General features: G+C 32.4%; 10 protein-coding genes and 1 pseudogene across 14 annotated transcripts in view; 4 read left to right on the plus strand and 7 right to left on the minus strand.

Annotated features, from left to right (window-relative positions):
* Positions 1-3,580: 3,580 nt before the first annotated feature.
* Positions 3,581-5,253, minus strand: LOC107908891 (protein IRX15-LIKE). The gene has a single exon (XM_016836179.2). The coding sequence runs from the start codon at positions 4,683-4,685 to the stop codon at positions 3,726-3,728; it is 960 nt and encodes a 319-aa protein (XP_016691668.2). The 5' UTR covers positions 4,686-5,253; the 3' UTR covers positions 3,581-3,725.
* A 5,954-nt stretch (positions 5,254-11,207) lies between these two features.
* Positions 11,208-14,520, minus strand: LOC107908892 (CBS domain-containing protein CBSX2, chloroplastic). The gene is made up of 8 exons (XM_016836180.2): positions 13,674-14,520; positions 13,489-13,576; positions 13,353-13,417; positions 12,989-13,037; positions 12,220-12,272; positions 11,820-11,935; positions 11,676-11,733; positions 11,208-11,571 (listed from the first exon to the last, which is right to left on the minus strand). Exons 1-8 carry the CDS (start codon positions 14,190-14,192, stop codon positions 11,503-11,505), a joined length of 1,017 nt encoding a protein of 338 aa, XP_016691669.1. The 5' UTR covers positions 14,193-14,520; the 3' UTR covers positions 11,208-11,502.
* Positions 14,521-18,628: 4,108 nt separating this feature from the next.
* Positions 18,629-22,694, plus strand: LOC107908893 (polyadenylate-binding protein 8). The gene is made up of 9 exons (XM_016836181.2): positions 18,629-19,381; positions 20,154-20,272; positions 20,384-21,040; positions 21,123-21,200; positions 21,271-21,360; positions 21,464-21,598; positions 21,684-21,857; positions 21,951-22,154; positions 22,282-22,694. The coding sequence occupies exons 1-9, from the start codon at positions 19,144-19,146 to the stop codon at positions 22,528-22,530; spliced, it is 1,944 nt and encodes a 647-aa protein (XP_016691670.2). The 5' UTR covers positions 18,629-19,143; the 3' UTR covers positions 22,531-22,694.
* Positions 22,695-23,971: 1,277 nt separating this feature from the next.
* On the minus strand, positions 23,972-30,160 carry LOC107908894 (probable E3 ubiquitin ligase SUD1). Of its 2 annotated transcripts, none has more exons than XM_016836183.2 (9): positions 29,635-30,160; positions 28,174-28,863; positions 26,801-27,568; positions 26,496-26,707; positions 26,046-26,411; positions 25,323-25,480; positions 25,080-25,243; positions 24,843-24,989; positions 23,972-24,710 (listed from the first exon to the last, which is right to left on the minus strand). In XM_016836183.2, the coding sequence occupies exons 1-9, from the start codon at positions 29,995-29,997 to the stop codon at positions 24,210-24,212; spliced, it is 3,369 nt and encodes a 1,122-aa protein (XP_016691672.2). In that variant the 5' UTR covers positions 29,998-30,160; the 3' UTR covers positions 23,972-24,209. The 2 variants fall into 2 exon arrangements, with proteins under 2 accessions (XP_016691672.2, XP_016691671.2); XM_016836182.2 differs by having other exon boundaries at positions 25,323-25,483.
* Positions 30,161-32,144: 1,984 nt separating this feature from the next.
* Positions 32,145-36,907, plus strand: LOC107908895 (filament-like plant protein 7). Its single transcript, XM_016836184.2, has 6 exons — positions 32,145-32,525; positions 33,010-33,125; positions 33,231-33,363; positions 33,451-35,818; positions 35,907-35,967; positions 36,178-36,907. The coding sequence occupies exons 2-6, from the start codon at positions 33,027-33,029 to the stop codon at positions 36,622-36,624; spliced, it is 3,108 nt and encodes a 1,035-aa protein (XP_016691673.2). The 5' UTR covers positions 32,145-32,525; positions 33,010-33,026; the 3' UTR covers positions 36,625-36,907.
* Positions 36,908-37,221: 314 nt separating this feature from the next.
* On the minus strand, positions 37,222-40,380 carry LOC107908896 (O-acyltransferase WSD1). 4 transcript variants are annotated; one of them, XM_016836185.2, is made up of 6 exons: positions 39,271-40,380; positions 38,635-38,707; positions 38,479-38,546; positions 38,183-38,395; positions 37,592-37,729; positions 37,222-37,522 (listed from the first exon to the last, which is right to left on the minus strand). In XM_016836185.2, exons 1-6 carry the CDS (start codon positions 40,015-40,017, stop codon positions 37,367-37,369), a joined length of 1,395 nt encoding a protein of 464 aa, XP_016691674.1. In that variant the 5' UTR covers positions 40,018-40,380; the 3' UTR covers positions 37,222-37,366. The 4 variants fall into 4 exon arrangements, with proteins under 4 accessions (XP_016691674.1, XP_040945131.1, XP_040945130.1 ...); XM_041089197.1 differs by having other exon boundaries at positions 37,222-37,525; positions 38,339-38,395; positions 39,271-40,344; XM_041089196.1 differs by having other exon boundaries at positions 37,222-37,525; positions 39,271-40,342.
* A 6,980-nt stretch (positions 40,381-47,360) lies between these two features.
* LOC107908898 (40S ribosomal protein S16-like) lies at positions 47,361-48,081 on the plus strand. Its single transcript, NM_001425984.1, has one exon. It carries the CDS (start codon positions 47,444-47,446, stop codon positions 47,879-47,881), a length of 438 nt encoding a protein of 145 aa, NP_001412913.1. The 5' UTR covers positions 47,361-47,443; the 3' UTR covers positions 47,882-48,081.
* Positions 48,082-48,488: 407 nt separating this feature from the next.
* On the minus strand, positions 48,489-51,193 carry LOC107908897 (O-acyltransferase WSD1). Its single transcript, XM_016836188.2, has 6 exons — positions 50,222-51,193; positions 50,001-50,073; positions 49,827-49,894; positions 49,247-49,459; positions 49,007-49,144; positions 48,489-48,907 (listed from the first exon to the last, which is right to left on the minus strand). The coding sequence occupies exons 1-6, from the start codon at positions 51,038-51,040 to the stop codon at positions 48,752-48,754; spliced, it is 1,467 nt and encodes a 488-aa protein (XP_016691677.1). The 5' UTR covers positions 51,041-51,193; the 3' UTR covers positions 48,489-48,751.
* Positions 51,194-53,949: 2,756 nt separating this feature from the next.
* On the plus strand, positions 53,950-55,774 carry LOC107908187 (transcription factor bHLH95-like; annotated as a pseudogene).
* Positions 55,775-58,591: 2,817 nt separating this feature from the next.
* On the minus strand, positions 58,592-60,583 carry LOC107908899 (U-box domain-containing protein 26). The gene has a single exon (XM_016836190.2). It carries the CDS (start codon positions 60,080-60,082, stop codon positions 58,832-58,834), a length of 1,251 nt encoding a protein of 416 aa, XP_016691679.1. The 5' UTR covers positions 60,083-60,583; the 3' UTR covers positions 58,592-58,831.
* A 7,625-nt stretch (positions 60,584-68,208) lies between these two features.
* LOC107908900 (thioredoxin M3, chloroplastic) overlaps positions 68,209-69,943 on the minus strand; it is a 2,334-nt gene continuing 599 nt past the window's right edge. The window contains exon 2 of the mRNA XM_016836191.2: positions 68,209-69,348. Coding sequence (XP_016691680.1) covers positions 69,029-69,348 — 320 coding nt within the window. The 3' untranslated portion in view covers positions 68,209-69,028. The remainder of the gene's footprint in view (positions 69,349-69,943) is intronic.

Consider the following 69,943-nt stretch of genomic DNA (forward strand, 5'->3'; position numbering starts at 1 on the left):
AATAATTTTAAAATATTTTTCATATATTATATTTTTATAAATAGGCAATTTAATATTTTTAGTATGTTTATATTATAGCATTATTTATTGCTATACATATATATATATTTAATTTTTATGTGCTAGAAATTATTTAACATATAAAAATAATATAACGTAATACAAACTTAAAAAACAAGTCAAGATTGAACCTAATATTTTAAACCGGACTAATTTTTTTACCTAAATTTATTTTTCAAATCTAATATTTTTATTTAAACTCTCTTAAATTTCGAATGATATTAAATAAATAACCCAAACTACAAAACAAGTATAGATACATTCCTATTATAATTAATTGAGGACCTCCGTAACTCCAAATCTACCAAACTCCTAGACCCCCTAAACTATCAGCATTCAGATTCAGATTGCTGTGAGTAACGTTCAAAAGAACTTGTTTGTGAAATGACAGGGCAAGGGGGGGCCTATGCACCATGTTCCAACTAGTCCAACCACACGAGATGAGAAAGTGACAAGTAGAGGAAGAAACCTTAACTAATAGAAAAATATTGTAAGGGATCTATTACAGCGTTGCTTTTTATTTTTATTGAGTAAATTGGGACTAAAGACTCAACATGTGTGCATTGCCGCTGTCTGGCCTAGTCTGTGTTTGTGTATTGTGCATATTTCTTGACACTGTTATTTTAACATTTTGTTTGTTCAGAAAATAGTATAAATAGCAGACTATTTTTTTCATTTTTCCACAACAACAAGCAAACAACAATTTCTTCTCTGCCTTTCTTAGCTTTAGAAAACTTTTCCGGTCAAAATTCCAACCAAGTTTTCAGCTTTAGTTTCAAGTCTACTTTTCTGAATACTTTAGAGAAAGCAATATTAATTGTGTTCCACATTCTTTATTTAGGTGTATAAATATCGAAGTACTGTGTTAACCTTAGGAGGTGACGTCCGCTACACGATTACACCGATTAGGACAGATTTACCTCTAAAACAGTGATTCTTCAACAGTACAGTGATTGTTTTATTTATTTACGTTTAGTTTATTTAGTCTATCAATGTTAGTTATTTTATTTTGTAGTAGTATATTTCCAACAATCTGCATCATTGCTACATTTATTTTTTTTACTGTGCAATTACAATTCTATTGGGATTGTAATGATATTCTGGTAAATCTCACTCAATAATATGCATGTTGAGTCAATTTTTAATGGGTTTTCCCTTGACAGGTCTAGCTAAACAGTAGTGTTTTTACCCACTAATACCAGCATATGTTTGAACTCTACCAAGGCCAAATGTTAGACATTCCCTTGACGGTGAGGTGCTCCCCAAACCTATTGGGTTACCCTCGGAGTCAGGAGACAATACCTAGAGTTAAAATCAATTATACACATCCCTGTCACAATACCTCCACTATTTGAGGACCCGACCGACTGCTCCCAAAAGAAAACCGACCCCCCAACAATAAGTCTTATTTTATATTATACAAAAATAATGCGCTCAAGATTCATCAAATATTCTTCCAAAAAAAATACATTTATTTTTTAAAAAAATTGAATTAAAATATTAATAGCATTTAAAAATGTCATGTGTGTTTATTAAATGTACATAAACTCGTGTGGTAGTATCATACATCATACCAAACCTTGAGACGTATCCAAATGTTGTTGCCATAAGGAATCAGTGAGTTGTGTTCTATTTTTAACTCTCAATCCATCATTTTCACACAATAAAATAATAACTTCTCAAATAAAACAACAAAATTAAACTCTAATTATCAATTAATTTATATATAAACTAATAGTTTTGGTTAATGATTAAGTTGTTAAGGCTCCTAATCATTTGTAATTATTGTCAATCTTCAACTTGTTTGTATTCTAATCATACCATTTGTAGGGTTGTTAAAAATTCAAATTCTGCTACTAGAACTTATACCTTGTGCAAGTTGTGGGTTTAGTATCTGTACTTTAATTTGGTAACTTTTAGTTCCTGTACTTTTAGAATTTAAAAATTTTAGTACTGACCAAATGATAACTATCAAATTCATTAAGTTAAGTCATGTTATTTTTTAAATTTGGTGCGTTAAATATATTATCACATGTGCAATGCTATGTTTATTTGTTATTTTCAGATATTACTTACAAAAAAATCAGTTAATGTATTTAACGGCTGTCATTTGCATTAAGACAAATTCTGAAATTCAAAAAATATAGCCATTAAAAATGATCCAATTGGTGAGCTTGACTAAATCTATAACTTTAGGCATAATGCAAGGCTAATGATATAATTAAACCAAACAGATTTAATTGTTACCATTGGATTAGGACTAAAATTTTAAAACTCGAAAAATATAAGAACTAGAGTGTCATTGATTGAAATCATATCATATCTAATTTTTTTATTAAATTAAAATAATATAAAAATATTATTCTAATAATTTAATTTAATTTGTAAAAATATGATTTTTTTATAATAATTTTACAAATGAGTTTAGATTTGACAAATGAACAATACCAATTTAATCAAATAAGTAGAAAATTTTGTTCAAATCTATCCATATTTGCAAAAGACTAATCTAAACCAAATTTAGGCCTCCTATATTTATTTTTATTTTAATATATATTTATATTATATTATTTTTAATATTTAATAATTTTATACTTTTTTATTTATTAAAATTTTTTTATATTTATCTTAACATTATTTTAATGTTTATATTATAATAATATTATATATTTAATATAAATTTATTTTTTAATGCCTTTTAAATTACATAATATATAAAATATAAAATATTATAAACTTAAAATCAACAATTCTAATATTTTTACTCAAATCCTTTCAAATTTGAAATTTGGATATGGATGTAAATCACATAATATGTAATAACCATGTTTTATTGCCACACCGACACACCTCTTTACCTTTCCACTCTTCTGCCGAAACGTACGCTTTTAATCACGTGGACCACGTGATCACCCTGGTACGAAAAGAAAATAAAGACGTATCTTCAGAAATAGATAAATCAGTTCCCCGCAAAAATACCGGGAAGCTTCTTATCCGCACGCGCCTCTAAGCCAATTATTTTAAGAGTTGACATTCATACACCCTCGTAGCGCGTACCGCTCTAATTCCAGATTTTTAAATAGTAGTACCCACCGGGGTTCGCTAATCTTACGCCGCTGTTTCTTACATTCATCCTCAGCCGCACCCTCGCTACCAAAACTCATAATGCTATCCCTCCACCGACGCTACGCCTACTTGTACTTTTTACGTCAAAATACCTTCCTTTTTTTTTTTTTCAATTTTACCCTTTGGTTGCTGAGAAAATAACAAAATTTGATGGAAAATTTCATTTTGTCTTGCATGGGATTCTTTTTATATTTATGAGACCTTTAAAATAAAATTCAAATATCATTTTCTTTAAAAAAACAAATTCAAATTCAAATTTCAATTTCAATTTCTTACTTTCCCACTTTATTTTAAAAAAAATTGATATTTTCCCCTATTTTCTCAGACCAAATAGAATCAATTTTCCCTCTCCCACCATTTTCTCAGACACCAACCACAATTAATTACATTTACATTTCGTAAAAACTAGATTATATATATTTTGTGGATACACTTACAATGGTTAAAAGTTTTAACCTTTTATAACATTACATTTCTGTACCTGGAAAAAAAAAAAGAAAAAGAATTGCCAAAGAGATTAAACGCCGTCGGAATTTCACTCAATCAACATCCTCACCCGACGATGATGAAACCGACGCCGGCGACGATAACGTCGTGTTCTTACAAAACCCAGAATTTTTACCATCGTTGGCTTCTCGTTTTTCCACGACGAAATGACCCAAAGAATCCACAGTTTCCACCAAGTTCTCGTCGCATAGAAACTCGTCACTAAAAAGACTTTCAACGTCCCTTTCGAAATCATGCACGAAAACATGCGTTTCCCTCCCTCGTTTCTTGCTCCTCGCCAACACTCCCGCCGTAAAAATCGGAGCCATCCTCCCCGGAGCATCGGGAAAGTACCCACGTGGACCGTCAATCAAGATCACGTCCCAGCTTAAATCGTAAATATGGTTCGGCATGTCGTTGATGGCAAGCTTACAATCGGAAAACAAGAGGTTTTGAACCGGTCTACATTCGTCACCGACATGGGATTTTGCCGTTGACAACAAACCCGACATTTGACTCACTTTGGTACCGTACTGTATATCATACGCTTCGATTTCCGGGTGACTCCGCTCGAATGAAGAAACCAAGTACTCACTCTCGTCGAGAAACACGGTGTGGCCGAGGATATTAAGCGAATGCCAGAGGAGAGATTCATGGGTAAGACCGAATACAAGGAACCGACAAGGTGAGGAAGGACAGTTATGAAGAGCGGAAGCAATGACGGATAGTTCAGAAGACGACATGTGATGGGTAGTAGAGTTGGCCGCCGCGGTTGAAGCATAATGGAGGAGCGCGGCGGTTACGGAGGAAGGGAGGGAAGAAGAAGCGGCGGTGGAAAGAGAAGGTGTGACAGAATTCGAAATGGAAGTGGTGGTGAAGAGTGTTAAAGAGAAAGCTAAAGCGAAAAAAGTGATGAAGAACAAGAGGAAAAAACGGTGAGGGGAAGAAGTGGGTTTGTGGATTGAAGGGTGGAGAAGAATGAGTTTAGTATTAGGGTTGCCGGCGTTCTTCATATTTTTGCTCGCCGTGGGTTGTTCTTTTTTCAGTTGGGGGTGTTATTTTTGAAGGGAAAGAAGGGGGAGGAATCACGGAGAAAATTGCGAGGAAGTACTGACCCCAAAGCACGAATCCCGAAGGGAAAGCGAAAGGGATTGACTGAGAGAATAAGGAAATAGTAATAGGGGGGAGGGAAAGAGCTGGGGTGTTTTTATTGGAAGAAGGAAAGGAAAGGGAAAATGGTGGTGGAGCCGGTGACTATGGTGAAAACTGAAAACACTTAAAAAACCGGTTGTCGTCGCTGTTGTCTGTTCTTCCTTGTATTAAAGTACTTAATTAATCACGTAATAAACGGAAGAGAGAGAGGGTTTATTAATTGGTTAAAATATGACTACAGTACCCGTACTTTCCGAAAATTAGGAATGTAGTCCCTCTACTTTTTAGATTTTAAAATTCAGTTCTAACTGTAAATATTGCTAAATTTATCGTTGTGACATTTTGAAATTATGTGGATTGAGTCTCCGATTGACATGGGTATTATTGCTAATGCAGGAATATCTAGATTCGAATACGTTGAAGCTCATTACCCTCTAATTTATGGGTTGAAAAATAGTTATGATTAGTTCTAGATATTATATTAAAAGGAACAGATACGATTAGGACCTACTCGTTTTCTTTTGTTTGTTTCGAGAAAAAAAAATTGGTAATTGTAAATTTTCTTATTTTACTTGTTACAAAAGAGTAAAACATTTTACAAAAGCTTTCCCGTGTAAGTTGATTTCACAAAATCACGTAATCATTTTTTCTCATTTTTCATGCCATAAGTTGATTTAATTGCATGAATTTTGTTTCATGCCATTTTCATGCCCTTTTGCTTTTTATTTTTTCATTTTATTTTATTAAATTTAGGTAATTTGATTTATATTTTTCATGCCATTTTCTTTTTTTTTCTATTATCAAATTTTTAAATCTATTAATTATGAAAATAGAATCTCAATAATATTGTATTTGTTTCATTTGAAACTTCATTTGGAAAATTATTTAAGAAAAATTTATCAAACGAAAATTATTTTATACAGAATCATCAAGTACCAAAAAATATCAAAATTAAAAAAAATAATACAATTTGTAACATTCCCAATATCCCCAATTTGTAACAATGTTAAATCGAGAGTAAATAAGTTAAAATTTGAAGAAGAAAAAAACGAGTTAAATATAGATATAGATATAGATATTTTATTTTTAAAATATAATTATTACGTTCAATATTTAGCAATTAAATAATATATAAAAATAAGGTAACATATTACAAACTCGGACCAAGCCTTGCTAGGGCTTTAAAATTGGAAGTCTAAATTCAACTCATATTTTAAGTAAGTCTAAATTTTTTTTTATCTAAACCCAATTTTTATTCTAATAATTTTTAGCTAAACCTTCTCAAATTTCGAACAAATCTTCGAATTAGAATAGAAAACCTGACACTTGAACAAGTATATGCTACAAAATTAAGGCTGCGTGGAAATTTAGCGACAACAAATAAAACCAAAATAGATGGTGACAAGGTTGTAGACAAAATTTTCTCCATTTTTTGAAATTTGAATGGGTTTGTAATTGTTAATAGAGGGTTTAAATCTGCAAAAAAAGCTTGTGAAATAGACAGTAATAATTGATGGGGGATGTTGGAATAGCCAAAGTAAAAAAAAATGTATGCATTTATGAGTTTATGACACACATAAGGAACTACCTTTTTTTTTCTTTTAATTTTTGAAATTGATGAACTTTATCTTTTTGGTACACTATTTTATTTTTCTTTTTACCAATAATAATAATGAGTTTGGAGATTTGGGTTTTACCTAAGTTCAGCTATATAATGATAAATGTTTCAGATGTTAAGAGTATTCGGATTCGAGTCTCATCATGCGTAATTATGATGTATATGTTTCTAGTCTTATCTTTATGTATATGTCATGTGTGGGCTTTGATAGGTTCTTCCCATTATAATTCGATTTTTGTCAATTCTTTGTCTACTATATTTTATGTTGATTTAATTCTATATTATAATTAGTCGAATATCCTCTATTACCCGAGATAATCAAATATTCTCTTATCCACAAATACTTTATAAATTTAGATAGGGATGAGCAAAACTCGATTCGGGTTTCAAGTTCGAACTAAATTGAAATTTTACAATTTGAATAATTAAAATAATTCGAAAAAAAATGGTCTCTCTCTCAACAAAAATTACAAAAAAAATCAAATTAATTTTCAAAAATTTAAAATATTTATAAATATTCCAAAATTTATATTTTTAAAAAAGTTCTAAAATATATATAAAGAAAGTTAAAAAAATTTAAAAAATTTCTAAAACAATAATTTTGGGACCTAAATAGGTTAATTAATGATTCAAGTTTATCATACTAAAATTTTTCTTTTTCTTTTTTTTTTTTTGCTTTAAAAGGTTTTCAAATATATAGTTTCAAATTTATGTGATCTAGTGTGGAATTAGTTATACTATAACAAAATTTAATTTGACAAGTTAAATTTTTTAATTTAACTCGAACAATTTCACTTAACTCAATTCGAAAAAATTTCAAATCAAATTAAAATAATAAAATAAAACTCATCGACTTAAATTTTTTTCACTCGATTGGATAAAACGCTTACCTATTTGCATATATGAAGTCAATGAGAGGGTTTAAAAGAGAATTCATGAAATATGAAACCAAAAAGTTTGGTTTTACGGTTGTGCCATTGACTACAACAGTTAGGCATGGTTTTGTAGTCTTAACTATGATTTGTCGTATATTTACTCCGTGTTTTACGGGATTTTCTGTTATGGTTGTTACCACAAGCTTCCTCGAGCCTTCAGTTTCGTACATCCTTTACTAATGTCCCCTAATTAGGGATGAAAAAGAAAACCCTAATCGAGAGTTTTGAGATAAGATTTCATTTGATTAACATCCGAGCTTTTATAAATTAAATTTGGGTTCATCGGGATTGATTTTGATTCGGATTTAAACTAAAAAATTATAATGAAATTCGAATTGAAGTTAATTGCGTGTAAAAATTCAATCAGTACAAAATATATTATACAATATCCAATGAACCTAAAATCTAATTTCCAGAGAAATAATGAACTTCACTTGAATGAAATCGGTTATTGACAAGAGGAAGCAAAGAAGCTCAAAAAATCTCATAGTCCTTCGATGGATGCCATCATCGAAACACAATAACATCAAGACAAAGCCATTGGTTTCGTTCTACTTTAGTCATTAGACTTTTCGAAATCAAATATTTTGGTCACTCTCGGGTTAAATAAGTGACAGGAAGTTAATGTGAGCTTTTTTTTTATTGGTCTAATAAGAAAATTAGTCCACTAATATTTACACAGTCTATCATTTTGATCATAAATATAACATATTCAATAAATTTAGTTCTTACTATTTATAAAATTTATCAATTTAGTTCGAATTCTAAAAAATTCAAAAAGAACAATTGAATTCTTAATTTAGAGTGAGTTTGGATGAGCAGTGTATTTACTTGCGGTTAGTGTAAAAACAGTGATGACGGTGAGCTTAGGTACTGTAATGATACTGTAATATAAAATAAAAAAGTAAGCTAAACACACCGTACATCCAAATTCACCATTAATCAATTAATAGTTGAGTAACTAAAAAGTACTTCAATCTTTTATAATAAAAAAGAGACTTGAATGTCAATTAAATTGATATTTTATAACAATTAACCTTAATTAAATTTGAAATTCGAATATCCATATTTATAATTTTTTATCGTGTTAATTTTAAGAAAAAGAATTTAAACACATTTGACGTGTAATTATTTAATTGGTGTACTGCAAAATTAGAAATAAATAAATAAAATACACGTGAAGCGTAATCTACCTTTGAAGCAATGTATTAAAGGAAAGTAGAAAATGCCCCCACGACAATTAAAAGATATATTAAAAAAAACATTTTTTTTTCAAAATTAAAACTAATTTAAAAAGAAAATCCAAAATGTGCCGACAAAATCTGAGATACTTCTAATTGCATTACAACGAGATCTTTCAATAAATACCTCATTTATTTATTTATTATTTTAGTTATGAAAAACAAATATTTTATAGATTTTTCTCACCACATCATTTACAGTCTATTTTCAATTATTTAATGATATTTCAGTAATTTTTTTCATATTATTAACTCATAAATTTGGTAATTTCTTTTACCTTGAACCCCGAACTCCGAACTTAGAACCTTGAATCCTAAACTCCGAACTTGAATCTTGAACCTTAAACTCCAAAATCGAATCTCGAACTCGAATACTGAACCTTGAGCCCTGAACTCAAGTTTTGAGATTTAGAGAGTCTGGGGTTTAAGATTTTAGGTATAGAGTAAAAAAATTATCAAAATTATGTGTCAATAATATAAAAAATTACTAAAATATTATTAAATAATTAAAAAGTAATTATGAATGATACGGTGGAAGGGTTCATAAAATAGTTTCTCTATCGAATCTTTATTTATTTTCATTTTTTTATTAAAAAGAACATATTTATATATAAAAAAAAGTGTTAACAAGTATATTTAGAATTTAAAATAGATATAAAAATATGGGTTTTAATATATTAAAATATGAATTTATATTTTGTATACAATATTAGGGGTGGAGATAGGAGTAATACAGTTGGAACCAGTATCAAACAGAAGTTTGATAAAAATTTTAATCACTGCTCTGTTTAAATCAATACAAATATGGGTTAATATTTAATACACAAAAAAGTTTTTATTTTTTATTTTTTTAAAATATTTATAAATCTAAAATTTGTATAAAACTTTTTAAAAGTTTTTGTTAAAATCACTTCATAAGTTATTACAACTCAATTAAGCACTAAACACAGGGATTAATGATAGCAAAAAATAAGACATCGTGTTTGAAAAAAGTTTTGTATTGATTAAGGAAAAAGTTGAAACTAAATAATAATGGTTGGCATTTGATGACCTTTTTGAAAAAAGGTGTAGGCAACTTACCCTACACCACTTCCATTTTTCAGTCTTTTAATCCAATAATATTTTAAATAAATTTGAAAATTCTATAATAAATAAATACACTTTAGTGATCTTTTATTTTATTTTTATTTTTAAATTAATAAAGACATTCTTTAAACTTTAATTAGTTGTAAAAAGTGGAATTTGGGCACTAAAGCTGAAAAAGTTCTCCTTGATTTCTTCGAGGGTTAATATAATTTTTAGCCCCCGAATTTAATAATTAGGTCCGTTTTAGTACATATATTTTTTTGGTTCACTTTAGTATTTAAAATTGACAAGTCCGTTATGGTCATTGAACTTGACAGTTATAAAAAAATTGATGATGTGTCACTCTGAGATTATAACACATCATCACCTAAAAATTTTAAAAATGTAATAAAAATCCAAGTGATGATGTGGCACAGTGTCATAGTAACACATCAGGTCTTGATGGAATCCAAGTTTAAGGCCCAAAATGATTTTATTTGCGAGGTTTGGTTACAAAAGTGGACCAAAATATACAAATTCCAAGTGGACTGAATTGCCAATTTCAAGTACTAAGAGTTTATTAATCCATTACTCAATATATATAGAGCTAAAATAGCATTGTTAGGCCCATTAACCCTTAAGCTCAAGTGGTTAAGGAATTAAAGAAATCTGAAGGCCCAAAGCCTAGATCTCGTTAAGCCCAACTCAGCATTTCTGCTAATGCTGAGTCCAAGGATGGCCTTTTGTACCCTAGCTCAGAGGTGACCCACTTTAACAGGTCTAAGACAGCCCATGCAGAAACCCGAGTCAGGAAACCCATCTACATCGACCCATCTTTTAGAAGGATACATGTCTGCAATTCATCAACCAATTTTCAACTCAATTAAGAAATTACTGAAAACTCTATTCTTTCATAAAATAATAAATATTACTATAAAGGGTATTTTTGTTGTTTTTTATTGTACGTAAAAGCTATGAAAAAAAAAACACATAGTAGGATTTAAACTTAAAACATCAAAATCATTTTAACCAAAATCTCATTTTCTTTTAATATTAAATTTTAATAAATATATTTTTTTGTATAGAAAAATTTCACTAATCTAGTAATTATATGAGGGATTAATTAGGAAAAAAGACCATTAAATAACCTACTAAAATGCCACTAAATAGCTATATATAAGAAGCTCCATCCTTCCCCTATATGGTCCAGATGTTTAATGTCGATTATTGATTCTTCAACAGCATATAAATGAATGATTCGACATATTCCAAGCTTATGGACGACAATAGTCTGTTCGTCGAGTGGCAGACATGTCAGTACTGGATATGTCGATGTTGCCCTGTAACCTGAGAGTTTCGATAAAGATTGATGACTGGATTGTTGGTCATGGTGGACGGATTTTCGATGAAGGGGTAGTCATTGGTCTAAATTATCTGCAAGAAATTACCAGACACTGAAACATGGGCTTCTTAAATGCCGTTCATGGAACATGCAAATCTTAAATGTTGAAAAAAGTGTAGCCATTGTTGTCCAAACTAAACTATTCTATAACAGTAATGTAAAAAAGCACTCTAAATATTAATATTTAGATACAAACTACAGGTAATATGGTTTACTGCAATGGCATTACTGATTCTACCTAAGCTACTGTTGCCCTGTTTTAACAGGCTCACGATTTCGTGTATAAGTTGTACATGGCAATGGCAAATGACCAAAAGGGAGATCGAGAATACTTGTTTCATCTGTATATCAAAGAAAGAATCACGCCATCAATTTGATGCCCCGAGATCACGATCATCTCTGGATATTGGCATCATGTCAACTTTCAATCGAACGTTTTATCTGCAGGGCAGCTCGAACAACGTTTCCCCTTGTAATGATCCCAACCTTCGAGATGTAAATAGATATCGATTAAAATCATCCCGAGCTAATATGAATCCGATAGGCTAATTGTAAGAGAGAACATATAAACATGACAGAAAAGTTCTTACTAGTTTGCCATCAATATCTACCACGGGTAGTCGGCGATATTTGGTCTCGAGCAATAGCCTGATATGAAAAACATCGGATTAAGAACATCTAGATAACGAGACAAATGGGTTCGATGCATTAGGAAAAGTGGAGAAAAAGAATACCTAGCAGCATCTTCCAGGTTTGTTGTTTCACGAACAATGAGCGGTGAAGGTGTCATCAAGTCTCCGACCACTTTTCCGTTATTTTTGTTCATCAATTTCTGTATTTCATTGAATGTCTGCATAACAACCCGGAATTAGAAAAAAGGCAACAATTGTGCCACAAAATTCACGATCTAGACCTCTTTTGCCTGAAACCCAGCATTCGATATACAAAAAAGGAAATCAAAACAAAACGGCAGGAAAACGGACATTGTGAACATGCTCAGAGGCAAGCACCAGATGCTGTTAAGTAAATTTATCGAGATTGTGACAGAATTTAGCATCTGAATATTGATAATTTAAGACATTATAGATAAACTTCAAGCAAAACTGAAGAATCAGAAAGAGAATGCTTACGTACTTTCCAAGAACTATCAACATTAGGAAACAAGGTTGTGTCATTTTGACTGCTACCTGATAGTTCAAAAACAGAACGAGTAAGTAGCCATTTCAGAACTATTGCAAGGGAAACCAAATATAGAACCAAGGTGGCAAAACTCCATAGCTCGTTACATCAATAACGAACAACAAAATAACACAAACGGAAAAAATATATCATTGATGTATCATCGAGCTTGCATGTGGATACTAGATGGAAATAAACTAAGAAAGGGAAACCAATCCGTCAAAACTCCGAAGTAGGTGTAGCATTCACCTCTAATTCCATTTCTGAGGTGCTCCGATTTCTTAACACTTAATAAATATGCATGCTAGAAAACACTACTCTAAGCAAGCCTTGTACACATTTTGTTATGAAGCATCAAAAGCAGCTAATGTCATTTACCTAGGCAAGGAAAGTTATCGATAAAACAGAGTTCATGAATAATAATGACTTTAAACTCACGGTGTATGTATCCGAAGACCAATCACTCGTAATGAAAAGATGTTAGAAACTGATATCAGTAAATTTCTTTCACAGCGATTTGAAATAAACTTCAATAATCCACTAGCAATTGCAAAGATGAAAAAGCCTATTTCAATGATCTATCACTAAAGAAATGTTAGGATGAAAACAATCTATCTGCTTTCGTCCTTAAATAAAACTCAAACAAACAAGGAAGGGAAAACACCAAATCAACCCGAGAAATTCAAAGTTTCCAATCAGTTTCATAATCATCTTATAAACTTACCTGAAATCGAGTCGAGTGCCAACAAATCATAATCGGAAACAACGCCAACCTGCAATAGGGGAACCGGTCAGTACGATGAAGAAGGCAATAGCTCAAAATTCCCAATCCCGGACGGGTTATAGACCAGAAAAACCATCTTTCTCACCACAAAACAAATCGATATCGAACAAGATCATGATCATCAAGTAAAGAAACAGCAAATTTGTGCATTCATGTACCAAATCAACATGTATGGTTCTCAGCAAAAGTAAAACAAACAAGATCTTAAGTCCATATGTGAGGTAAAAAGTATGGGATCAGATAACATTTTCTGAAAATAAAACCCAAATTATATAAATGATGAAACAGTAATTAAAGAAGTTACCAAATTCCAGTCATCATCGATCACTGGGAAACCAGTAACTCTCTTCTCCACAAGTGCCTCCAATGCTGCAATTACAGAAATTAAGTGCAAAATTAGACACAAAAATGGTAATGATCAAATCATCACCAGCTAATACCTTCATCCACACTTGTTGTAGCTTTGACAACATGTAAATCCTCTTTCCTGGTCATAAAATCACCCACGGTATAATTTCCATTTCTTGACTACAAAAGAACCAAAAACCAGTAAAAAAAAACAATCTCTTTAAATAAAAGGAAAAAAAAACCCAAAAAGAAAACAAGGGGGGGGGAAGAGGGATACGGGAACAGAGTTGGTGATGAGTCCAGCAGCAAGACGAAAAGAGCCATCTTTGGGTTTGGGGAGAGACAAGGAGGGTGCCAGTGCCACTTTATGGGAATAATGGTACATGGAGACAATGCAGGGTTGCTTAGAATGAAGAAAGGAATAAAAAGAAGGGAATAGCTTCAGGGTTTGAGAATTAACGAAAGAAATGGAACCCATTTTCGTTAAAAACACAACCTTTTCCCCCAAAAAACAAAAGAAAGATCCTAGCTGTATGTTAATGCTATGACGATTGTTTATGATAAACAAAAAAAGGGGGGGAAAGGGAGGTTTGGGTATTGAATAAACAGTGGGGAAATTGAGAAGTGGATATTGAAAGAAGGAGAACAAGGAAAGGGGGTGATCAGATGTTACTTGTTCCGCTGAAACAGGAGACTTGGAAAGTGAGAGGAAAGTGAGAAATGGTCGGCTCATTAATGGGTGAGTTTGCTGCTTGTTCTTTCTTGGAGTCCCCACAGCCACGAGCCAATGATGCATTTGTCCATGCTTGTGGATATATTCGGTGCTTCGCAAGAAAATTGAGGCTCATCTTCAAAGGGAGGGGGTTGGTAGGTAAACTATCCTTTTCTCATTTACTCGAAATAGAAAAATGAGGAGTTTATATGATTTGGATTTTATGTTTTAATGGGTTTAACTTAACATGTTGTACTTCTAATCCTAATAAGAGTTAATAAGAGGTTGTAGTGGTTTATGACGGCTCATTCGAGCGTGAAAAGTTATAAAAAGGTTAAGATAATTAAACTATAAATCGAGGGTTGAATAGGCGAATAAAGAGTTAGAGCTTTTATTTTTGAGAAGAGCAAGTGTCTTGGCCTATTTTTTAATGCTCGAAAGACTTTTAAAGGGTTTTTTTTAATAGTTCTTGAGGTGTCATGTGTCACCCACATATTAGTTTTAGATTCTTTACAAATTAGTTGGCCTTCGACTTAAGCTGTCATATCTATAGGTGTTCATCGGTTGAGCCTAGGCATGATATTAGCACTTGCCTAATTTTAGTTTGACTCGAAATATAACTTAAAATTTTATTCAAACCTGCTTATATTTGTAAATAGGTAACTCAATCTTATATTTGTTCCACCCATATTATTTAATTTTTTTTAAATATATTTATTTAATATTTGATTTTTTTATTTATTTAAAATTTTATATATAATATCTTAACGTTTTTTAATGTTTACATTATAATAATATTATATACTATTTAATTTCTATGTGTTATAATAACACTATTTATTTGTAATTATCGTATTATTACGATTGGGTGTATAGTTGGGTTATGCTATGGAATTCAGTGATCCAATTTAAATGAGTTGTAGGGATGAATTCGTTTATTAGAGTCGAATCTTTCTCACTCGCAAAGCTATCCAATGAATTAAATCATAGGATTTGTTCTTGAAGTTATTTAATTAACAAACGTTAATTGTCGGATTATTCCCGCAATTTATTTATGACTAAAGGAAGATAGATGGTGTGAGGCTGTTCCTCCATCACTTTTACTAGCTTATCATTGAGCAAGAAAGTATTTGCAGTCTACGATCAATTCCGAAGCTGCAACTGCAACTGATGTCATACATGAGGCTAAAGACATGTTCATGGGCTAGATTACCTGCTCAAGCCCAATGACTTACCTGAATTTTAGGATGATTTAAATAAAAATATTAAGATCGAAAAATAGGATTGAACAAAAAATTATGCTTGTTTTAAATAAGGGTTGAGCTTGTACTTGAACATTCAAGGCTTGAGCCCAACCCGTGTTTTAAATTTTTAATGTTTTATATTATGTTATTTTTATATATTATGCAATTTATAACATGTAAAATTTAAATCTATAGTCATATATAATACTACTATACGAAAACATTAAAAAATGTTAAGATGACTATTTTAATAAAAATATAAAACTACTAAATGTTAAATTAAAAATAATATAATTATTTAAAAAATTTAAAATAATATGGATGAACCTAAAATAAGCTTAGGTTAACCATTTACAAATATAGATAGATTTGGGCAAAATTTTAAGCTAATATTTCGAGTTGAGTCAAGCTTAGGTGTTAGTATCTTATTTAGGCGATCAGCCCATGAATACCTCTACCGATGCTGAAACTTTCATCCGACCAATTTATTCTAACTTTTATCGTTATTTAAATTTTGTTTACTCATTTTTGCAACAATTTTAGAACCCTTTTTTATTTATTTCACAAGTTTGAAAAAGCTTTGATCTCTTTATATTGTTGGACCTTTCTACTCGATTTTGATGTGTTGTTAAGATATTATTATCTGATATTATCTTTTAGGAATATTTAAATATATTGTATATATATCTCTTATTTCTATGTGACTATTGCAGTATAATTATGAGGTATCCTCTTGAAGTCTATGAATAAGATTGAAAGAGATTATCCTATTATACTCATATGTTTTTAGGTGTAACATATTTTATTTTGGTGGATTCAACACTCATCAATAATAATAATAATAACATTTTGCATAATTATCCAAACAGAAGAAAAATATTTTTTGTTCAAAAAAATCATTTTATTTTTTGTAAATCACTTCACGAATGTTGTTTTTAGTAAAATAAACACATCCTAATTAAAAAATGTGAATATCGAGTAATTTATCAAATAATTATATTTTATTAAATGGTAAACTACAAAAATAGTCACTTTTGTTTACTTCATATTACATTTTAGTCACTTATGTTTAAAATATTACGTTTTAGTCACTTACGTTATCGTTTTTTTACAAAGTAATCACTCTACATTAAACTTCGTTAACTCCCTAATGGCAGTCCAAATGAGTCTAAATTGGCAAATAAAACCCATTTGGACTGCCACATAGGACTATCGTTAGGGAGATAACGGGGTTTAACGGTAAAGTGACCACTTAGTAACAAAACGATAACGTAAGTGACTAAAACGTAACATTTCAAATATAAGTAACTAAAATATAATTTGTGGCAAACAAAAGTGACTATTTTTACAGTTTATCATTTATTAAATTCACAATCACTAATAAAAAAATTTGATTATATATATTTAAATTCACAATCAAAATTTTTATATATATTAATAAAATATGTTTTTTTAAAATATAAAAGGATGACCTTTTTTAACACACCGCCTTGTTGTATGATAGATTGATAGGAATAGTTGCCTGCTGAAATCACCTCACACGTGTTTTTCCTAAATTTACGGTTATCAATGTTTTCATTTTTCTTGTGGGTTAAGTTTTAAATTAATCCTCCAAATTTTAAAATATTCTAATTAAGTCCTTAGAGTATATGTATTGTATCGATCAGGCTCTTCTATCAATTTTAACTATTAGTTTGGGCATTAAATGTTAGCTTGTATTTTAAGCTAAGCTTATTTAAAGCCCGTTGATCAAATTATAAATACATTTCTACTTATCTCACGGATAGCTTAGATCTAGTGTATTAAAAAGAAGCCATCTTGTCGTTACTTGTATGAAGCTGTGGTTGAAGATTTTGTTAGGCGCCTGTTTGAAACGAGTTTGAGTCGTGTTATCTCCATCTCCAACCTCTATTATTGTATATAAAAAAATTGATCTTAAATTTTAATAACACTGTATTTTTTAACACTTCAAACTTGATAACGAACAGATTCATATTTTTTAGGCAATTTTGCATTTAGATAGTTTAAGAAATAGAGATATGCAACCCGCTGCCATTCCTATGATGTTCTTATCCGATGTCATACACTTTTTGAGGGAAATTGAACAAAATTGATGGTTTAGGATACAAAAAAAAAACTTTATTGACCAATCTGTAAATTTAGCTATAGTTAAGGGGCAATTTAATAATAAAAGTTTTTTTTGGGTAAACTACACTTAAGGTTACTAAACTATTAGTAAGTTTATGTTTTTGTTACTCAACTTCAAGAAGTTACAAAATGGTCATTGAACCATTCACAAATTTTTATTTAAGTCACTAGGTTTTTAAGTTTTTGTTTTTATTCTTAAAGTCTAACTAACGAGCTTCAAACGATGATTCGATGACCAAAACGATGGACCAGTACCCATTGACAAGTAGATGAATATATCTTAAATTCAAATTGATATGGTGATTAGTGCCGGAGATCAGAGAATAAAATTATTTGGATTTTATTGACAGATTTGTGAAGTTAAAATTTATTCATGAAAAAAAAGGTAAAAATTTCTCCCCAGTCCCTCTCAATTATGATATTGAACATGTTGGTCTGTCTCAAAAAAATCATAGCAATTTAATCCCTATCAATTTTGAAAGCGAGCAACTAAGGACAATTAATCACAACATTAATGTTTTTCGTCAATTTTACATGTATTTGACTGGTATAATAACAATTAGCTGTTATAGTTTACAAATTCTATCATTTAGGTCATGATTTAACAATTTTATCCCGCAATATATTTGTAAATGTGTAAATGTCGAGACTAAATTTGTTGAACTTTTTTAGAATCAATTCCAATTTAATAAAATATGTAAGCTTTGAGGGCTAAATTTGTTATTATATCAATCAAAATTATGTACAATTGACAAAAGACGTTAACACTATAATTAATTGTTCTTAATTACTCACTTTAAAAATTGACAGGGATGAAACTATTCCAATTTTTTTAGAGGGACTAGTTTGCTTAATGTCAAAATTGGGAGGGATTGAAGATGCACTTTTATTGAAAAACTAAACTATAAAAGAGAAGGGGATGAAGAGTTTTCAATTAGTGTAGGCAGTACAAATAGAAAAGGGCATATAATAACGATTTTAATAACCTAATGACTTAAATGAAAACTTATAAATAATTTAGTGTCCATTTTATAAATTTTTTAAATTAAATAATTGAAATAATTTAGTTAACTCTGCTGTAGTTTACCATTATTATTTTTTTACTTTGTCATTTGGGGGGCCCAAAAAGAAAAACCCTCTCCTACCAAATCCAAGGGTGGAGATTTCATCCTGAGATCCCATCTTAGGGTTTACTACAGAAACAAACCTCCGAACATATATTTACTCATTTATATGTTCAGTTCTCTCGCCTTATCAGCTACACCTTCAAAAATCTCTCTTTTTCTTCTTCATTTTCCAACATCACCTTCTCACGCGCCGCCGCCGCCTACTCTTCCGCCGGCGGGAAATATCCATTCCCTTTTCTTTCCCTTCCCTCTCCTCCCTTTTATTAAAAAAAAAGAAGAAAAAAAGGTCACCTAAACAAAACAAAGTTTGCTTCTTTAGGAAAGGTTTTTTCAAAAGCACTTGAGATTTTACCATATCATTTACTATCACAATTATTTTACTCGTTAGGGTTTTTTATTTAATAACAAGAGGAGAGGGAAGAAAGAAGAAAAAAACCCCAAAAAAAAGAAAGAGAAGGAAAGAGAAAAAAGAGTTTTTTTGTTGGGTTTTTAGCTGTTGGTTTAGGGTTTTCAAAGATGGCGCATGTTCAAGTTCAGGGACAAAGTGGGGGCGTTAACAATGGATCTGGTGGAGCCAATAACCAGTTTGTAACCTCGCTATATGTTGGGGATTTGGATCCAAGTGTGACCGAGACTCAGCTTTATGAGTACTTTAACCATATTGGTCAGCTGCTTACGGTTCGGTTATGCACCGATTTGTCGACCCGGAGGTCCCTTGGTTATGGTTATGTCAACTATGGCAATCCCCAAGATGGTGAGTATTCAGTTTTTTTTCTCAGCTTAAAGTTCCTTTTTTTTATATTGTAGATTTGATGTTTCACTAATAATGGATAGTTGCTTTAGTTAGTATTTTAAACAGTGTTCACATATATATGTTTAGTCGATTTGCATCTAGTTTTAATGAATGATAGAATGAAAGAGATTAAGTGATTAGTTTTGCTTCAATTATTGTGAACCTGATATAGGCAGGAAACTAAGATGTAAGTTTCGGTTGTGTTTGTTGAAGTTTATGCTCAATGTGCGGTTTTGCTGATGGTTTTCATGTTCAGATGAGGATTCTGGCTATGTTATTGATTATATACATGTAACAAAACACCATCTTGTCTCGGTTTGGATTGTATGTGTTGAGCAGCTGAAAATTTTCCTCTGGAGGTTTGGACCACTTGGTTGATGCCATGTGAGCCATATTTATCAGCCAAATGTAAACTATGTCTATTTAATGTCGAGGGTATGACTATTTAACCTTAAGCCGGAGATAAAATTGGAAATGCTATTAATGTGCTTGTTAAACAGATAGTAAAGGAGAATGTTTGTAATGATTAAAAAAGAATGCCGGATAACGGCTTAACAGAAATCGTGTTGTCCGTAACATATTTTTTGCTGTTAAATGATTTTTTTGTTACCTTATCAGGTTTCCTTGTAAATATTATTAACTAAGTTGGTTTCTATCAGCAAGATTGAGATCAAATTGAGCGTTAGCTTTTCATTATCTTAATCACTGAATCCTCAACTCTGTTTACTTACAGCTGCAAGGGCATTGGAACTTCTGAATTTCACTCCTCTGAATGGAAAGCCTATCCGGATTATGTATTCCAACCGTGACCCCAGTCTTCGTAAAAGTGGTGCAGGGAATATATTCATCAAGGTAATAGAAGTTGTCAGTCATGTGGATTCTTTTGCTGCTTTGTTTTAAAAAATCTGTTCTTAATGTATCTCTTATGGTTTGTGTTGTGTTTGTTCTCCGTGAATATGGCAGAATTTAGACAAGGGAATCGACCAAAAAGCTTTGCATGATACGTTTTCTGCATTTGGAAACATTCTCTCTTGCAAGCTAGCCACAGATTCTTCTGGCCAGTCAAAAGGTTACGGGTTTGTACAATTTGACAACGAAGAATCTGCCCAAAAAGCAATTGAGAAGTTGAATGGTATGCTATTGAATGATAAGCAAGTCTATGTGGGCCCTTTTGTTCGCAAGCAAGAAAGAGATACTTCTACTAGCAAGACAAAATTTAACAATGTCTACGTAAAGAATCTCTCGGAATCAACTACCGATGAAGACTTGAATCAAACTTTTGGTGAATTTGGTCAGATCACTAGTGCTGTGGTAATGAGGGATGCTGATGGGAAATCCAAGGGCTTTGGGTTTATCAACTTCGAGAACGCAGATGACGCTGCTAGAGCCGTTGAGTTCCTCAATGGAAAGAAATTTGACGATAAGGAGTGGTTTGTCGGGAAAGCTCAAAAAAAATCTGAAAGGGAGGCTGAACTGAAACATCGATTTGAGCAGACAATGAAAGAGGCAGCAGATAAATTTCAAGGAGCAAACTTGTATGTCAAGAATTTGGATGATAGCATAAGTGACGAAAAGCTTAAAGAGCTATTCTCTCAATATGGTACCATAACATCATGCAAGGTGCGTTACCTTATTTTCTAGAATAGCTAAGTTCAATGAATTTTGGTACTGAGTTGGCTGATCCTGTCATTAAATGTTACAGGTTATGCGGGACCCTAGTGGAATAAGTAAAGGATCAGGGTTTGTTGCGTTTTCGACCCCAGAAGAAGCTTCTAGAGCTGTAAGTTGTTAAAGGTATACATATTCCCATGACCTTATCATGTATCATAATCTTTCTCTTGGTATAACAGCTTGCAGAGATGAATGGCAAAATGGTTGTCAACAAACCTCTCTATGTTGCACAAGCTCAAAGGAAGGAAGATAGGAGAGCCAGGTTGCAGGTGTGTTCTCTTGATATTTTCCGTATCTTGACCAAATTTTAGCAGCACGGAAGGATGGTTTTGTTTCTTTAATATGCTAAAGTACGTGCTGCACTTTTAACAGGCTCAGTTTTCTCAAATGCGACCACTTACAATGGCATCTTCTGTTGCACCACGAATGCCGATGTACCCACCTGGTGGTCCAGGTCTTGGACAGCAAATATTCTATGGTCAAGCACCTCCGATTTTCCCCCCTCAGGTACCTATTGATATAAGTATTTTATAGTCCTATGGGCTATATTTTAGAAATTCATGGTTTTATTTATGCCTTTTTCTTCTGTTAGCCTGGATTTGGATATCAGCAGCAGCTTGTTCCGGGTATGAGGCCTGGCAGTGCTCCAATGCCAAATTTCTTCGTACCAATGGTTCAGCAAGGCCAACAGGGTCAGCGTCCTGGTGGGAGAAGGGCTGGAGCTGTTCAGCAAAATCAGCAACCAGTTCCATTAATGCAGCAGCAGGTTTGTTTATGACTTCTCAGATTTTGTAAAGCTCTAATACATAAGTTCATATCTTTAAAAAACTCCATCTGATTACTTCACTAAAAATGTCAGATGCTACCCCGAGGGCGGGTCTATCGCTATCCAGTGGGGCGTGGTCTACCTGAAGTTTCGATGCCTAATGTTCCAGGAGGCATGCTTTCTGTTCCATATGATATGGGCAGCATGCCAATGCGTGATGCACCACTTTCTCAACCAATTCCAATTGGAGCTTTGGCCTCAGCTCTTGCAAATGCTACTCCAGAACAGCAAAGAACGGTACGTTGCATAATACTAGTCCCTTTCAGTCATTTGTTAAAAGGGTTAACTTACAAACGCCATGCTCAATGATATTACTTAGAAGTATCCTAGTTAAATGAAATGTTCACATATGGTTAAATTTTAGATGCTGGGGGAGAATCTCTATCCACTTGTCGAGCAGCTGGAACCCGATGCAGCAGCCAAAGTAACAGGGATGCTTCTGGAGATGGACCAGACGGAGGTTTTACACTTGCTCGAGTCACCAGAAGCTCTAAAAGCCAAAGTTGCAGAAGCAATGGAAGTTCTGAGGACTGTAGCACAGCAACAGCAGCAAGCTGGTGGAGCTGCTGATCAGCTGGCTTCATTGTCTTTAAATGATAACCTTGTTTCATGAGTTGGTAGTAGTGTTGGCCTATAATGTGCTAAAAATGAGTTGGCTTGGTTAGAAGGATGATAGCTGGGTTCTTTTTTATTGATTCAGTACTGTTTTGGAACTTGAAAAATACTGTCACTGTTATGGGGTTATAGTTGTGACTGAACTTGGTTTTTCACTCTTCATTTTTATCTTTTTTGGATTTGGAATTTTTATTGTGTGCCTTTTTGGGTGAAAATTTTTGCAGATTCATTGGCTTTTTTGAGATTGTGATTAATTTTGTTTTTTTATTTTTATTTTTATATTGCTTTTCAAGTTTTATGAGCTGATTCTGATTTTAGTTCTACTTGTTGAAAAGTGTTGGGGTTTTAATTTCATGTTCCAAAAAAGAGTTGAAATATCCATTTTAAACTATGTTAAAAAGTAAAATTAATTTAAATTATAATTTATGAAATGTTAAAATTACATATCTTAATTTTTGCAAATTCAAATATATTTTAATTTGTCATAATTTTAGAATTTCTTTTTTAGGTTAGAATTAACTTGGGAAATATATTTTAATTTATATATCATAATTTTAGAATTTCTTTTGTAGGTTAGAATTAACTTGGGGTTTCACCTAAATTGGAAAAATTAATTGCAAAAATGGGGTATTTAAGAGAATAGTATGTTTTTTACGTCAATGTGTCAAGGGCACTAGTTATAAAAAAATAATTATTTAATAATAAATTAAATAAAAGTATATTAATGCAAAAATGTGTGGCACCTTTTAGTTTTTTTTATAATTTGGGGTGAAGTTAAAATAAAAATTAATTTTTAATTTTCATAAAATAGAAGAATAAAATTTAAAATTATACCTTAATCACCCCAAACTAAAAAGGAAAAAATTAAAAGTCGGAAGGAGAAAAAGTTGTGCACTTGACATTTTGGTTTTATCCTTTTTTTTCTTAATTAAAATATTATTTTTATTAAAAATATTAATTTTATAATTGATACTGCCTGATAAATTGATGGCATTTAATTTTACTATAAAAAACATCATTTTCATAAATAATCTATAATATGCTCCATTGTTGTAATATCTAATAAAAACCCATTAATTTGGGATTACCATCAATATTTCTTTTGTTAAAATAATCATATCTATATTTTCTTTAATAAAATTTATCATCAACACATCCACATACTCATATCAACTTGATAGCAAATATAGACAATATCAATAGTTAAATTAAGATTTTAAATTAGAAAAAAAAGGGAAAAAAATAAATTTGAACTTACATAGAGAATATATTAAACGTGAATTTTTTACCTAAGTTAAAAATGCAAAGTGTTGATTGAGTTAAATTTAAATATTTTAATATTCAACTCGATTAAGTTTACAGAAAATTTAATATTGAAAAAAGTACTAATGAATCTAATAATTGGAGATAAGATATTAACTAAATTTGCAATTGAGTTGTAAATAAATAACAATTTGTTTGATTTCTAAATTGCTGAAAATTTGAAGAGGAACCCTAACAGCCGTGTTTACTGTGCACAAGATTAAGAAGCCAATTATACTGTTTTTAACACCATTCTTGGCCACATACTACCCAGCATTGTGAAATATCAGCTTGTCAAATTATATTTTAACAATGCATTCATACAAGCTTTCCAAAAAAAAAAACCCCTCCTAATGTGTTTCGTTAGCATCATTTTTAATTAACATGCCTCAATCTCAACCCGACATCAGCATCACGGTCGAGCTGCCGGATTATTTCAGTGCCCCTCATATTAGAAACCAGCGGTGCTTCAGAGGGAGTCCCTGCTTCACTTTTCTTCTCTTGCATGTCTTCACCGAAGTTATGAAGTCGACGACCGATAAGGTATCTGTCGTCCCTAATGGAGTTGTGGAGGTTGGTGAACCAGACATGGAATCTCTTTGCACAAAAGCACAACAAGCTGAAGCCAAGGCATCCTAGCCATGCAAATCGGTAGACTGCTGAGTTAACCACTAATGGGTAGCCGAGTACAGGAAACACCCCTCGGGCTAATACGTAAGGTAAACACAATGCTGTTAGCAGCTTCATTATGATGGGAAACACAATCTCCCGCAATACCCAGAGGCCCTGAAGCCTAGAGAAACCATCTTCTCTCACCCTTTCGAACTTTATTCGCCAGCTTTCATCTACCAATGGCATCATATGATCCAGCATAACCTGTGGATATAAGATATCAACTTTTGACTGTCGTGGAATAATATCCTCCCATGTCTTATCACGAAAATCTAAGACATGTCGGAACAATTTCCTTTTTCTATTGTACATAATAAATTTTGGTATAACAGTTACCAGTCTAGTCCATATCTTTAGAAAAATGAGACCTAATGCCCAATCCTGATAAAGAAGGAAAACTGGACTCTCATCCACAGGCACCCGCATGGGCACAATCACCAAAAGCTCAAAAAGCAGACCGATAAGAACAGGTATGACGAAAATCTGGACATTATAGTGCCAATAAAGATTTCTTAGTTAGGATATTGGGAACAACAAAACAACTAGAAAACCAGATTATGCCAGATCACATACCCATATTGATAAGAGCACTGAGCTCTTGATGACAATGGCACTCCACTTCCAGATTTGGCTCAACAGAACTGCAGCCCTCTTTGTTCTTATGTGCTCAATGGTGTATCTAGCCCCAGCCATGGCTGTCCAAATGAAATAGCTTCCAATGACGAAAGCATAAAGGTCTACAATGAAGAAAAAAACCCATTTAGCACCAAATTATAAAGGAGACATTATAAGGGGGAAAAAGTGAAACTACATTACCATTGCACTTAATGCCATGAGTTATTGGGAGAAGAGGAATTGCATTGAATAGCGCGCGTCCAAGTGATATCGGTACTACTATTAAGGCAGAGTTAAATATAAGCAGGGTCATCCAAGCGATGACCAGCAACAGCACAATGCGAAGAACAAAGCTGTACCTGCTAAAGAATGCATCAATAAAATTTACAAAGCTAATTAGAAACAAAGACAAAAAGGAACAAAGCAGAAATTATGATATCAATGTGTGTGTGTATAAATAACTGGCGAAGTGATATAGCTGCCAACATTGCACATTGACAGGCACAGAATATACAGTCCTTAATTGCAGGATTTAGAAATTAACAACTAACTACTTGAGAAAATTTATTTGGATGAATCGGATATAAAAGAATAACTTGAATACTCATCCCAGAAAATGGTAAAAATTCATATCATTCTAATACATCAAAAAGAAAAGGTAGTTAAAATGTCCAGCAAATAAATCTAAAGTCTACACACTATCCGACGTCAATAATAACATTCCTGTAATGCATATTCAATGATTTTTTTTTAAATGTTTAGAGTTTAAGTAAAGCCTACACATTCTAGTCATGAATGTACAATCTTAGTGCAGAGGTGCATGGAAATATACCGTCAAACAAAATGAAGACAGACTAAATACTGAGTGCAATTAAAGCAGACACATCAAATAATATTGTCAATCAAAAGCACCATATAACTTACTCTGAATCTGTTTGTTCATCCTCATCAAACTCCTCCAAAACACTAGAGTTCCCTGATGCCATGAGGCCTCTATTTGGATCATCAGCAGCAGCAAATGCAACCATGGGCTGTTCCTGTCCACCTAGTTGCACAACCTGCAGTCTATCCTGTTGTCCTGGTTCCACATTAACATTGTCTTGGCCACCATTCTCCTCAGGTCTGGGAAGTAAAAAGTCTGTTAAGCCTAATGCCCAGCCAACTGCAGTGAACCAATAGCGCAAAAGAGACTTGATTGTTGCCCTCAATTTAAAATGCTCAACAGCAAAAGGAATGCATATTTGAAAGAGAAGCATGTCAGCTGGAATCTCGGTATATGGATCAGATACCCTGCAACAAACAAGTCATTTAAATGGAAGCTAACAAGAAGTATACATGAGTGCAGAAATGAGAAAAGGTATGAGCAAATCTTACGATATATCAAGTGGGAAAATAGAGGGCACCATCCTCATAGCAAGCTTGACAGGCAAAAATACCAGCATCACAATCAAACTCCCATAAACAGCAACAGATAACAAGACCCTCCGAGCATGCTTGTGTACAGGATCATCGATTAAATCACGGAAAGGGTTGTAGTTTGGATCGGCTGGATCTCGCAGGAAGTACAGAACTCCATTTCGTAATACCTGCCGTTAACAAAAATGATATTATAAGACTCATGCTACAATATGGTAACAGCTTCCAAATAAAATAAATCATACTATGGAAAAGAGGATTACCCCTCGAAGAAGGCTGACAAAGATGCTTATTTGTAGCATGTACACAATTCCTACAACCCAATGTATCAATGAGCTTGCTAAAGGTGAAACCGAGAAGAACTGAACTCTTTGAGACATTGATTTCCCAAACATTCTTATAGTACATACATCTAGCCACCATCCACACATCAAAGGGAACACCCCAAGCTCAATTACAAGCAGGAAAGCAACTTTAATCATTGTCATCAGATGCCTCATTGCTGCCAAGAACTGCCTGAAGAGGGATGGTATTGTCTCGGCTATTGAAGCAATTCCATAGAACCTCCCCATTGACAAAGGCTCGCCCCTAGTGTACCTAATCAAAGTGACAATACCCAGGTAGAAGAAGACTAAAGAGAATATAAACATGTAGCCAATAGCAAGAGTTGTAACATCAGAGAGTCTTGATGCTCCAATGGTTACTCCTTTCAAAAGATCTGCTGAAAATGGTGCACTTGTGTTGCTTGAAACTTCAGCGATTGCAGTAGAGTTTGCTTTCAACATTTCTGCAACCTGGCCACGCATGCCATTTTCTTGGCCTTCAGATGTTAAATTCGTAACAGCAGTTAATGCATTCTTCAATGTAATGTTTGCTAAGGAAAGGGCAGTATCTGTCAGTGGCATGACTACTGACAGCACCGGACCACTTGCAGAAGAGAAAAGCCAAGATACATAATAGAGAATGATCCGGCCTATAGAGAAAGGCACAAAAATTACAACACCAAGGAATATCATATTGCTTGCTAGAACCTGCGGGAATGGATCATCAAGTCATCAAAGAATATCGTGCTAACCAGGGAAAAAGGCTAAAAATTAAACATTGCATTAGCATCATGGAGATTGAGAGTTCCTAGCTGGCATCATGCAATTCAAATTAGTACCATATAAAGGAACACAATTATAAGATTATATTTAGAGCCAGAGTAATGCATAGAACCATAAAATCATAGAATGCCATCTATTGTCGGTATTTTGGAAGTGGGTACATTTAAAGGAATAGTAATAGACGCATGAATTGCACTCTTAGAAACAGCAGAATATTCAGGATGAAGTTTCCTCCATTAAGAATATAACAATGCAAACAATCATCAGGCATCCAACCAAGAAAACAGCGGAAACCTGGTCAATTTGATGACTCAATGAAGTCCTAAGCTATAAGTCTTATCAAATTTCAATTTACACTAAACCTATGCCACTTGACACAATATCACTCAAATCATCCTTTGTTTAGATCGATGATAAGTGATAAGCTAGTCTCAGTGCCTAAAGGTTCCCAAGAAAAATCCCAAAGAAGAAGTCAAGTCAAGCATTAATAAGAAAATGTCAATTAGAACTTAAGAACCAAAGAGACTTACAGTAAATGCATTCTCAACCAAATGGAAAACAGGACCCTGCATGCCGACAAGCTCATCAAAAGGTACATCCTCAGCACCATCAGCATCATCCAGACCATCAAACATCTGTTCAACATGAGCTTCAAGACGAGCTGCCTGCATTTCCCAACGTGCAGCCACATTTTCAGCATTCCTTCTGATCATTTGACCAGCTCCACCAATAGCTTGTGCTCCACCAGCATCTTCACCATTTCCATCACCACCTAAATTCCTATTAGCTTGTCCTGGGGGTCGTCTAGCAGCACGAGCACCATTCCTATCCACTTCCTCTTCTCTCTCAACATCTCCTCCAAGCTCTTGCAAATGCCGAAAATAATCCCTCAAAGAAGTGGCTCCAAGAAAAATAAACACAATGCTAGCAGAAAGTAGGAACCCATGCAAGCAATCAGTAAGAATGACCGTGGTTGAAATATGGCTCAAGAATAATCTCTGAGCTTCACCAAAACTCCTCACAAAAGCCAACCGCCATATCCAAAAGGTAATGAAAGGTATAATGAGGAGCCAAACTGAAAGTACAAAACTAAGGCGCAAAAAGAACTGTAGAACATGACAAGCTTTCATTGCCATCCCAACAACAAACTCCTGAAAAGGAAGCCTTGCTGGAGCATTCTCAGCATACACGGGAGAGAAAGAAAATGCATGCTTGCAAACCTGCAAAGAAAGTCAAGCATAGTTTTAAAATCACATATAAGAAAAGGGGACAGATAGAAAGATACAAGTAGTAGAAGCTTAGAGAAAGACAGACATAAATAAACAGAGACAGGAGTTAGGGAACTGGCTCTCACGCAGCTAGTATTATGAGATGCCATATAAAATGAGAAGCCATGCTCACAACATGGAAGCAGAAAGTATCCCTAGATCAGCAAAGTTCCCCAAAAGCTATAAACTCCATTCATATTGTGGTACTAATGCGGAATCAACACTTGTGCATGTCCTTTTAGCTATCAAAACCTATAAGTTCAAGGCTAATCGCTAACAGCATTAAATTTATGTCTTTGATCATGTGTTAGTCAGTTTCAAATAGGTGTGTCAGAACGCACGAGAATCATTAGAAAACCATGCTTCTCATCAACCGTATGACAGCAACTACCATCCAGTTGGAAGCATAGCTTGGCACATTAAAATAACAGAAGTAAATTTGTTCTTTTCAAATTATACGGACCTAGCAAGAGAAATCTCCCAAGATTTTCATCTTCAATGACATTCTTTATTATAAAGATAACCAGCAAAAATAAATTAAAAGAAAAGCCAACAATTGTCTTAATTTCTTAATCACCTTTGTTAATCATCAAATAATCATACCAAAATCAAACACCAAATCATGAAATTTAATTAAAAATAAACCTAAAACCCTAACTGAAATTAACCTAATAAACGAAAACAGCTTTCATACAAAAAGCGATTACAAAAAAAGAATCTAACCTCGCATTGGCGAGCATTGCTGTGATTCAACCATTGAAGAAGGCACTCCTGATGGACATATTTAATACTGCCGCTACACGCGCAAGGGTATCGAAGTGGATTCTCTGCATCGCCTGGGTTCCGGCAGATCCTGCAAACATCTTCCTCTTCCTCCTCCTCCTCCATATCCGCACCATACTTCGCCTCCGCCGCCGCCCCGAAAGACATCGACGACGACGTCGCTTTTTCTTCCATCTCTGACGATGCGGACGACGTTGATGGCAACGGATGTATGTTGTCTGCGATAACGGCAACGGTCGAAGAAGCGGCGCTATCGCCGCCCGGAGGATGAGGAAGAGGCGGAGCCGCGGGAGCGATCTCCATCGGGTTGAGTTTGCGAACGACGGAAGGAGTCGGTTGAGTCTTTGTGGGATATTTGCAAATATTTTTTTACGAATATTTTTTTTAATTCTTAATTTTTCCTTTTTTCCGCTTATGAGGGACAAATGGATTGAGGCTGAGTTTGAAACGAGTTATGTTATATTGCGGGATATGTCGGCAACTCGGATTGGTTAGGTTTTTAAAAAATAAAGATAAAAATTAATGAGAGATTAAAATAATATATAATTAATTTGTATTATATTTTGAAACAAATCTCGAGCTCTAGTTCTAACACGATAAAAATAAAATTTCTATAAAATAAAATAATTAATTTTTAAATTTAATTTGAATCAATTTTTATTAATAAATAACATATTTATAAATGTATCTACATTATTATATATTAAAATTTACTGAGTTTATTTCACCTATTAGCGATGTTTAATTCATTTACGAAATCTTTCTTTTCTAAAGGAATAATTATTATTTTGAGAGTATTTAAATAAATTTGAAAGTAAATAGATACACATATCTCTGATACATAATTCCTTTTACGAACTTTGCTATTTCAACCAAAATCGCATTTAAATTTTATGTCAATTTTTTATAGGCATGATGACTTATTTGGTTCTCCGATTTTATAAAAAAATAAAATAATTTTTTGTCTCTTTTAGCTTTTGGATAAAAAGAAAAATTCAAACTTGTTAGTTAATGTAGCATCCACGTGATAAATCACGTGTATGTTGCATAAACAATTAATTTTTTAATTAAAAATATTCTTTATAATTTTTAATAGTTTTAATAGTTTTTAATTTTTTTAATTAAAAAGCTAAATAATTGATTATATGACATATAAATTTAATTTTTTCATACATTTTGAGGTGATTTGACAAAAAATACAAGTTTAAGAATTAAAAGAAATAAAAAATTAAATGAAAGGCTAAAATAATTTTTTATGTAAATTTAAAGAGTTGAATAAATTACTATGCCTTTTCTATATAAAATTGTTACATAAAAATATCGTTGATGTACCATAGTTTAATATTTAATAGTTTATTTTTTAAATTAAATTTAATATTATGACTTAATTAATATCAGTGACATATGCTCATAGTTGATGCTAGTATAAATAAATTGGAAATATTAATAACAAAATTACAATAGAATAAGATGAATTCATGAATCAAAATAATTATTTGATTTATAATATAATATTTGATTGAGTTTTAAAGTTTTATTATTATTAATCCAATGAATTTATCTTAAATAATTTAAATAAAAAATTTTAAAATTTAATACATTTTTAGGAGATAGATCCACTTATATCGATGTAAAATTAAAATGATTTTACACCATTTGTTAATTGCCAATGATGTTTCGATTTGTTGTAATATTAAGGTCTTAGAACTTTGACGGTCGAAGTTCGAGTCTCGCCATGTACTAATGTTATGTGTGAATTTTATACAAATTTATTTATTTTATTTTAGATTTGAATACATCCCGATTTTCAATAAATTATGTTTTTTTATTAAATTTATTCTACTTCTAATGGATAAAATTTTTATAGTTGTACTTGTAGATTCCTTGAAAAAAATATAGTGTTTATTTTTTATTTTATAAAATAGAAGAATAAATTTCATAATTAAACTATAAATATAAAAGTTAACAACAATACACTCAATAAAGTGAAATATTGAAAAAAAAATAGTGATATAATAAATTAAAATATCTTACCCAACATTATCATTATTTTCCCAGCTTTCACCATGACGCGCGTTCGACGCGCGTGGCTGCCGCCCACCTTAAAGCAAACTAAAATTTAATGCAATAAAATATGGGTACCTTATTCAAGGCCCGAGTCTAACCAAATTTATTTTTAAGTTTATAATATTTTATGTTATGCTTATTTAGAAGACGTTAAAAAATAAATATATATTAAATATAATACGACTTTAATATAAATATTTAAATAATATTAAGATGATTATATAAATAAAATTTAATAAAATAAAATAAATCCAAGAATCCCACTGCATGAAAACGACTCCATTTTTAATGGCACTTTCTACTTTAATTGGAACCCCCACCCCCCCCCCCCCCAATAGATCCTCCATTGATCTTTTGATGATGATGATGATCATACTAACATTTTTCTACCCCACCTTTAGAATAAATTTCCTCCCTTTATCACCGCTCAGCTCTTTATTACCCTCTTTCACCATTTTTCATGGCTTTTTTTCCTCAAACATTTCTGAAGATTTTAACTTTGTTTGGTTGTTTGTCGGTGGAGAGTAGCATCCAATGTTATTAAAAATAAAAATAAAAACCTGCCCTTTCAATTAAAACCCAACAAAAATCCAACTATTATCATCCTTCTGGTTTCTGGGTTTATGTGGTTTGTAATTTAAGCCACAATCATTTCAGCTTCCATCACTTCAAATGCCAGTTTCTTCTTAACAATTCTCTCTGTAATGTTGGTTCAAAGCTTTAGCTGTTGTTGAAAAAACTTGATTCTCTGCATAAAAACAAAGGTGAGAGAGAGCCATTGAACTGTTCTTCTACCTATTGTTCGTGATTACCATGATAGTGATGTTGATTTTGACTGTATCTTGAAAATAAACCATTGTCACTTTCATATATAAGTGAGACTGTGTGTGTGCATTGAAAAAGCTAGCATCACCATTGTTTAATTACTTAACTTTCCTTCTTTAGATGCATTAGTTAGCAAGTTGATTTGTTCAAAAATGGTAACTATGTATGGCATGTAGTATTTGGAAGGTATACTTTAATGTTTTAATCCCTAAATACATGCATTTGTTAGAGATGCTTACAATGCCCTTTTAATGCTGTTTATAGTGATTGATTTTGCTTTTACATCTACTCGTGTTTGTGAAAAGTACTGTGTGAAGTGTATACATGGGAAATGCTTAGTGTTTGTTTTGGCCATTGTTTTATAGATTGGTTAAGATGCCAACTTATTTGATGGCCCTATAATTAAGCTGTTCTTTTGTTCAGAAACTGAAACTAGAATCATGGACCACAAATCATGGCTTTGGAAGAAAAAAACTTCGGAAAAGACTATTGTTGCTACGGATAAGGTCGATGTTTCTGTGAAACGAATTAATGAAGAGGTAAACCAAAAAGCTTTAACTATCTTGTTTCTTGATTCTTGTTTTGAGATTTTTATGTTTATGATCTATGAAAATGACCCGAGGATTGACGTTTTTGCTTGCTAGGAACGAATGGAGGGGGGACGAGATAGAATAGTAAAGAATCTAAATGAGAACCTTGCTTCGGTTCTCCTTGATAATCATGCTAAGGACGATTTGATGACAAAAAATGTGAAAATGGCACCGGTACTGAATGCAGGTATCATTTGAAGATCAGCTTATTTTGTTTGAAACGTGCACTTTCCTTTGGCTTTGTAGAATCTAATAAGTAGAAGTTTTTGTTTAGGTCAGGACATGGCTGAAGCAGATGCATTCGCTCTGAAGAAAGAGCTACATGAAGCTTTGAGGCAAGGGAAATTGGCAAATGAAAAGTTGACTCAGTCGGAGGTTGCGTTGAAGGAATGTATGCAACAGCTAAATTTTGTTCGAGACGAGCAGGAGCAAAGGATCCGTGATGCTGTTGCAAAGACATCAAGTGAGTTCGAGAAAGAACAGAAAGCATTACAAGACAAGTTGACAGACACAAACAGAAGGCTTGAAGAGTTGACTATCGAGAATTCTCGGCTAGCTAAAGCCTTGCTAGTCAAAGAAAAAATGATCGAAGATCAGGAGAAGCAGAAATCTCAATCAGAAGCAGAATTCAGTGCACTAATGGCTAAATTAGATCTCACTGAGAAAGAGAATGCATTTCTCAAATACGAGTTTCATGTTCTCAAGAAGGAGCTTGAGATCAGAAACGAAGAGATGGAATATACCCGTCGATCAGAAGATTTAGCACATAAACAACATTTGCAGGATGTAAAGAACATTGCTAAGTTGGAAGCCGAATGCCAAAAGTTACGTTTACTTCTACAAAAGAGGCTGCCAGGTCTGGCTGCCGTGGTGAAAATGAAGAATGAAGTCGAAATGCTGGGAAAGGACAAGTCAGAGACAAGAAGAAGAAAGCTGAACCCAACTAGAGATTTGATTGTCAGAGGCTCCACTGCTGACATATCTCCTGAAAATCCAATCAAGAGTATCAATCTCTTGTTGGAGCAATTACACAATGTGGAAGAAGAAAACAAGAATCTCAAAGAAATAATGACCAAGAAGAATGCTCAAATCCAATCATTGGGTTTAATATGTTCTCAAACATCATCCAGGCCAACAACAGAAATTGGGATTCAGCCTAAAGAGTTGTTTAAAGGACAAAAGTCCATGGAGCTGGTAAGGAGTAGTACGATATCAAGTGAACTATCCATAACATCAGGTTTTGATATTGGCAGCTTTGATGGAACTAGCTCTTCTTGTTCATGGGCTAATGCATTGTTTCCAGAATCTGCACGCTTGGACAAAAGACTTAAGAATCCAATGGATCACAAGGTCTTTACAGTTCCAGAAATGAGATTAATGGACGATTTTGTAGAGATGGAAAAATTAGCCTTATCGGATGGTAAGGAATTGGTGCCATTTGAGCAAGGTCATGGTACCTTCAGCAATACAAAGCAGATGCAGTCCAAAGATGTAGCAGGTGAAAGATCATTTGATTGGCTTCAGGTTGTTTTGCAAGCTATCTCCAAGCACAAATGTATTTCCAACCGAAGTTCAATTGAAATTCTCGAGGACATCAAAATTGCTTTGGGTTGTAGCAGTCTTTTAAATGCTCCTGATGTTGATAAAACTGCATGTTCAATGCATCCCATAGAAGCTGATGGTCCCCATATCAGCGGCTACATAGCCTGGAAATCCCCGAACGCTTCTCCTAGTACAGGTTCACTAAGCGGAGCTTCTAGTGTTGAGACCTCAGCCGAAAAAACAAAAAAGCCACTGTTTCAGCCTGATCTGAACAAGTCAATCGGTAAAATCATTGAACTGATTGAAGGAATTGGACTAACATCTTCCGATTCTTCTGACAGTTGTCTAGAGAAAAATCAAACTCCCAAACAATCACCAGCTCATGCAGACTACTTTGTTCGTGTTTTTCAATGGAAAAGTTCTGAATTAAGCACCGTTCTACAACATTTTATTCGTGCATGTAACAATATGTTGAATAAAAGGGCTGATCTTGAAACTTTTGCTGAAGAACTCTCATTTACTTTGGACTGGATTGTGAACTATTGCGTTACTCCTAAGGAAGCTTCGAGTGCGAGGGATAAGATCAAAAGACATTTTGGTTGGAATGATTCACAAAGTGAAAAAGAAGTTGCTTATGCAAGCCATGGTGTGGAATCAGATGTGACCCACATTTCTAAAGAACAAACATCACTTGTAGACTCCTTTGCTTCTTTGCCTGATCAGAGTCACAGTGTTATCCCCCCACTGGAGGAAGAAAACAAGAGATTAAAAGATGATCTGAAGGATATGAAAACGAGGCTGGAGTCAGAAACAGACAAGAGTGAGGCCCTGATGTTACAACTTCAAGAATTAAAGGAAAGCATCGGAAGCTTACAAGCAGAACTTAATATGTTGAAAGAATCAAAGGAAATGATAGAGGAACAGGTTGAAAATCAGAAATCAATTAATGAAGATCTCGATACACAGCTCACTGTTGCCAAAGCTAAACTAAACGAAATCTTCCACAAGTTATCATCTTTGGAAGTTGAGTTGGAGTACAAAAATAGCTGTTGTGAAGAGCTAGAAGCTACTTGTCTTGAGCTTCAACTCCAGTTAGAGAGGTAAAGTGTTGCTTCCTAGTTTTAATTCCTGTGATTTCTAAAGGAACTTGTCAATATAGTTTCTGATTTAAGAAACATAAACTCACAGTGTGGCAAAGAAAGAAACACCGAAGTATGTCATGGATCAAGAGGGGAAGCAATCTCAAAATGTAAGTCGTTCACTATTTATCCTATCATTCGCCTGCCTTGCTAAAACTTTATCTGGTCTTTGGTATTTTTCTGATATGTAACTTTTACAGTTGATATAGGTAATAGGCCATACCAATATTATATGGTGCATTGGCAGTAATATGAATGGCAAAGGGCAAACTTTCTATATTAAACACTGATATTATATGTCTGCATTTTCGAACATACAGGGTTGGGAAATTACAGCAGCTTCAGTCAAGTTAGCAGAGTGTCAAGAAACAATTCTGAACCTAGGTAAGCAATTAAAAGTGTTGGCCTCACCGCAAGAAGCAGTACTATTCGACAAAGTTTTCTCCAATAGTAAAGCCGCTACCACGGCTATAAACAACAGAAGGGTGAACAAACGTCTCTCCTTGCGCGATCGAATGCTAGCCGACAATGGTAGTAAAGTAGAAGATGCAGAAAATTCAACCCTTCTCCACTCTGATAATCGCAAGACTTCAGGTTTGTTGTTACATGCCTCGGGATCATGTCTTGGTTCCAAGAATGAAAGTGCCAATGCCGGAGTTATGGCTTTGGCTATCGTACCAAGCAAGAAGCAAGGAGTAGGTTTGCTAAGGAAGTTGCTGTTTCGAAGGAAGAAAGGTTACACTAAGAAATTTCGTTACCAACACTGAGTAGCGACCGGTAATACAGAGTGATGATATGGCAACTCAAGGTAATCCTCCGTGTGTTCATAGTGTGGCAATTGGTTTTTTGTTTGCTGTTTTCTTGTCCGAGTTAATATCGTATGGTGAGAGCTTGTAGTCCTTTTGCAGAAACTCATATAGAGGTGTATAGTAATCTGATATGGCTATGTATATTTCTGGATTGAAGGGCTTTCCAAAAAAAACCCAGATAACTACAGTTTGAGTCGGTAGCTTTAACAAGAGAAATATCATTTGGGAGATTTGATCATAATTTTTTTTTCTTTGAGATGATATCACTGCAAACTTAAGATCTTGCCTTTATATTAGAAGTCAGATTGTATGTTACTTTACTCCAAAAATTGATAAATTAGTTTTTTACATAAAATCAAAGAGCAAATTAGTCCTTTCTTTTAAAAATTCTATTTATTTGTACGGTTAAAAATTAGCGTGGCTGATGTACAGTGATCAGTTTTTAACCGTATAAATGAATAAAATTTTTAATAAAAAGATTGTTTTGCTTTTTGATCTATTGTATAAAGATTATTTTATTTATTTTTTGAGTAGAGAGAACAAAATGCAATTCGATTATTAATATGAAAATCTGTATGATACTTTAACCGTTTACAAAACAAAAGAAACAGAGGAGGGTAAAAAAAATTCACTAGAACTTTCATGTGGTATATTGTAATGTTCATAAATTTTCACTTGTACACCTATCAACTTTTTTTTCCTATGCTTTGTCCGCCTCCTTTGCTGCCACTTTCATTTCAAGTAATGCATCTTCAAAGCATTTAGCTAGAAACTCTGGGTCAGGGATGATATCTTTAGCTACAAGAATTTGCATTTCGGCTTTACCGGCATAACTCACCATGTGCATCGTTAGAGCCTGCTTTTAAACGTAATTTATCATACTTCTAAGAAAAATGAAGAGTCCAAGCAACAGTTGGTGTTGTACCTGTGGTAGGCTAGAAGTAGAGACCTTGATGCTAGAGATAGGGTTGCCTGAAAGTGTAATGTCCTCTAAAGGGCCAATCAAGTTTGAGATAGTGAAGGTTGTATTACAAAGGAGCTTGTAATTAATCAAAGAAGCATACTGCAACACCAAAACACATAATTAGTAGGCAAAAACGGGTAAAAGTAACATGGAGGTCCTTGTATGTTAGTCTCTATTTAAAAATTGGAGAAATTAGTTTCTGTATATTAGTTTAAAGAGCAAATTGGTCTTTTCTATTAAATATTTCATTCATTTGTACTATTACAAACTAGCAGGACTAATGGAATAACTAGACATTGATACTGACTTGCCACGTGTATCTTAGTTTGTAACCGTAGAAATGAATAAAGTTTTTAATAGAAGGTTCAGTTTGCTCCTTAATCTAATGTATAAGGACTAATTTTCTTTTTTTTTTTAGTGAAAAGAGAAAATACAATCCGATTCTTAGTATAACAACCTCCATGATACTTTTACGGCAAAAAAACATCTCCAGATCAACTATCTTATAGATGTTTCAATATCGTTTTTGTTCTGTTTTTTTTTTTACTACACCTTTGTTCCTAACAGGGTCATTGTAAGATCCCCAATCCTGTAAGAAAAGTAAGCTTCCAGGGACTGTTTCTTCCTATCGACCATCACCTTTGCTCTCTTCAAATATTCCAAAGGATCATTACCACTTTTATGATAAAAGACAGGTAACAAAATTACCCCAAATCTGTTTCCCCATCTTGTTTCTGAATTATCCTTCATTAATTTAGATATTTCCTGACAAAGAGAAAAACCAGACATGATGGGCAAAATCTGAAACCGTCGTCTGTCAAACACAGTGTGTGAAACCTAAAACTAACCTGCAACCCTGGTTTTGCTCTTAAATTAACCATAGCTACACCTGTCATACGAAGGCCTTCATGCAAGGCTATAACAAGAACAATCAATGAACTCCAAATCAGTTTCTAGATTGGCACCAAGTGTTTGGTTATAGTTTTATGAACAAATTTATTTACCATTTGGTGTTCTGTGATCCAAGTATCTTGATAGTCCACATGACACTATCCCAAACAGGACATCATTAATCGTCTGCAAAAACAACAAAAGACTTAACACTTGTCACTATTATGGGTTAATTAAGCTCAAAAACAAAAACCCATTATGCTAAATCTCATTAAAAATTGTTCTTTTAGTCCCATAATTTAGGGTCAAGTCAACCTCATGTTAGGGCCTTTGAACCAGAATTATATGGGACAGTTACATTTATTGGTAAATTCTGCTATTATTCATTTCTGTATTTTATGAAATTATCAATGCTAAACCTTATATTTTTTTAATTTTGAAATTAGTACTTATATAAACTGATAAATCTATTTAGTTAAATTCAATTACTATATGAACACTTGACGAATCATTTTAATTCCTTATATATTTTGATTTTTGAACTTTTTAATCTTTTCATAAATGATAGTTATTAATCTATTAATTGAATATTTAGTGAGTAATATGAGAAAATAACAAATAGAAGAACTCAATTTTAAAAATTTGAAAAGTATAAGGACTAACAATGATAGAAATTAAAATTCAGTAGTAATTGAGAATTTAACCTTTTCGGGTTACCTACTGTATCGGATATGGCAAGAGTTACTTACTGTATCGGGAATGGCCTTTTTGACCTCTTTCATGTCATCAAGCAAGAACTTAGCGGTGGCTAGTTTCCTTGGCCAGAGTTCCACGCCATCGCCACCAGAAACCGCCGTTTTCCGGTCAGAAACAAAGAGACTCCTCAGTAAAAACTCCAACACGAATACCAAAGTGAGCCAAGCCATCTTTAAAAACCCCCACATGGAACCCAACAACCATGGCGAATCCCGTCTTTTCTCGGTCGTCTTCTCGGGAACCATCATGGGAAGCGCGTCTGGATCACTCACCTTCCTACAACTAGCCATTAACATGGACATTAAAGAGATCCCATCACCTAAAGAATGGTGGATCCTAAACACAACGTGCTTATGCGCCGTTAAAAGATGAACTTCCCATAAAGGCTTGTCCGTACTCAATGGACTACTCACTGATAAATCAGCTACATACCGATTCACTGCTACTTCATCATCTTCTTCATCTTCATTAACCCGGTTTTTAACAACGATAACATGTCGGTCAACGTCGAGCCGGGTTTTTCTCCAGTGTTCGAATCCATTCTCGTCACGAACCAGTAAGCTACAAAATCTAGGGTGCTGCCCCATCGGCGAAGACATAATAGTCGCTTTTGCACCGTCTACGTCGATGGGGTTTTTGGTACGAGCAATACAGTGGATAACCACGTCCGTTTTCTGTTGAAGGAAAAGCCGACCGGCTGGACTCAACGGTTCGTCGGAAAAAGTTCCCGGACAAGCCATGAAGGTTAAAAAGAGAAAAGGGTAGCCGCCTAATCGGATTCTTCAAAACTGTACCGTATATTGGTGAGAAAAAGTGCCGAGTTTCCTCTGATTTGTTACTTTCACTGTAACACCATTTTCAAGGTTTGTTGCACAAGTTTTGAGACGAACACTTTCATGTATTATCGTCGCGTATAATTACTGACAATTTTTCCAGTTTCAGAAACTGTCAATGAAAGCAACATTTTCAGACTAATACAGATACAAGGAGGAGAATACATTTGAATATCTTTAATATAATGCTTTTGCCATGCGGAAGCGTTACGACCGCGGGTTCTCCGTCCATCCGTTTTAATCCTTTTTTTTTTCTTTCACTATATCTACAACTATAAACATCATACATTATATTCAAATCGACCTAACAATTAATATTGAAAATCAGAGAAAAAAATTATTTGAATTTTAATTCGTAGATTCGTGACATTTAAAATTATTTCATGAAAAAAAATTAAATTGTAGAAGAAAAAAGGAAAGAAAACTTTCGATTGATAACAAAAAAAAGTCATTTATAACATCGATTTTAACAACCCATTGAGTGAAATGAAAACTTTTGAATAGCCCAATGACCAAATTGTAATTTTTTTAGTTAAGTGACTAAAACGAAAAATCATTCATAGTTTAGTGACTACTAACATAAAAAAAAGGTGTAATTTAAACTAAAATTTATAAATATATATAATTTGGTTTAATAATCGATTCAATCGGTTAGTTTATTTTGAATCAAGTGGTTTTCTCCTTTTTTTTAACAATCTTATTATAGACTTTGATCATATATGATTTTTTGACACTATGCTTAAAACTACTCAATGTCCCTTCTCAACCCATAAATAGGAGGATAATGCGCTTCAGGGCACTCGAACCCATGTCCTCCTATATTGACAATAATGTCCATGCCAATTATTAATAATAATATTTTATATTTTGTTATATAGAAAAAGTTAATTTTTATATTATGTATTATATAATATTTTTAACAATAAAATATTTTAAATTAAAAATTATTAAGTATTATTAAATTAAATAGTTTTATTATGGCTTAATTAGATAATTGTTTTAAAAGAAAAGATAAATTTTATTTATAAAATAAAATAAATTTTCTCTCTTCAAAACTGAACCTAGTACATAATGAATTCATTGCATGTGCAACACGTGTCACATTTTATATTTTTAAAAAATACATCATATTCTAATTCCACTTGATAGGGACGATTTTTTTTAATAAGCGGATTTTGAGATAAGTCGAGTTTAGCATGAAAACGTATACTCGGAATATTTACAAAATTGAGCTTTTATATATTTAATATTAAGTAAGTTAAAACATCTTTGAAGATTATTACTACCAACATCATTTTGTCCCATTCTATGTTTAATATAAACATATTTTTGGTTTAAAGGTAAAAAAACAAACTCCTTAATAAAAAACTAATTAAGTCATTACGAAAAAATAACACTCAATCGAGTCTTTGGTGACTTAAAAAAAGTCAATCGGCCCATTCCGTTAATAGAAACTATCAATTAATTGGTTTGACTGTTAATCTCGCTAACATGGTGGATGGGAACCACCAGACATTGCCACGTGGCAATATGCTGATGTGGCATGCCATAATGATTGTATGGTGGCTTTCTTCGGTCACGTCTGCGAAGTTAACGAGCAAATCGGTTAATTGACAATTTTCGCTAATAAAAGTATCCAATTAATTTTTTTTTACAATGGTTCAATTATTTTTTTTATTGATGATTTTTTTTTACCATAAGCTTACATTTTTGTGCTTAGGGCTAGTTTGGATGGGCGGTGTGTTTACTTTCGGTGAGGTTAAAAATAGCGGTGGCGGTGAGATTAGTTACTGTAGCGGTGAAATTGGATACTGTAGCGGTGAGATTAGAAACAATGGTGGAGTGTGTGTTTGGATTCAAACGCAGCTGTAGCTGTGAGGTGAGAATAAGAAATGACTATTAAAGACATCAGATTAGAATTGATATATAATAGAAGTTATTTAAATTATTTTACTTTTTTTAAATTATTAAAATATGTGAATTTATAAATTCATTTAATAAAATACACTACATATATTTTTTTATTTCTAGAATACACTACATATATTTTTTTTATTTTGAAAATACACTACATATATTTTTTTATTTTTAAAATACACTACATGTATTTTTTTATTATTAAAATCCATTACATATATTTTTTTATTTTTAAAATTTTAAATACAATGAAATCCCATCTCCCCTCTTCCATCATTCCCCTCTTCCACCGTATCCTTCTCCCATTTCCCATTCCCATGCAATACCCATTCCCATTTCCCATTCCACCGTGCCCTCCTCCCATTTCCCATTCTCATCTCCCCTCTTCCATCGATTCCTCCTCCCATTCCCATTCCCATTTCCCATTATCAACAATACCAACAGCAGCAACAACAGAAACAGCAACAAGGGTGTTATTGTCTTCTAAAAATATCTATTGCCCCAGCTACACCCAACTGATGCTTTTATCACCAGTCAGCTTAAGGCTGTCCAGTGCAGTAGAATTCCCTCACTGTGCTGGAAGCCTTGGCATCCAAAGGCTGTCTCAGTCCACCCCAGTGCAGTCAAGTTGATAATAAAAGAGGAAAAAATTCAACGCGCTGCTGTGCGTTGGTATCCAAAGGGGCTCTTAGTTATCCCAAGAATGGTATTTGTTGTAAATCATAGCAGCTCCAAAAACAAAGAAGACAACAAATTCAATGAGAAGTGGTGTAAAAATTTTAATTTAATTAATTGTAATTTTAAGAAAATAGAAAAATTGAACTTAAATCAATATCCAAGACACAATTTATTTTTAATTTCAAGTAAATTTATCTATTTAAAATTAAAATCGAGTCAAATTGGGAGGCAGACAAAAATGGGCAACATTACCCCACTCATCCTGTTAGATGACGAGATTGGAATGATTAAAGAAAATCCACTTTTACATAAAAAATGAAACATGTCTAATAAATAAAAGAAGCAAAAACATGAAAGGAGAATTTACATTTAGAGCCTTCATTATACTTAAATTTAATATTTTTAAATTAATATAATTTTATCTCTCTTTTTATAATGTCGGAAAAAAATTAACACAATTAAATGATGGCTTTAATTATTGTCATCGAAATATTAGCATTATAAAAATTGAATGATAAAATTATAATAAATTAAATTATAAAAATTTGAACACACTGAACAGACAAAATAAAAAATCTAAACTTTAATTAGCAGACACCATCGGACCGTACGCAACTTAATTCTAAATTCACACGCAATGAAATTTGACCTTCAGAATTCAAAATAAAAAGGTTTTATTCCTAATTTTGCTCCTAAAATATACTTTAATTTTCATATTGGTTCTTAAATTTTCTGGAAAATTTTGATACTTACTAATTTTATTCCTATTTACCAACCGATAAGAAAGTGACATGCGGCATGAAAAAATAATAATTTAAGTATTACTTCCAATAAGAAAAACTTCAAGGACTGATCTGAAAATTAAAGTTTAGTGTAAGGGTGAATTTGCAATAAAGCCAAAGCAAAATGGCTGATTGAATTAAAAGCATTGATAGGCACAGTTATCTACCACGTGAACTGTCTTTGAGGAAATTAAGCCGCCCCGAAACTTAGTTTGAATTGAAAGTCAACTTTGTAGGTCTTTGATGAAGCACCTAAAAAATTTTAGAATTTTTACAAAAAAAATATATAAAGTCAATGGTACTTTTATGCAATTGATGTAATTTACCTTTTCTTTTCACCAGAAAAACAAAATAAATAAATATTGGAATTAATAAATATTTGAGGAATTGGGGTATTCTCGAAAGATGGTCTTCTAATCTAGCAGGGTTATGATAATATGTTAATTCAAATGGATTGTTTTGAAGTGTTTATAGCTATTTGAGAGAGGTCTTCTGAAGGGTCTAACTCTGCTTTGATCAGAATAATTCATCAGATGCTGTTGCGGTTCAAACAGTAGAGTATTAGCTACATTTCTAGAGAAGAAAATCAGGGAGCAGATCATTTGATTAAATTAGTCCAACATAGAACTAATGATTTACACTTGTTTGAGATCTCCCGTTGGAGGGGTTGATCTAGTTTATGTAATTAGTTTATTTATTCTACTTTTTCACCCAAAAAAATACAGATTTAGGTTTAAAAATATATAATAAATAAAAAATTGAAACTAATAATAATATATACGTAATGAGCGTCAGACGATATCAAATGATATTATAATAACATATAATAAGTAATGAAATGTATTGTTTGAAATTGAACCCGTGTATTTGTCAGATGGTTGGAGTGTTCATTGCCCTATGTGTGACATGGGTTTGAGTCATGTTGCTGTTAAGGCTTTACCCTCATCTTGTAATTCACAAAAAAAAATGTATTATTTGAAACTAATTAATAATAACACATTAAATATGTAAGTTACTTTGTGGCACAATCTCAATCAATGACATTATTAATACTAGATTTTATCACACCCACAATGTGGGTGCAGAAAAATATTTTGTGTTAAAAAATATATTTATAAAGATATATTAACAAATGATTATTAGTAGAGATGAATGGGTTTTTTATATGAATTTCTTGGTTTTGTATTCAATTCTTAATAATATTTTTAATTGTTTTATTTGAATGCTGTATAAAAGTATGAAAACATGAAAATAATCTTAAAATAATATTAATTACCCTTCAAAGTAAGGGTATTTTGATAATTTCTCGTGACACCGACTCAGTCAAACACTTTATATATAATAAGTATAGATGTATGTAATTGATGGAAGTAATAAAGTGTACATGATAATATTGAAATGTATAAAAAATATAAAATGCCCAAAGTACTCTAAAATAATATAACTTATTTTAAATACGAAGACATTTTTATAATTTCCTTAAACGAGCTGGTGTCTGATTAACTCGTGGCACCAGTTCAATTAAAAATTTGAATATTAGTATATATATATTAAATCATTCAAACCACACATAAAACACTATAGATTATTGCACAGATATTATTGTTTATATAAAAAAATCAAAGAGAAACAATCATGACCTTGCGGTCGTCAAACTAACCCAACAATAAAATTCCATTAACTAATAAACTATTGTTAAGAGCTCAATAGACCCGTCGTATTAGTTATGTACAAAAAGTTAAAGCTTTATATGTCAATTATTCTACTCTTCGTTTTAGAGTCTAATCTTACAAAAACCATCATAATCGATAGTGGATATTGACATTAAGATTAGGGTCACAATAAAAAAAATCAAAATAACTTGGAGGGTTTAATGAGAATGTTCAAAAATTATTAAAGATTAAAATTTTTTTAAAAAAAAATCCCAATTCAATTACCAGTTCAGCCGATTCGTATCGATTCTCAATCTAACCAGTCAATCAGATTCAAATGTCACTTTTTAAATTTACCAAACCCAAAATAATCAGATCTGTACCATTTTCTTATTTTAGGTCATGATTAAACTATATCAAACAATTATGAGCCAAAAAATAGCAAATCAAGCAAATATAGTACATCAGTCTAAAAATTTTAATGAAATGTACATCTTTTATAAGTACTTTCTATATTAACATTTATATTTAAATTCAAATTTATGTTATCTATACTACTATAAGTAGAAGGCAAGTGTTCTTTTTTTTTCTTTGCATTATTAATAATAATGGTTAAATTTTAATTTTAATTTTAATTATTCTATTTTCGTGTAAAAAAGATAAAATTTTAATTTAGTCTCTATATTATACTCAATTTTGAGAATTAATTTTTATATTTTTATTTCTGTCATAACTTGATACCTCAACATTTATAATGTCATTAATTAACTTAAATATTTTATTTTAATTAAAACGCTAACATGAATTTTAAGAATTGTTAGCATTATTAGAATTCTTTGTTAAATTCAAATCTATTACAATATCAATTTTTCATCACCTGATTGACGAGTGAGTACTTTTTAAATCCTAGAATGTCATACCAGTAAATTTAATAGCAGAATTTTAAAATTGTCAACAACTGAACTTAAATTTTTAAATTCGAAAAAAAAATAAGCTAATTTTAAAAAAATACAAATACAAATACTAAATTCTATAGAGAGCATAGAAGCTTGAAGCACATTATAACCTTAAATTTTGGATTAATTAATCCAAAAAAATTAACCCAGCGCGAACTGTGAGTCGAAAATCATACTAATATAGCTCAATTTTTTTATTAATTTATTATACAAACTTTGTAAATAAAGTGTTCATCATATATTCAAGTAAGATTACTTTTTTTTCTATTTATTGCCCGACCCCCCGATGAATTCGATAAAAAATAAATGTTATAATTCCTAAATTAAATTAAATTAAATTATTATATGATGTTAATAGTGAGGTGTATGACATGGTGATTAAATTACTTATTATATAATGTGATTAAAACAAAACAAAATGTTATATAATGTAATTAAATTAAGTCATTAACGGGTCTCGTAATTATATACTAATAATTAAGAAAATATTTTGGAACTCGAAAAACTATCCCAAAACTTAATGTTTTCGTATATGCTCTCATACCTTCTTTTATATAGTATATACGATATATATGATTGTTGCATGCAATTATATTATTTTGTAATTTGTGTTGAGATTTTAGTTTTAAAATTTAATTATAATTTAATACATGATGTTTAAACAACAAAAATATTATTATTATTAATGACAAAAAATTAATATTAAAAATTAAATTTAGAAAACGAGATCTGCTTTAAATATAACTAAAACAAAGAAGTATTTTGGAACTTAAAAAATTATCAAAAACTCAAAAATTTCATGTATATAATATACATGATATAAGCACGTTCATATTCATTTAAAGTAAAATTTTGACATTTTTGTGTATTTACTTCGTAATGATTTTTAAGTTATTATATCATGTTTTAAGCTTTAATTTTTGTCAACATTGCAAAAGTTGGTTCAAGATTTTCGGAATCAGATCGGTGATCGTTGTTCGATTCAATTGAATAAATTAAAAAGATTATTTTTTTAACTCAATTTAACTATCGTTTCAATCTATTCGCACCGGTTCATGAGTCAAGTGGTTGAAACCCTTATTCCAACCCCTTTAGAATTCTAACAAATAACCCGAAGTTTAGTTGGTATTCCTAATGGACTCATACTACGCTGGTTTAATTAAAAGCCCAAAATGAAAGAGATCTCAAACTTCCAAAACGCACCGTTTAACGCTTTCAAAAACCCTAATGTCCTAACGCAGCCTTTTTAGATATAATCCTCTTAACGCCGCGCATTTTTGCAGTGCTAGGGTTTTTGCTTCAAGGTAAGAGTCGATTGATTCTTCGAAAACCATAAACGAAACCAAATATGGCGGAGAAAGCAATCGAGTCGGTTCAATGCTTTGGCCGGAAGAAGACGGCGGTAGCCGTAACACACTGCAAGAGAGGCCGTGGTTTGATCAAGATCAATGGTTGTCCCATTGAGCTTGTCGAGCCCGAGATCCTCCGTTTCAAGGCCGTCGAGCCAATCCTTCTCCTCGGCCGTCAGCGTTTTGCCGGCGTTGACATGAGGATCCGAGTCAAAGGTGGAGGTCACACTTCTCAGATCTACGCTATCCGTCAAAGCATCGCTAAAGCCCTTGTCGCTTTTTACCAGAAGTACGTTGATGAGCAGAGCAAGAAGGAGATTAAGGATATTTTGGTCGGGTACGATAGGACTTTGCTGGTCGCTGATCCCAGGAGGTGCGAGCCTAAGAAGTTTGGTGGAAGAGGTGCCAGGGCAAGGTTCCAGAAGAGTTACCGTTGAAGAACTGTCATGGTTCGTTTTGATGTTGTTCTTAGTGAAATGATATGGTTATGCTTGTTTTGAATTAAGGTTTTATTATATGGATTTAAATTAGCTGTGACTGAGTTTCTGAATTTTTGGATGTTTGTTTTGGTTGCTTAAATTTATAGATAAATGCTTAAGACTGTTATTGCCTTTTTTATATTTAATCGTGTTTTTTCAAGTTTTATTATCTGGCTGCCATTCAATGAGTTTTTGGGGCTCAATGCTAATAGCTTTGAGATGTATTGTAGACCCTATTTTAGCTTATATATACAATTTGGTATGTAAATGTTTGTCTTTGCTTCTGAGTCTTGGTAGACAAATAGATTTCTTCATCTTGCTATATACCTATAGTTTTATTTTGATGATTAGTTCAAATTTAAGGTTTAGATATTCCTTTAGTTTTGGGATTTGTCTTGTGCTATGACCATAATATGATAAGAAACTTTAAAAACCTCCCTGAGTATAGTAAAGGTACTTTGTTGAAGGAGATGGCCTTAAATAGATGTGTATGAATGGGGTTGAGTCATGCGCTATAAACCTGAAGCTTTAGCTTTAGAGCAAGTTGCATTTTAGGGGCTGAAGTTGATAATTTCATCATCAAATTACTTTTATAATAATCCTCCTAAAGCCACCAAATAAATTAACATTTGATGAAGTCAATGAGTTCCGATACTGATGTAGTAGTCGGAACTCAAAAGTCCTAGGACTTGGAGTCAGACTAAAAAATATGGATGGTCTTAAGAGCTTAAAGAACAATAAAAACAGAAGGTAAAAGGGATTCCACAGATTCATGTGATAAATCTTAAATGTGTTCATTTTTCTTGTGCTGTTTGATTTGAGGTTTTTCTATGCTTTATTGGTTGCAATTGCTGCCGTTTTCATTTCAAGTAAGGCATCTTGAAAGCACTTAGCTAGAAACTCTGGGTCAGGGATGATATCTTTAGCTACTAGAAGTTGCATTTCAACTCTACCAGCATAGCTCAACATGTGCATTGAGATTGCCTGTATTAAACAACATTAAAACTTGTGAATGTCGTGCATATAAAGTGTCATGTGCTTGTGTAGATGTACGTATTGAACATGAGTATTAGATATGCCTACCTGTGGTAGGCTAGATGTATTGAACTTAATGTTAGAAATCGGGTGGCCTGCAAGTGTGATATGCTCTAGAGGGCCAACGAAGTTTGAGATAGTGAAGGTTGTATTGCAAAGGAGTTTGTAGTAAAGCAAACAAACATACTGCAAAAACCAAAGATAACAATGCAGTCATTAGGGTATCTAGTATCCCCAAATCAACTGTTGTATGATATTTTCATTATCTGGTTGTTTCTTTTGCTGAACCTTTGGTCCTAGCAGGGTCATTACAAGATCCCTGATTTTGTATGTGAAATAGGCCTCCATGGAGTGTTTCTTCTTATCATTCATCACCTTTGCTCTCTTCAAATACTGTAAAGGATTATTGCCACCTTTGTGATGGAAAACTGGTATCAAAATTGCACCAAATTTGTTTCCCCATCTTGCTTTTGAATTCTTTTCCATTACTTCTGATAGTTCCTGACAAAGAGAAAATCAGTAGTTCACCTTCCGCATCCCATTTTAAGGTCTCAAAGCGCCAATTGCTAACATCAATAGTGTTTTATCTATTATTTGAGCCGGGCTGAACTTGAGTTTGATTCAAACATCAAATTTTAAGCTCAAGCTATCGAGTTACTCAAGCTAGATTAAAGTTTGTGTATTGATTTATGCTCGAACTTGAGCTTGATTTAAGTTTTGTTCATTGGACCTTTTCATAGTTAACTTCTAAAAATGTTTATTGCATAATAAAAAATGTATTAAAATTTCATTTAAGTATTACTGAGTATAAGTTCGATTAATAGCTTGAGCTCGGCCTATCGTTGAAATCTGGAAAGCTGAAACTAACCTGCAATCTTGGATTTGCTCTTACATTAACCATGGCCACCCCAGTCAAACGAAGGCCCTCATGCAAGGCTAACAACAAAAATTGGAATCAAATCAGTTCTGGGTTTTTTTTTTGGGTCGAAAATTAGTTCTAAATTAGTGCCTGGTTTGATAAATGTTTATGAAGTAAGATTACCGTTTGGTGTTCGGTGTTCTAAGTATCTTGATAGCCCAGATGACACCATTGCAAGCATAACATCATTAATGGTCTGCAAATTTGCGTTAGGTCAGTAAAAAGTTCGAATTAAAATTTTTAAAAATATATAATCTGTGTAATCAAAACCGGATGACTAGGGAACTGGTGGCATTACCTGTACCGATAGCTATGGAACAGATATTCATATTCTAGTTACTTACTGTATTTGGGATAGCCATTTTAACCTCCTTCATGTCTTCAAGCAAGAATTTAGCGGTGGCCAATTTCCTCGGCCAGAGTTCGACGCCGTTGCCGCCTGATATCACTGTTTTCATGTCGCACACAAACAAGCTCCTCACCGCAAACTCCAGCACAAACACCATAGTGTAACGGACCATCTTAAAAACCCCCCAGAGAAGACTTAACAACCAGAACCATTCCCTTCTTTTCCCGCTCTTAATTCCCTCAGTCTTAACGGGAGGAACCGCCGCGGGAACCACCGCGGGAACATCTACCTTCCCGCTTCCGGCCATCAACATGGACATCAACGAAAACCCATCCCCTAAAGCATGATGAATCCTGAAAACGACACACTTGTGCGCCTTTAAGAGGTGTAGTTCCCACAAAGGCTTGTCCATACTCAACGGACTGCTCACCGATAGATCCGCTACGTACTGATTCACCGCCGCTTCACCATCACCATCACCATCACCCTCATCATCGTCGAAACCTTGGGTTTCGTGTTCTCCGACGAACTTACCCGGTTTATTGAGCCGGTTGTTGATGACAATGAAATGCCGGTCGATGTCGAGCTCGGTTCTTCGCCAATGCTCGAACCCGTTTTCGTCACGAACCAACAGGCTACAAAATCTAGGGTGTTGGACCAGCACCGATGACTTTAGAGCCGTCTTTGCTACGTCTAAGTCGATGGGGTTTTTGCTAATGGCTATGCAATGGATGACCACGTCAGTTTTTGGATCAATAAAAAGTCGACCGGCAGGGCTCAACGGTTCGTCGGAAAAAGCTCCCCGAGAAGTCATTACAGTATAAAAAAAGGGGTATTTGAATTATTCAAAATGACACTGACCGGAAACTGTTCTTTCTCGCCGTTTGCTTTGTATCGGTTATTTGTACTACAAACAAAGCTTTCTTTAAACATAGATGTTGCATTTTTAACGTGAACGGAATGATAACCGGCCCCTAATTGATGCATGATGACAAGTTTTTCCTGCCGGGAAACTGGAAAGCTCATTCAACGATTAATATATTTATGTTTTACTCGTTCAACTTTAAAATATTATAAAATATATCCACTAAACTATCCAAATTTTTTTATTTAAGTTAGTTAAAATCGTAAATGTATAGCATTCTTTGTTGTCACATCTGGCACCAATCAAAAGGGTAAATTTCCCTTCCTCTTCTATAATTTAGTTTTTTTTATAAAATAATTTATGAACCAAAATTTAAAGAACTTTATTCTTTGATCTTCCATATCGATCATTAGATCAGCTTGGCTATGAGATATATTTATTTACTTGCTGATTGGTATTATTTCATAATACTGATTAACAAATTATTGTTCGAAGCTTGTTGGACTTTAAAAAAAGATTTCATGGTCCAATGACTTAAATGAAAACATTCAAATAATTCACTAATTAATTTGTAAATTTTTAAAGTAGAATGATTAAAATGTAAATTTATAAATAATTTAATAATCTTAAGTATAATTTATCCATTTATATGGTATTTGTGTAACGATGGGAATTGATGGTATTGTTTTGTCATTCATTTGGTGCTTTTGATTGTGGCATACTAACATTTATGAAATTTTGTTTGATTTTAAGTGTTGGGAAATTCTTAAAACTCTATTGAGTGTTTATATCTTACTACCATAAGATACCACTCATTATAGTGTAAATATGCATGTTTTATTCTTTTGTTTTTGGTACATGAATGGAATAAATTAAATTTGTTCATGAGTTGAGTTGGGTCGGGTTCTAATAAAATTTTAGGTTCGTTTTATGGTTTCGATTTGACCCGAAAAATGGGTTTAAATTTTTTCCCAAGTCTAATTCGAATTGAAGATGCTAAACCTAGACTTGACTCGTATTTAAAATTCATTTTATTTTATTATATATATATATAAATAATACATCAAAACACTAAAAATATTAAAATAAATGTTTCCCAACAAATTAAAAAAAAGTTAAAAGAAATGTTTATACTTAAATAACACTAATATAGGTGTAACTTAATAAACAAATGTCTTTAAAATAGTAGCAAAATTAATAATAAAACAAGAATTATACAAAATTCAAATAATAACAATAAAATAGTAGCAACATAATAGTGAGATGACAGTAAAACAGTGAGAAAACAATAGCGAAACAACAATTTTTTTTTCTTTTTTGCAAATTTTAGGCTAGTGGACCAAAAGACCTTACTGAAGACTGAACTTATTTTTTAAATGGGTATTATTTTTTATCAAAACCCATTTTTTAAATGTATATTTTTGTCTAAACTTTCTCACTTTTCAGATTTAGTATAAATACATTAAATAAATACATATATATCTTAAAATTTCCATTGAATTGATTATAATTTGGAATGTTTAAAAATACCAAATTAACAGATAAAAATATGGCATCCTCCAACCAGCCAATACATAGGGTGGTGGTGGGTGGCCAGGTGGGATCACATTGAATATTATCAATACAGTATGCAGAAAAGACACTAACGTCGTGATCAAACTTCGGTGGAGACAGCGGCGGTTCATTTGAGCCGACGGCAGAGGGTGATTCCATCGCCGACAGGAAGCATACAGATCTCAATCCTGGGGTCAACAGTAAGAGCCTTAAAGATTTTTTATTTATTAAATAAAAATATTTTAATTTAATATTTAATTATTCTATATATTTTTTATTTATTAAAATATTAAACGCAACCAACTTAAAGATTTTTTTAATATTTACAAATCATTATAAATTTTATTTTTATATGATATGATTTACATAATTTATAGAAATAAAATTTATATTAAAAAATCAGAAAATGAATTGAGCTAAGTTGTTGGAGCTCAAACCTGGTCTCTGTTTAAAACAACCCTAATTTTCTTTATCTAAATTCATTTTTGAAATTTAATTTTTTTTTCCAAATCCTGTTTTTAAAATTGGATTATACTGGCTAGTTGGATCAGGAACCAATCGAGACACCGATTTAAAATAAGGGATCAGAACGACTAATTCGTGAATCGATTGAACCGGATTTTTTTATTTTTAATATATATTAATAATTTATTTAATCAAATCAAAAACTGATAATCTGATTGATCAACCACCAACCTAATTCTGAAAACCTTGGTTCAAATCCTTTCAAATATCAACAGAGGCTTGCCGATTGAGTCTTAGCTTGATTGGCATGAACATTGTTACCAAAGTAAGAGGATGTGGGTTCGAGTGCGTTACAAGTTTAGCGACCAACTAGGTACAAATAGACAAATTCAGGGACAAAGTTATATATATTTGATAGAATGCTTAGAATTAGCCATAGCCCCTCCCCAACCCTTAAATAGGAGGATAATGCGCTTCAACGCATTTAAACCCACGTTCTCCTGCACTAGCAACAATACTAGTGTCAATCAAGCTAACACTCAATCCACACAAAGTTATATATTATCCCTAAAAAAAACAAGGCTAAAAAAGTTTGAAAAATATGAACTGTTTTACCATTAAATCCAAGTTGGTGATAATAATCTGTATGTGTATATATACGTTTTGTTTTGATTCATATATAGTAACGGCATTGCCTTATGATTGTATTTTGGACTCATCAAAACAGTGTATTCGTCCTTTGTTTGCCACCTTTTAAACGCCTCCTCTCTTTATCTTCATCATCATCATCACGTCTTCCCTTAATTCCCCTTTCTCTTTCAACCTACTTAGCTATCATCATGTCTGAAGAAGGCCGCCATGAAAGCTTCTTGTTGTGGGAAAAAAAACCACCAGTCACGGCCTTTATCCATTTCAGACAACAACAATAATTCACCTGGTCTTGGCAGTGAAGATAAATCTGCAACCAATGACAATAACCAACAACAACAAGATAATTCACAAGCAGAGACCAAGAAGAAGAAGAAGAAAGGGAGTGAATCAGATGATGAACATGACATGCATATATGGACAGAAAGAGAACGAAGGAAGAAGATGAGGAACATGTTCTCTAATCTTCATGCTTTGCTCCCTCACCTTCCTCCCAAGGTATTTTATTTATATATATATTTATATAACTGTGAATGATATTTTAGATTTAGAGGGTTCAATTATTTACATACCTAAACTAATTCTGAAATTTAAAAATTTTTGGGGTCTCAACAAGTATGAGTGAGGATATTAATGTATCTTGTAATATATTAATCATGAGAAACGATTAGTGTTTTTCATTCTACCCATCGTTGAATCGAATATTTATCGAGCTTTTAGTTATTCCAATTATGAAAAATGTATGGTATTTTTTATGTTTGTTTTGCTGTTAATGTTAAACGTTCATGATTGTCTCTTTTAATAACACCGTCTTTGAAATTTTAACATGTTTTCTCCTTTATTTGTTCATGGTTTAATGTAGGAATGTATTTTATTGAAGTTAAATTGTCAAAAACTGCATAAATTTTCCAAATCTCAAATGTTTTTTTTTACCATTACATTATAATGGGTAAAGGAAATGGATTTATAAACACATGAATCAATTTATGAATCGCGTACTAATCAATTTGAAACCTGTATAAGTTTTACCATTGAACTCGTGGTGTGATAATCAATTTGAAATTTGTATAAGTTTTACCATTGAATCTGTGGTGTGATGATACGCTAAGTCTCAATTTTTTTATCATTCATGGTCTACATGTTATAATTCAAGAAATTAGCATCTTGATTACACATGTTGGATTGAGTAGTAAGAAATTCGACTTTCATTAAATAAAATCTAGGTTTCAACATTATGAATGATAAATAGGAACAATTGGTTGGAAGAACTTGCCTCTGAAATGGGATCTAGTCCAATTCAACTCCAAATTTAATCGGATCCATAGGGAGTCAAAAGAACATATGAACTTCACATTGGGTGTTCACCCCATTCAAAGATTGTGGGCTTATTGATTAAGGGTGTTTAAAGTATTCCGGATTGATCCACAAGCTAGTAGTTTAGTAGTGGGAGTGTGGGTGTGTGAATTGTGATGGAATGATATCAACTATATATTCTAATTTAATCTTGTATCCTATGCAGGCCGACAAATCTACCATAGTTGATGAAGCAGTAAACTATATAAAAACCCTACAACAAACCCTCCAAAATCTACAAAAAACAAAAGCTAGAGAGATCAATCCAAGGAGCCATTAATCTTGGTTACCACCCCTCATTAGCGATGAACACTCAAAACCAGACTTTGGAATATTCAAGCAGGGAGGCATTCTTGGCTGATCCAGTATCTTCTTCTTCAACTAATAATGCAACCAAAATTTCAAGTTCCCTTTCAATGTCGACCCAATCCCGATCTGTAACATTTCAGACATGGACATCTTCCAACCTTGTGTTGAATGTGTGCGGTAATGAAGCACAAATAAGCGTGTGTTCACCCAAAAAACCAGGCCCACTATTTGCTATATCTTGGAGAAGCATAAAATGGAGGTGGTGTCTGTTCATGTTTCTTCGTTTTGTAGTCACAGCATGTTTATGATTCAAGCCCGTGTAAGTTTTCTATGTTTTTACTTGATAATTTTCTTAGCTACTTATTCATATCATTTAAAGATTTCAAAATTAGGATTACTTGCCCTAATGCCTTCAAATTATGGTTTAGATTCTAAGTTTGGTGTGATTGAGTCCTCAAAATAACATTAGTATTACACCGATTAGCATGGTCATCAATTTAAGAGTTATATATAGTTGGAATATAACATGAAGCATATTTAAAACACGTGGATGAAATTGTAAACATATTTTTACCTACCGCATAGACAACTTGGATCTGAAATGTTAAAAAAAGAAAGATAATGTCAACAAAATTTTAGAGGATTATTTATCTTCTATGTTTTAATAAGTCAGATCCAACTTTCAAGTTGTCCATAAAATAGGTACACACGTGTTTATAATTTCATTCACGTATATGTAGGGATGAAGCTAAAAAAAATTGGGGGGAGAGATTAAATTATATATTTTTATGTGAGCTAAAATGCAATTTCACCATTGTATTGACACATATCTTTATAGGTTTTAGGACTAAATCAAAATTTATCATCTGGGGACAAACTATAATTTTACTATTTATTTACTTAAATTTTTATAAATTTTCAGAGAATAAAAGCATAATTTTCCATTTAAGGGGCAAGCCTTTCCCCTGCGTACGTTTTTTGAATATGATCCGCATCATATTTGATTCGACATTTAACAAACAAGCTAATGACTAAGAGGATGGACTAATTTGATTGCTACAATACCAATGATTTAATGACTCAATCAAAATATTTCAAAACTTGAGATCAAATTAAAAATCTATATCGTAATTTGATGACATTAGTGCAATTAACCCCTTTTTTTATGGTATTGCTGGCTTATAAATAGGGTTGGATTTTGATAACAGTTGTATATGTTGGGTGAAATAAACAGGCAAATGAAGCTTCTAAACAGTCGGTAGAGACATTCCAAGTCGAAGACATGTTTAAACAAGCTTCTATAGTTAGTTGTCCTTCTAATAATGTCGTCTTTAGGGTTCAAACTCAAACTCAAGTTTTCTCATTAAGAGTGCAATATATTTTAACATTATATCGAATTTAAACTTATTTATAACATTATAAAAATAGAAAGATTAAATTCTATATTAAAATAGAAATTTATATCTATAACTTGTATGAGACCGATGGTTAGACCAACCCGATTTACATCAATTTCGAGTTTGAGTCATTTAGGATTTGTATTATTTTTAGTTTGGATCATTCAAGTTTTGCGTCACAATGTTCTAGATAAAATTATTTAGTTTTAAGATCATTTCAGAGTTCCGATCATTTTAGTTTGAATTTTTTTTTTAAAGTTTACTTTTTCTTTAAAATTCAAAAGTGAATTTCAAATTTAAATTTCACAAATGAAATGAAATTTTCGAGTTTGAATTACAAGGAGACGTCAACCTCTACAATACCTACTCAAAAAACATGAGCCAATCCATGTGATACCATCGTGTTTTTATATAAATTCCCACCAACATGTGACCCATCCATCATCTCCTCCGCACATGTTTGAAATATGGTAACTACTCTCATATTACGGTCTAGATTTTTTTTTTCAAAATTAGTCATTGAACTTGATAATCGTTCCTATATTAGAACCTGAATTAAGTAATTATTTCCAAATTGAGACTTAAACTTTTTTTATCTAAATTAATCCCTAAATTTAATAATTTTTACCATATTGTAGCTTAAACTTGACAATTGTACCTAAACTTCAGAGCTTTTAAAAAAAATCAGTGACTAACTTATATCAAAAAAATTTTAAACCCCATTATAAAAACAATTATCGAATTTAGACCCTAAAAAATAATTTAATCCAAATTTAACACCCCACACACCCCTATCCCTAATACCACATTTTTCCCCCCATGATTCACTGCACGTGATTCTTATGTGGACCTAAAAGCATGCACGCGAGAAACCATTGAAAATGCTATAACCTTAGCCAGCTTTTAGCCACTGTCAAAAAAACAAAAACCCAGTCTCAAAGCTTTAACCCCACCAAAACAAAGCAAGAAATAGTAATAAAAAAGGAAACCCAATTTTTCACTGTCAGATTTCAGACTAAAAATTAGGGCTTGAGGGGCAATGAAAAAGAAAGATGAAGAGGAGGCTGGTCTGGTCTGGATTCCAGGGGACAAAATTTCAGTGTTTGAATGTGATATTTTTTTAAAAAAAAATTAAGTATCAGCTTTCTATAACCAGAAACTGGATTCTGTACTGTGTTTCCAATTTGAGGTGTTTCTTTATACAAGCCAAAATAATTATAACAACTTAACCTTAAAACAAAAAACATATGCAGATTTTGTTCACAAGTTCTTGATATTATTGTTAAAAACCTAGTTCGATTCTCGTTCCGAATATGAAATAATTTTAAAATTCGTGGTTAATATTTATCCGCTTTATCTTTATGGATACATAAAATGCAAAAAATTAATTATTAGATTTAGATATTATTCTGATTATTTTTTGGTTTTGGTGCAATTGATTTGGTTATGTTTAATCATTAGTAAATTTATATTTTAATTATTTAATTTTTAAAAATTATAAAATATTTAAAAATTTTCATTTGAGTTATTGAACTGTTAAAATCATTATCTTATAATCTTTCTTAATTCGCATCACCTACACCAATTCTCTAATTTCCAAGAAAGGACTGCTTAACAGCCATGTGTTCACTCACATCCATCAAATCAAATAATAACATTTAATTTTTTTAAAAAATAAAAAGATTACATTAAATTTTATAAAATTTTAAAATATTTTTATATTTTAATTAAATAATTGAAATTGGAGCGATAATGAAATCGGAAATGGTTGATAGGAACAAGAAGAGAGGTAAGTTGTTCATATTGATTTGCTTTTAACAAAAATTCTTAGGTACAAAAAATTAGATACATGAAAATTACAGTCTTCCTCTATATACTTTGATCTAAACACTAAAAAAAAACCCAGAAATTATGGTTTTAAATTTGTAGGTTTTTGATTTAAGCAAAAATAATAAAAATTTAAAAATATTGGTCTTCTTTTTAATGGAGAATCTGGGTGAAGTACTTATCGTTTTCAAAAAGGTACGATTTCACTGCAAGCGAAATCATCCGAATTTCCGATGGAATCTTCAGGCCACGAATCCCGAAGCAATTTAAGCAGCATTTGAGCTTTCCTCTTAGCCCTGTCCGTACAATCGCTTTGAACCAGCAGCAGCAGCTGAGTCAGAACGCCCGCGCTCACCGCGTCCTTTTGACTCTGTTCCGATTCCGAACAGAGTGCCATCAGCGCGCCAGCGGCGTATTCCGTGGCCCTGTCGGAGATCCTCAGTATCGTCTTTACCAAAAGCGGGACAGTGAGCGCGTGTGAGGCGAAGGCGGAGCAACCCGAGGGGATCCGGCATAAGAGTTCTATCGTTGCTAGGGCTCGTTCGGCATCACACTTGTCTAGATCAGTTAACCGGTCAATCAACGTTTCGGCCGCTCCGGCTTGTACGGCTTTGTGCCTAGTTTGTTTCAGTAAGCACAAGGCGAAAAGAGCTCGAACGCCGATCCTCAACGCGCGTGGATACGAACTTAGGTTTTTCAATATATCGGTAACGCCGGCGAAGATTTCATCCACATTGCAAATCTCAGCTCGGAGATCTGATGATCTCATTCCGGCGAGAACGGTTTCGATGAGTGAAGCTGAGTTAACTCGTACTTCGATCGAGGAATGGAACAAGAGTTCCGACAAATACACCACTCTGTTCGAATCTGAACCGATCCCCGTGCACTCAGACTCAGTGAGTTGAAACATCACCAAAACCGCAAGCGCCTCCTGGCTCAACTCCGACGAACCGGAACTCACATCGGAAAACAAAATCCTCATCAGTATCTCCCTAGCCTCATGAGAACAAATCACGTTCCAATTCTTCTCCGACTCCCGAGCCAACCCCTTGAGTCGAACCAAAGCAGAATGACGAACCGAAAACGGATTCGAAACCGTTGAAGCCTGGTTCAACAACGACCTAACCATACCCGGTTCAGCCGGTTGTTTAGGCGTGGGAATTCGTTCAATACCAAAAGCCCGGTTCGCAACGCACCAATCTTGTATAAGCCGGCGAAGTGTATGGTTAGGGATGAGAGTGAAATCCGAGAGCGGTGCTCGTGTGACCGGACAAGTGGTGTTGCCGGTAGCAGCCCATGACTCGATACTGGTTCGGTCATAGGTCTGGCCGGTGCTAACAGTTACCGGGTCACGCATTAATTCGAGTGAGATTGGGCACCTGAAATAGTACGGAACTTGAACATTACACAAATCTAAAGGTTCTATACTTCCAGGCATCTCCAAAGCAAGAACAGATAATTTTTTTTTCTTTTAAAAAAAGGACACTGGAAATTCTCTGTGAGTGATGCGTGGTTTTTGGTCCTGAAAGCTTTATATGAAAAAAAAGAAGAAAAAAGAACAGGTTGGAACAGAGAGACAAGGTCCACACGTGTGACAGTTACAAGTCCGGTCTCTGGAACCTAACTGGCTAACCAAGCAAAAGGTTTGGTCAAAGGAAATGTGCTCACTTTGTTTGGTTCCTACTTTTTCTGTTTTCTTTTCTTTTTTTCACCCTAAAATCTAACTTCTGATTACACCCACTATTTGGTTTGCGGTAATTGTACCATCCAGTTCTTTGTCTTTATATATTAGATAATAAATGGTGGAACGTAGTAGAGGCTCGGGGGACCATGGCTCCCCCAAGATTTAAATTTTTTTAAATTTTATGCTATGTCCTAAAAATATAAGTAGATTTTTGTAATTTTTTAAAAATATTATTTCTTTTGGATCGATTATTTTTATGTTTAGATCGATTGTCATATTAGAATGCTGTTTCTTTTGAATCGATTGTTACGTAGCATGTCTAATTTTAGCTTGGTCCCCCCAAGATTAACATCCTGCCTCTGCCACTAATACGCGTGGCACACCACGTGTAATTGTTTTTGTTATTCTGTTAGCCACGTTAACCGTAGAAATGGATTAAATTTTTAATAGAAATGATCGGTTTGCTCATTAATTTGATGTACAGTGACTATTTTACTCATTTTTTTGAATAAAAGAGATAAAATGTAATCTAACTTAAAATCGATCTGAATTATCTGAATTATCATGATATTTTAAACTAATTTAATTTACAATTTATAATTTTATCTATTTTCTATTTAATGTATGATTAATTATATCTTTATGAGGTGAAACGAGGCTTTATATTTAAAACAATAAATTTAAATTCAAAATATTATATAAAAGTACTTTTAAGAAATACGATTTTTTATTTATTTGATTTTTTTTGAAATATTTATGATTTTTTTTAAAATTTTACTAAATAATATTAAAAAATTGGTAATTAGACTTACTAATAAAATAGTAGAGGGACTAAAATCATAATTAGACTTTCATCATTGACGTAAGTGTCTTTTGCAATTAAATCCTTATAGTTTGGTGTTTTCATACATACTGCACCATCTTTCTTTCTTTTTTCAAAACACCAAATATACTATGATTGAAGTTCATTCAATTTTATTTTTCATAAAAAAACATTGAATTTCTTCTTCTTCCTTTTTTGTGTCATGGTTTGTATGTCCCATGGGATTAAAGAGGACAAAAATTAAGGGCAACGCTTTTACAGTCTGGTGCCTGGTGGGGTGTCAAATCTTTGCTTTATTATGTGACTGAATTGAATTTTTTTTAAATTATAAAATAAAAATCAAGCCAATGGCACCTTTCGAGCTTTTGTGGCTTAAAAAAAAGGTGGCAATGACTAAAAGATTCCACAAATATTTCTTTCTTTCTTTTGGCTATAATTAGCTTCATAATGGAATTCTTAGGTTGCTTTTAAAAGCCATAAGAGTACAAGTAATAAAATATCAAACAGAGAAAATTTTTGGATTGCTTTAATGGGGTTTTTTTTTTTAAAAATTGTTATTCAATTCTAAATTTTCGTATTAAATGAGTTTTATTTTATGAATTTTGAATATAAATATCTGTTTTACCGTTAATGTTTAAGTAGTTTTTATTTAACCTTAACTCAACTGACATTAACATTGTTGTCAATGTAAGAGAATGTAAATTAAAGGGGGTTATAAATTATTTTAAGCATTATATCGAAAAGAGCATATATTAATACGTTGAACCCACGTCTTCTTGCACTCGATAAAATAAAATAAAATGTTGATAAGGAAAATAGGAATCTAATCTCAATCAAATAGTGGAAGGAAGAAAGTGATTGGGATATTTAATTATTATGTTTGAATTGTCTGATGTTAGTACAGTGGTAGTGGCAGTCAAAGGTCAAAGACTAAGATATATGTTTATTTTTATAAAGAGAGGAATATGTGGGGTCCACCCTCCAGATTGTCTCTCCACTTTTTTTTTGACCAATCAAAAAAAATCATAAAATAAATAAGATAAAAATGGTGAATAATAACATCAAATAGAAGTGGGTGGGTCCAAAGTGAATGGACGATGTTGAATACATTGGGCCCCTTACAATATTCTTTTCCGCTCTATATATACTATTTACGTCACAGAGGTGTTCATAGGTTGGGTTCGGTCGGATTAATTTAGTTTGCTTTGAGTCGAATTTAAATATAATGGAATGAGTTATTTACGGGAGACGGGTTAAGCTGAGTTTAGTAGGGTTGAGCATGAAAAATAAAAAATCGATTCGAATTGAGGTGTTTAAATTATTTATGAAATTTTGAAAAAAAATATTTAATTTATAATTGATTTTAATTTTTATGATATAAAAATATATAATTTTATATTTAAAATAGTGAAATTATTTTTTTTTGAAAATTTAGTGTAATTTAGAAAGAATTACGAAAAATGCTTTGACATTTTGTTAAATCATATTCGAATGTCATAAAACAAAGGCTATTACATCAATTGTTGCAACGAAGATGAGAGGTTCATGTCCGACATATTTTGAGGGTTCAAAATGGGGTTGCAGATCATATGGCTAAATGTGCTGATACAATGGGACTCTTTGCTCTGTTTATTTATGAATTGGTTATCGTAATTGCCTAGTGTTGTCTCTTTTTTACCAAAAAGAAAGTCTAAAAATAAAAAAATTGAACTGAATTATGATGAACGGTTAACAAAATTTGAAAAGAATCGACCGAATCGATATCAACCTTAAAGCTCGAGCTTGAAAATTATTTTGGAATTTGGTGAAGGTATGACCTTACTCATGATCACCTCTATAGCAAACATGAAGTGTTTAGATTTTGCATTTCATCATTACGTGAAATCTTTGCATATATTTATTTTAATTTAAGAATTTTGAGATTTCGGATTCGAATTTTATTTTATGTAAATTTGTAGATTTTATCTTAAATTTATTCGGATTAGTTAATTGGTTGTAGATTTAATTAATCATATTAATGGAGGGCTTAAAATAGTAAATTTGGAAGGGGATGCCTAAAAGAGAGCAAAAGGAAAGAGAGGTGGAAAAAGTCGGTGTCGTCTAGCGGCGGAGGCGCACACGCGTGATGGGGAACAGTGCGCCCCACGATCCACGCGCCCACCCTCCTTGCTGTATCCGGTCAACCCGGCAATGAATTGCCGCTACAGCCTACTTAATATTTGCCTGCCCCGATGCACGTGCCAAACCAGCACGTGTTTCCACCTCCTTCGAGCGTAACAGAGTTCATTCATTTATGGTTAAATGTTGCTATCAATCCCTTATACTATACGAATATTATGAATTTAGTCTTTACACTCTATTTTGGTTAATTTCAATTCTTGTATTTTTCCGAAATATCTAATGGTAGTAATTAAACTTGTTAAATAAAATTTTGGCACGAGCCGTGTATTAAGTCCTTCTTAAACATTTTTAATTCTTATACTTTTTCGAATTCAATTCTCATTCAAACAATAACCGTTAAATCTATTAATTAAAATAACCAAATTAGAATATATAAACTAAATTTGTAGCTTATGCATCATACAAGGACTAATAGAGAAATTTTACCTTTATTTATTTGTTTATTTATTAAACAAGATAAGCAACAAATTATTTTTCACTTAGAATTTTGGCATTCAAAGAAAAACATTATCCAATGACTCAACATTGAATTTTGTGCCCTTTCAATTCGGTACAATGCATGAAACTTTTAGATTTTATAGTTTTCAAATTTAGGGTAAAATAAATTTGGATTCCCTTTTTTTACTTATGTTCCGTCAAGAGTTCCGTCGAGGAACTATTTGTAGGTTGAGTCTTGGTTCGATTGGCATAAAGATTATTACCAATATAGGAGGATGTAGGTTCGATTTTCAAGTGTGCTGAAGCACATTATCCTTCTATTTATGGGTTGAGGAGGAGTTATTGGTAGCTCTAAACATTATATCAAAAAGAACAGATATCATCATAACCTATAATGAAATTGTTTGGGAAAAAATTTAAAGTGTTAAAAGTCTCTTATTATATATTTATTTTACATTTTTATTATCATAAAAATTTAGTTTAATTATTTAAAATTTATAAACATATAAATTATTTTTTACTTATCATAAAATATATAATTTAATTCCGAATCAATTTTTTTTATTCCCCTGTTTTAGCATGTGAACTTGAGAGGTACAACGGCAGCATATTTTCAAACACCCCACAAAATAATTTTCTAGTGGAGCACTTCACCAATTCCATTTATCATCCAATAAAATTAAAGAAAAATACTTTTTCTTTTTTAAATATCATTCATTGTACTAACCTCTAATCTCAAATCTTATCATAAATTTAATAGAAGATTTCCAAGAATATGCCATTTTTTTTAAAAGTTATATGTAAAAGCATCATTATAATTATAAATATAAATAATATATACACAAATAATTATAGTACAAAGATTTATATATTATAAAATTTAAATAAAAATAAAAATAAAACTCGAACCCGACCAGGACGCTAACCCATCAAAAGCATCATTGGCAGGAATATGCCATAAACGATGACAAAACTCACCCACAGATTCCCCCTATTTCCCTACGATATTTGTCAAAGTCTAAGATTGGGTGCTTTGTACTATCGTATTTTGAGGGATTTATTCCAAATTAACTCCCCCTCCTTTTTTGCATATTAAATTTGGGTGCTTTTGAATTAATTTAATTTGTTTAAATCAGACTTACAAATATACCACCAATTAAATAATTGGGCCGAATCACACATTTAATAAAAAGGTACAAATTTCAGTAAAAGATATTTAAACCGACATAGTACAATGTACAAGGACCAATTGTAAATAAACAAACTAATTGTTTAGATTTGAGTGTTCACAATTAATCACAGTATTCAAAAGTACACAGCTCGGTTTTAAGTCTTGGTACATGTTAATTGTGGCTGAATTGTAGTTTGGGTCCTTTTATTATGTTTAAATTTAAGATTTAGTCTATGTACTTCTATTAAATAGACTTGATCTTAATACTTTTGTGACGTAATTAGTTAGCGGTCAAGGGCGTAGATAAGGAGCAAGAACTTTGGCCCCTTAAAATGGTAAATTTTTCATTTAGGCCATTCAGGTTTGGTGGAATTGCAAGGTTTGTTTGTTTGTTTTTTTCTTTAATGTACATTTTATGGTAAATATTCACGTGGAGTGTACCTCGCATTTTGGATGAAATAAAGTTGACGTCGTGACATGAAAGAGCTGACTTCTCGACAAACCGATAAACAACGTCACGACATGGCGACGTGTTCCTTACTAAATCGGGTTTCTTCTCCCAATTAAATTTTACTATTTTTTCTCAATCGAACTCTAATAACTCTAGAGATATTTTAGTCAGATTAGCCCACGAATTTGAACCTATAAATAGGGCTTTTAACAACCCTAGAGAGAGTGATTCAACAACACAATTAAGAGAGTTTTGGGAGAATTTCGGGAGAACTTTATATTTTCAGGTTTGGGTTTGTTTTTGTTTCTCCATCTTGTACTCCTCTTCAATTATTTGCTGCTTTAGTGAAGTTTCTTTTACCCATAGTTTTTTATCCTTTTTAGAAGAGTTTTTTCAAGTAAATATTTATGTCTAATTTTCTCTATTCGTTCTTGTTCGTTGCTTAATTCAACTTTATCCCCAACAATTCAAGATTTGAGCTTGCTTTTTCTAACAACATTGCCTCCAAAATTCGAACTTGCAATCTCTTTTGAAGAATGTGTCTTATACAAATTAATATAATAATAAAATTACATTTTAACTCTGTCAAAAATTATGATTCATTTCTAACGCATTAAAACAATTTTCTCGCCATGACTCTATTAATAGTCTTGGTTTCTTTTTTTTTTATTCCAACATATCATGTTGACATGAGTTTTTGTATTAGTGGGGTGTTTCTTTTCTTTTTTTTAAAAATATAATTATTTTAATTAAAATAATTAATGGCGAAACTAATGACATCGTAAAAGTAGAAAGGTTAAATTATGTCATATTACAGTAAAGGGGTTAAATACCAAAATATGAACATAAGAGAGGGATGAAAACCGAAATTCGACCTTGAATTTTAGAGGATAATAATGAAGCCATTGAAAGACTTAAAATAATGGGAATTAAGGTTTCTTGAGCTGTGCACGAATAATAGAAGGATTACTTATTTTAATGATGAAGTGACCATTGATTAATGCAGGATTAACTCTTTAAGTGATGGACCATTAAGGAAGGAGGACCCCAAACCTAAGTATTGTTGACTTCACCCCCAATTCGGCACTAAGCTAAAATATTAAACGAATCTTAAACTTGCCATATATATATATTTATAAATTATTTTTTGAAAACTTTTTAAAGAGATGTGAAAACATATCCAGCTGCATAATTGGCAAGAAAGCTCGTCAAACTGAGCAAGTTTTCTACACAGTTGGCAAGAAAACTCATCCAACTGGGAGAACTTTCTACATAGTTGACAGGAAAGCTCTTCCAACTGAACGAGCTTTCACACCCTCTAAAAAAAGGGACTATTTTCTTAAATTTTCAAGAAAAATCGACCTATTTAACCAATTAACAAAATTTTTTGGCACATATGACCTATTTAACCCTTAAAACTTTATTATGTGAATTTTTTTAATACTTTTATTATATCTAGATAAATTTCGAATGTTTAACTTTTACTAGAAAAAGAAATTCTATCGCATGCATATAGGCATGTGAAATCACATATTTAGAATATAGATTTGTGTTTCAAAGTAACATATAATAACTAATGAAATGTATAGTTTGAAACTAATTAAAAATAACACATTAAATATGTATAATATTAAAATAAAGAAATAAATTAAATGGTAAGTAAAGCAAAATTTAAACATATGAATTTATTAGATTAAGAATACTAAATGAATATAATTATTTATCATGATGTCGTCATTAATCATAAGTTTGCGTCCAGTCAATTTGAAATACCATCTCAATCAACAATATTATTAATAGTAAAAATCTTATCACATGCGTCACATGCGTATGCGTGTGAAAACCACAAATTTAAAACACAAATATGTACGAATTATTAATAACACATTAAATATGTACAAATGGTGCTATCAATCTTAAATCGGTGTCGAGTTAACTTTATGGCACCAACTCAATCAAATACATTATTAATAAATATACAATTGAAGGAGGTAATAAAATGTGCACGGTAAAATTAAAATGTATACAAGTGTCAAAACAAAATTTTAATTGAATGATAAATTAAAAGTTTTACTAACGCAATCAATGCGAGTTCAAAGAATATGACTTATTTTAATTATGAAAAAACATTCCCGTAATTTCCCTAATTGAGTTTATGATTGACTCGTTGCACCAACTCAATCAAGAGCCTAAACAATCATATAGATATTCATAAATTATTAATCTTTTAATTTCCGTATTCACATTTTTTTATATAAGATGATTTTGTTCGTCTCCATCTATTTTTATAGTTAAAAAACTCTCTGCATATCAACATGAAGTATAAGTGACACATGTCACTATTTGATTATTACGCCAACCACGCCAATTTTTAATATTTTTAATATTTATAAATAGATGAATTTTCTAACAGATATACTCTTTGATTTAATGTACAATGACTAGTTTGCACATTTTTTTAGTAGATGGATAAAATGTAATCTAACTCCTAGTACAATGACCTCCATGGTACTTTTTACTCCATATTAACTTTTTAATGTTTAATTTGATGAAAAATCATAATTAAATAATAATATTAACAATTAACTTCCGTCAAATCAACCCTAAAGTTCAAAAAAAATTTCAACCATCAAACTACATTTAACAAATTAAACATAAAATAAAAAAAATCACAATTAATATTAAATTTATTCTATTAACAAAATCATGAAATTCAAACCTGAAAATATTAGCAATTAACGCTGGCCAAATTAATCTTTAGAATCCGAATTAAACTCTAAAAAAGTAATATCATTATCTTTGCACACCAAAATGTATAACTTTTCAAAATATAGATATCACATTGGACCAAAAAGGAAATACAAGTACCATATTACAAAAAGAGTGTCAATCTCGAGGACCAAATAATGTATTAAGCCTAATCTTCAATAATAATTGTAACGACCTAAAAATAATTGTTTTGGAGCTATGATAATGGAACACAATCATTTTTATGAGTGCAAATAAGACACTGGTTCCCAAACTACTTATGTTCGCCTCAAGAAAAACTTGAACTCGGCTCAATAATTATCGAGTCAAGCTCCAACTATTGGTCAAGCTGAATTTGAGCTTAATTATACTCAGCTCAAACAACTTACAAGCCTTATCGAGCTTTCATTTTTAATATATTTATATTATTAAACTACATTATTGCCCTTAATATATATCCATTATTAACCCTAAGTTTGATTTTTGAATTTGAACTTGAATACAAAAATTTATATCTTGGGCCAAGCTCGAGCATAAAAATAGATGTTCATCAAAGCTCGAGCAGAGTATCGAGCACTGAATTTCGAGTCAAGCTTGAGCTCGACTCAGCTCGATTACACCCCTAATCATTCTCACTGATTAATGCTTCCTATCTTCAACAAAAAACATTTCTAGCTTGATAGAACAGTACACAAAGTAATCCAAAAGAGAATCTGGGTACACCGGGAAGATTGCATCGGTAACATCAGTTTTATAGTTTTAGGGACTCCAGTTTCACTACCATGATGCCAACTAAAGGATGAACAACTTGTGCACCGATTAACATTATATACACCAGAGAGGGCAAAAAGCTTTACCGTAGATCCTGGTTACGCACCGTTTCATCGTTCATGATTTCAGAATCCTTTCTATGGCAGCTATATAGTACTCCTTTGGCATGGTACCAACAACAGACTCTTTCCTCTCTCCGTTTTTGAACAGTAACACCACCGGTACGGCCATAATGTTATAAACCTCTGCAACTGGAAAGTCGGTGTCAGTATTGAGAATAAAGCAGCTCACTCTACCAGCATATTCACTTGCAATCTCATCGATAATGCGGTGGACCATCATACAAGGACCACACCAGCTCGCATAAAATTCGACAAGAACGGGGGCATCACTATTCATTACTGATTTCTCCCATGTGTCTTTAGTAACCACAGCAGCTACACGACATTAATGAAAAAGACTACCATTGAATATAGACACACATGCTCTATGAAAATTGCTCTTAACACATGAGAAAAACAATTGATCAATTTTCTAGTGCACAACAACAAACAAGTTTTTTCAGCTGATAGATCATATTCGTTTTACGAATTAAGCACCTTTGAGAACATCAAATTCGCATGCAAGTTCATAGTGATTGTTACAGTATGTGAAATTTTTGCCGGAATCTAATCTGCCAGGATCGACATGAACAACATTTTAACAGAATTGTTCTGCATTACACTTTCCTAAAATTGAATGAAATCAGTTGAATCGCTCTTCTATTGCTTTGGTCCGTAAACCCTAAAAGACCAAACATGTTAGAGCATCCAATTTCCAACCAAAAAGACCAAAACATTGGCAAAAAGTGATCTTTGATTCTCATAGTTCTAACAAAAATCCTTTCTGAAAAAGGTCAAGTTTTTAACCTTTTAATGCTAATTCAAAAGCACTAATCCTTCAAAGTTAAAACTATTTCTTAGACTTGGTAGTAGCTGCTACAATTATCACTAACTGAGCGTCTTAACACATAATTACACACCCCTTTTTGAT

This window comes from Gossypium hirsutum, chromosome D02, assembly GCF_007990345.1.
Source record: "Gossypium hirsutum isolate 1008001.06 chromosome D02, Gossypium_hirsutum_v2.1, whole genome shotgun sequence".
NCBI classification, from domain to species: domain Eukaryota; kingdom Viridiplantae; phylum Streptophyta; class Magnoliopsida; order Malvales; family Malvaceae; genus Gossypium; species Gossypium hirsutum.

What these genes read in the sequence shown, in the direction of transcription:
- LOC107908892 (XM_016836180.2), bottom strand. Translation starts at nt 14,192, where the DNA reads ATGCATCATTGGCTCGTGGCTGTGGGGACTCCAAGAAAGAACAAGCAG. An exon ending in GGCACTCGACTCGATTTCAG is followed by an intron (nt 12,273 to 12,988) that starts GTAAGTTTATAA and finishes TTGAACTATCAG; the next exon opens with GTAGCAGTCAAAATGACACA. An exon ending in TAGATATTGATGGCAAACTA is followed by an intron (nt 11,572 to 11,675) that starts GTAAGAACTTTT and finishes TACATCTCGAAG; the next exon opens with GTTGGGATCATTACAAGGGG.
- LOC107908895 (XM_016836184.2), top strand. Translation starts at nt 33,027, where the DNA reads ATGGACCACAAATCATGGCTTTGGAAGAAAAAAACTTCGGAAAAGACT. An exon ending in GGCACCGGTACTGAATGCAG is followed by an intron (nt 33,364 to 33,450) that starts GTATCATTTGAA and finishes GTTTTTGTTTAG; the next exon opens with GTCAGGACATGGCTGAAGCA. An exon ending in CTTCAACTCCAGTTAGAGAG is followed by an intron (nt 35,819 to 35,906) that starts GTAAAGTGTTGC and finishes ATAAACTCACAG; the next exon opens with TGTGGCAAAGAAAGAAACAC.
- LOC107908898 (NM_001425984.1), top strand. Translation starts at nt 47,444, where the DNA reads ATGGCGGAGAAAGCAATCGAGTCGGTTCAATGCTTTGGCCGGAAGAAG.
- LOC107908897 (XM_016836188.2), bottom strand. Translation starts at nt 51,040, where the DNA reads ATGACTTCTCGGGGAGCTTTTTCCGACGAACCGTTGAGCCCTGCCGGT. An exon ending in GAGCAAATCCAAGATTGCAG is followed by an intron (nt 49,460 to 49,826) that starts GTTAGTTTCAGC and finishes TCTCTTTGTCAG; the next exon opens with GAACTATCAGAAGTAATGGA. An exon ending in TGACCCTGCTAGGACCAAAG is followed by an intron (nt 49,145 to 49,246) that starts GTTCAGCAAAAG and finishes TGGTTTTTGCAG; the next exon opens with TATGTTTGTTTGCTTTACTA.
- LOC107908893 (XM_016836181.2), top strand. Translation starts at nt 19,144, where the DNA reads ATGGCGCATGTTCAAGTTCAGGGACAAAGTGGGGGCGTTAACAATGGA. An exon ending in CTATGGCAATCCCCAAGATG is followed by an intron (nt 19,382 to 20,153) that starts GTGAGTATTCAG and finishes GTTTACTTACAG; the next exon opens with CTGCAAGGGCATTGGAACTT. An exon ending in CAGGGAATATATTCATCAAG is followed by an intron (nt 20,273 to 20,383) that starts GTAATAGAAGTT and finishes TGAATATGGCAG; the next exon opens with AATTTAGACAAGGGAATCGA.
- LOC107908896 (XM_041089196.1), bottom strand. Translation starts at nt 40,017, where the DNA reads ATGGCTTGTCCGGGAACTTTTTCCGACGAACCGTTGAGTCCAGCCGGT. An exon ending in GAGCAAAACCAGGGTTGCAG is followed by an intron (nt 38,396 to 38,478) that starts GTTAGTTTTAGG and finishes TCTCTTTGTCAG; the next exon opens with GAAATATCTAAATTAATGAA. An exon ending in TGACCCTGTTAGGAACAAAG is followed by an intron (nt 37,730 to 38,182) that starts GTGTAGTAAAAA and finishes TTGGTGTTGCAG; the next exon opens with TATGCTTCTTTGATTAATTA.
- LOC107908894 (XM_016836182.2), bottom strand. Translation starts at nt 29,997, where the DNA reads ATGGAGATCGCTCCCGCGGCTCCGCCTCTTCCTCATCCTCCGGGCGGC. An exon ending in TTGTCAGCCTTCTTCGAGGG is followed by an intron (nt 26,708 to 26,800) that starts GTAATCCTCTTT and finishes TGTTAACGGCAG; the next exon opens with GTATTACGAAATGGAGTTCT. An exon ending in ATTTTCCCACTTGATATATC is followed by an intron (nt 26,412 to 26,495) that starts GTAAGATTTGCT and finishes TGTTTGTTGCAG; the next exon opens with GGTATCTGATCCATATACCG.
- LOC107908891 (XM_016836179.2), bottom strand. Translation starts at nt 4,685, where the DNA reads ATGAAGAACGCCGGCAACCCTAATACTAAACTCATTCTTCTCCACCCT.
- LOC107908899 (XM_016836190.2), bottom strand. Translation starts at nt 60,082, where the DNA reads ATGCCTGGAAGTATAGAACCTTTAGATTTGTGTAATGTTCAAGTTCCG.